Raw genomic sequence first — 71,838 nt, 5'->3', positions numbered from 1 at the left:
AGACTGCAACCGGACCCATGCGAAAACAAGGATAATATCGGAAGGACATTACATGATGTAGTCACGCAATGCTTGCTGACGTTGTTAAATTTAACAATTAGAGAACATAGTATAGCTACTTTGCACGGTTTTGCGTGAAATGATAACTTATAAGCAATTGTTAGATTTAATCAGCGCGATTTACTGCAATGTCAGAACCAGAACAAAAGTGAATGTTTCTTACTAGTTCAGATGACATTTCCCGGTGAAAATTCTTATGTTGGTCATACTTCCAAAAAGAATAATCTGTGATTCTGAATGACAATATCCACATCGGCGCGGTGACTGACAGCTGCACACTCTCCTCAAACACTGTGTTCATCCGCGCTGTGCCGTGTCGAGGGTGTTGAACTACAACCCACGTAAAGTTGATAATTCCGCGAATGACTGCAATTGCAGATTTCGAACAGAGATGGCGACAAAGAGGAAAAATGCCGGACTGCAGCTTTAAAATGAACAGCAAGACAACTAGAAGTGAATGTGCTTTCCATTAAATGAATCCTTAACACACAAAAAAAAATGTTGCAATGAACGTGCGTTGTTTTAAATAAATCACACACAGTAAACAAAACCTTAACAAAAAAACTTTGCAATGAACTTTGCAATTTAGACGCGCAAACTGCGTGCCGGTGCGGTGAGACGTAGCCTACATGCTCGGGAAGATTCGGCTTGAAGTCGTTCATCCTCGGATGCAGCGTCGCGCGCGCTGTTACAAAAAAAGCTGAGCACACAGCCAAGCGAAATGGGGTCTTGCCGGTCTTGCGCACCCAACGCGTCATTTTTTTGCCGTCCGCACCTTCGCGCTCGTGCGGACCAAGGGGGTAATCCATCAGCCGGAAGTTGAAGCTGCCTCCGGGGGCCGCCATTGTAGCTGGCTATCACCTGCTGTTAGCATCCCATTGACTCCCATTCATTTTGGCGTCACTTTGACAGCGAATAACTTTACATCTGAGGCGTCCAAAGACTCCATTTGTCCATTATTTATTTCTCAAGAAACAGGACAATGGATAAAAGGCTCCATTACTTTGTATCTTACGTTATGGCCCCGTAGAAGCCATTCTTGTAAAAATAGGCTAACGATTGCGTCATAACCACGGGACGCTCTGTCGCACAGTAGAGAAATTACCGTATAGACAGAAGGAGAAGCTCGTAGGCAATCGTTTACTGTCTATGAGGCAATCGGGTGGACATGGAGGCATAAAGTCAAGGAAGAAGCCCATAGATAGAGAGTTCATAAAAGCAACGGGACAAAATATTTCAACAACAGATTTGTTTCAGATTTCAATTCAGATTTGTCTCGGCACAGCTACTAGAAGGTCAGAACGGTTGCTCACGTGACAACTACGTCGTCAAGCTCAGTTTGAGCCTGCGCAGAACGCTTGGCTATCAGGAAGTGAGTGCCCATGTTGGGCTTCAACTCTCTCCGTTGAAATCAATGGGGTCGCTGTGTCCATTTCTTTTACTGTCTATGGTGCGGACGCGTCGAGTATAAACAAGGCTTTACTCCGTGTCAGCGCGCGCTCTGATCGGTAAAGGGGCACAGACCTCTCCCGAATCATCTCCAGCACTCAGCCTCCGATCGCACCACTAACTCCGCCTCCGTTTCCCTCGTAAGATGATATTAGTATTTAAACATTCTCTATGATAAAAAAATGTTTGTAAAAAATATTTTAATAGCCCGGTTTTGGCGGTTATAGAGTTCTAATGACGGTGTTCAACTATAACCGTCGGTCTCACGGCTATAAAATAACGTCACACACCCCTCATAACACTTGCCTACTATTCGACTATGAGGTTCATAGTCGAATCAGACCTCTCCGAATCGAATCGTCGAATCCTCAACTATTAGAAGTCAGCCCTAGTAATTACTGACAGAATTTTCATTTTTGGGTGAACTAACCCTTTAAATCCCAACTTTTCTGCTGTCTTCTCAATATTGTCCAAGTCCGGTCCTGCAATATTTACTAAATGTCCCAGTGTCTTTATTCCTGCTTTAATTAATAGTCCAGTATTTGCAGGAAAATAAGAACTGTTTACCACATTTTCAAAACGGGTTCCATAAATCAGTGGTTCTTGAAGTAACCAAAACAAACTTGAATTTTGTCCGATTTTAACATCAAACAAATTCCAGACTTTAAAAATGTTCTGATAAAAAATTGGTGCCTTCAATGTATTCATCTTTAGGGGATCGATCAAAAAGAGAGACTTATCAAAACCTAAATCTCCCAAGCTCTTCAAAATCTCACAAGCAACAACCTTCCAATTTAAATTGGATGATCCAAATAAAAGTCTGTGTATAAAACGCATTCGAAAAGCTGCAACTCTACTTTGCACATTTATAAGACCCTGCCCTCCATCTTTAGATAACAAAAGTACACTTTGGGAAACCCAGTGTAACTTTCCCCCCAAAAAAATCAACTAAAACCTTCTGAATCTCAGAGAGTAAACACAGAGGAGGGTCCACACATCAACCACTTCCATTTACTTAATCTTCCTTTTTACTTTTTCAAAGGCATCATCCCAGTTTTTTTTTACAGTAGAATCATCTCCCAGAAATACACCCAGATATTTAAAACCATATACTTTTGGGAGCTTTGGTGCACCCTGTAACCAATGTCCAACCAAAATCACTTCACTTTTGGCCCAATTTACCTTAGCTGAAGATATTTCTTTGAAATCATTTAAAATATTTACCACTGTATCAATGTCCTTTTGGTCACTAATTAAGACCACTACAACATCAGCATAAGCTGATAGTGAAACAGTTTTACCAGAAAAAGGTAAACTTAAACCTTTTATATTTTCTCTAACCTTGCATAAAAGAGGTTCTATTGCAATAGAGTATAACATACCCGACAAAGGACAACCTTGTCTTACACCTCTTTCCACTTTAAAAGGAGCACATAAGCCACCGTTAACCTCAAGAATACGTTCAATATCATTATATAAAACCTTAATTTTTCCCACAAAATCTTTAGTAAAACCAAAAGCCTCTTTTAGAGTTTTTAAAAGATATTGGTGTTCAACCCTATCGAAGGCCTTCTCCTGATCTAAAGAGATTAGGCCAACATCAAACTCTTTCATTTTAGTCAAGTCAAAAAGATCGCGGATGAACGATATATTATCAAAAATAGACCTCTCCGGGATACAATATGTTTGGTCAGAGTGAATCACTTGCTCTATAACCCCTGCAAGTCTATTGGCAATGGCTTTAGAAAGTGTCTTATAGTCACTACACAACACTGACACTGGTCTCCAACATTTAATTTCTGTGAGGTCTCCTTTTTTTGGTAGAAAGGTAAGGACAGCTCTACCACAGCTTAAAGGCAAATGACCATTTGTAAAACTGTCATTTAAAACCTCAAGCAAATCTTCCCCCACCACGGACCAGAAAGCTTTAAAAAACTCGACAGTAAGACCATCTATACCTGGGGCCTTCCCAAGTGCCATACTCTGGAGTGCTTTTTTCAGCTCTTCCAGATGTAGCTCACCACTAAGATCCCCATTAGACTCAATAGAAACTTGAGGTCGTTTAAAAAAAAAAAAGAATTACTTATGTTTAGCTCATTTTTATATAACTCTTTATAAAAACTAAAAATTCTTTTGCGAATTTCATTAACATCAGTCAACATTCTCCCAGAGTCAGATCGCAATGAATGAAAAAAACGTTTTTAACCATTCTTTTTCTCCAGGCCAAAAAAAAAAAAAAACTTAGATGGTACATCCTTTTGGTCCACGTTTTGAAAACGTGACCTAATCAAAGCCCCTTTTGCTTTCGTCTCCAATAAATCATCCAACTTGGATTTTTTATCTGAAATGTCCAGTGTCCATTAGATTCTAACTCCTCTTGCAATTGTACAATTTCCATCTCTAAAACTCTCATGGACCTGTCTATATTTGCAGTAACATTTTTTGTATACTGTTAACTTAACTGCTTAATTTGGGCATTTCCATTGTCCCACCACTGTTGTAATGAGCTAAACGTTGACTTCGAGTCTCTAAAATCCTTCCAAAAAAATTCAAAAATATCTTTAAATTCTTTATCATTTAAAAGAGCATTATTAAAGTGCCAGTATGCACTCTGTGGTTTAACAAAGCTCAAAAAACAGAACATTGAACCATACAGTGATCAGAGAAAGAAACTGGGAAAATAATACAACTTCTAAAAACATTGCTCTGATGACTATAACAATATAATCTGTCTAACCTTGCCAAAGACACAATCTTATCTCAAACATGAGTCCATGTATATTGTCTACAATCCCGATGAAAAGTCCTCCATATATCACTAAGTTCATGTGTGTTAATAAGTTGTATAAGCCTTTTACGTGACAACATGTGAGGTTCAAGGTGATTTCTATCCATGTTTTTTTCAGTACAATTAAAATCGCCACCAAGAATTAAAATATCATCATTAGTACACTTTTGTAAAGCCAAACATAAGGAGTCTAAAAAAAACTATTCTATCTGTAGTTGCAGTAGGAGCATATAACCTGATTCTAAACAACAGCTCTAATTTTTAAAATTCTTCGTTTTATAAACTCATCCACTTCGTAAGAAACAGGTCTGAAATTTTTAGAGAAAAGAACAGCATTCCATGGCCCAATGTACTTCATTTTGTTACGTCGCTATGGGTCTCCTGAAGTAACACAACATCAAAATGTTTTTGTTTAACCAACTCATAAATCTCCGCTCTTTTTTTCCTATCCCTTGCACCATTCACATTCAGGGATGCAATATTGAGTGTGTGTGTGTGTGTGTGTGTGTAGGGGGGGGTTTGGGGGGTTTGGGGGGGGGGGGGGGGGGGGGTTTGCATTTACATTTACATTTATTCATTTAGCTGACGCTTTTATCCAAAGCGACTTACAATTGCTATATATGTCAGAGGTCGCACGCCTCTGGAGCAACTAGGGGTTAAGTGTCTTGCTCAGGGACACATTGGTGTCTCGCAGTGGATTCGAACTGGGGTCTCTCACACCAAAGGCATGTGTCTTATCCACTGCGCCATCACCACCCCGGGGCCTCCATGTCCATTTTGCTTGGGGCCCCCAAATTCCTTCAAACGGCCCTGTGTACTCATCCTTGATAATATAACCAACAACAAAAAGCCCAATACAAGCATTACAGCAGGGACCATGGAATCCACCATTTTAAACACCATCATTGCTGCCTACTTCCATGCTAATTTTTCTCACAATTTTCTTCAGTCGGTACACCTCTCTATCCGTAAAACACCCCTCGCTCATTAATGCCCGCGACCTTTCCACAAATAACTGAGCATTCGGGAAATGATTTTCAACATGTACATTCCGCTTATTTTTTGTAATTCTCAGAAACTGTTTACAGTTTTTTTCGATTGCTAAACGACAGTGAGCACAACTGGAGCTACATGTGCAAAACTCTAACTACAGTCTGCACTACCAACAGTCACCTGAGCTAAACAGTTCACATCACCTGCAAAACTCATTCCAAGCAATACAACTCTTACACATGGCTCAAAACAGGCTCAGTGCACCAAACACTATGCAAAACCCTCACTGAGATAACACACACTGTCACTCAGAACACACTGAGAGTAAAAACACTAGGATCAAACACCAATACAGAAAATACAAACTTTTCATTTTTACAGTTTGAACAATTTCAGTGACTTCATACAAAGTAATATTTTCTTCAAAAAAAAGAGTGACATTCTTTCACATGATTTATTTAAATTTTTAGAACATAACAATTCTTTAAGGTAAATGAAAATGAGCAGTTTGCTTCAATAGTCTGTAGTAATTTACGGAATTACAGTAATGAGAAAAAAAAGGTAGCCCTCATTTCATCTGAAATAACAGCTCTTTGTCTTTTTTGTCTTCCTCCACGCATCCTCCCTCCACAAACCCGTCTTCCTTGTTCCATTTCCAAAATTAGTCTTTCTGAGCTCCATCTATCTATCTATCTATCTATCTATCTATCTATCTATCTATCTATCTATCTATCTATCTATCTATCTATCTATCTATCTATCTATCTATCTATCTATCTATCTATCTATCTATCTATCTATCTATCTATCTATCTATCTATCTATCTATCTATCTATCTATCTATCTATCTATCTATCTATCTATCTATCTATCTATGTGTGTGTGTGTGTGTGTGTGTGTGTGTGTTCACTAACAAGTCTATAACAAGACACCTGCTTAGCCTTTCAGCTGAAATTGCAATCAGCAGTGTTTGAAAGTCACAAGGCTGAAATCTATTCTGTTTTGAATGTGTGGTCCACAGTTTTGACAGCAGTGTGTTAGCATTTGAACAAAGTGCTGTAAATCCACAGTGTTGTGCAGGTTGTGGTTAAAGTCATGGGATAAGTTTGTAGAGTTTTGAAAACTGTTCAAACGAAGTGAAAAACAAACTAGAGTTTGGTCCACATGAACTGCTGCTGTGCAGACTGTAGTTAGAGTTTTGCACATGTAGCTCCAGTTGTGCTCACTGTCGTTTAGCAATCGAATCGCAATGTTTTGAACATCATAACCCCGAATACAATAATCCGACTGAGAAACACTACTGGAATCAGATGAATCTTCATCACTTTCCTCTCCATTTGACAACTCAGTTGTACTACTTTTTTCACCATCTTTAAGCTACCATCATCTTTCATCTTTCTTTTCAAAGGCACTTTAAAAAACTTTGAATCCACTGTTTCTGTGAGAGACACATCAGGAACCACTTCAGATGATTTTATATATCACACTGCATTTCACCTTAGAGACTTAGAGAATGCACATATAACCCAGAGGGATGCATATGAAGAACACTGGGGTGTCCAGCCGCAGGTGGAATATTTCAACCCCAGGGTTGGCAAGGTGGCTTGCCAAGGGAAAGACACATGCTCAGAGAAGCTTACAGTGGAAATACACATGTGGGGGTCGCCCAAAGGGGGGGACCATGCACACGGATGCACCTAGCCAACACGCAGGCAATAGACACGGGCGTCGACGTCAGCAGTGCTGGAGGAACTCAGGGCTTGAGGGAAGCTCACCTGAGGAAATATTGCACGTATCCAGTCCGTGGAGTCACCAAGCGGAGACACCTGAGCGGGTCCTAGTACCGGCTGGTTGAAGTGAGTACATGGGAGGACACTGGCTCCACTCGGAGATTGTAGAATCTGGCGAATGTGTTGAGTGTCGCCCAGCCTGCAGCTCTGCAGATGTCTGTTAGCGAGGCGCCATGCACTAGAGCCCAAGAGGACGCCACACTCTGGGTGGAGTGGGCAGTCACACCAAAGGAGCACGGTCGACCTTGCTGCTGGTATGCCAAAGCAATGGCGTCCACCATTCAGTGAGACAGCCTTTGCTTGGAGAGAGCCTTTCCCTTCAGTTTCCCACCATAACAGACAAAGAGCTGGTCTGAGGTCCTGAACACTGCGTTCTGTCTATATAGGTGCGGAGAGCACGTACTGGACAGAGCAATGCCAAGACTGGGTCTGGCTCCTCCAGGGGCAGCGCTTGCAGGTTCACCACCTGGTCCCGGAAGGGAGTGGTGGGAACCTTGGGCACATATCCAGGCCGGGGTCTCAGGATCACGTGAGAATAGGCCGGCCCGAATTCCAGGCATGCTTCGTCTACAGAAAATGCGTGCAGGTCCCCTACCCTCTTAATGGAGGCCAATGCAACCAGGAGCGCTGTCTTAATTGACAAGAACTTAAGCTCTACTGATTGCAGAGGCTCAAAGGTAGCACTCTGCAGGGCAGTTAGAACCACTGAGAGGTCCCAAGAGGGAACGAGAGGAGGGCGAGGAGGATTCAGTCTCCTCTCTCCTCTCAGGAACCTGATAATCAGGTTGTGCACGGACTTACCCTCAACTGCATCATGTGCGGCGATAGCGGCAACATAGACTTTCAGGGTGGAGGGAGACAGCCTTCACTCCAACCCCTCTTGCAGGAAGGAAAGCACGACACTGATCGGGCATTTTCTGGGGTCTTCTCGGTGAGAAGAGTACCAGGAGATGAAGAGGTTCCACTTCGACGCGTAGGCATGTCTGGTGGACAACGCTCTAGCGGAAGTGATGGTAGCCACCACCGCTGTTGGTAGGGTACTCAAACCTGCCTCGTCCCATCCAGGAGCCACACGTGGAGGTTCCAGAGATCGGGACGAGGCTGCCATACGGTGCCCCTTCCCTCAGAAAGGAGGTCCTTCTTCAGAGGAATTGGCCAGGGAGGTGCTGTCGCGAGGAGTACAAGTTCGGAAAACCAGGTCCAGGTGGGCCAATGAGGCGCAACAAAGATGACCTGCTCCTCGTCCTCCCTGATCTTGCACAGGGTTTGTGCAAGAAGGCTCACTGGGGGAAACGCATACTTGCGGAGGCCCCGCGGCCAGCTGTGCGCCAGTGCATCCGTGCCGAGCGTGCCCTCGGTCAGGGGAGTAAAACAGGTCGCAATGGGATGAGTCGTGGGAGGCAAACAGGTCGACCTGTGCGTCCCCGAACTGATCCCAAATCAGCTGGACCGACTGGGGATGGAGTCTCCATTCTCCAGGAAGAGGCTGAAGCCGTGAGAGCTCGTCGGCTGCACAGTTCAGGTCTCCCGGGATATAAATGGCTCGAAGCGACCTCGGGTGCTTCTAACTCCATAAGAGGAGGTGGCGGGTGAGTTGCGACATACAGCGGGAGCGTAGACCACCTTGTCGGTTGATGTACGCTACTGTCGTGGTATTGTCTGATCGGACTAGTACGTGCTGGTTCTTGAGCAACGCATGGAAGCGGTGCAGAGCGAGACGTACTGCCAGCAACTCGAGGCAATTGACATGCCATAGGTGCCGGGGTCCTGTCCAGGAGCCCGCGGCAGCATGTCCATTGCACATGGCACCCCAGCCCGTGGTGGAGGCATCTGTTGAGCCAACAACATGCCTGGAAACTCAGTCTAAGGGCACTCCTGCCCGTAGAAAGCTGAGGTTCGTCCACGGGGTGAAGGTCTGACGGCAGGTCGGAGTAACTGGTACTCGGAGCATGTCTTGTTGCCATGCCCACCTCGGGACTCGATCGCGAAGCCAGTGCTGAAGCGGCCTCATATGAAGCAAACCGAGCGGCGTTGCCACGGCTGTGGATGCCATATGCCCCAGGAGCCTCTGAACCACCTCCACGGCGCGGCCCGGTGCTGCTGGGGCCAGGCGGGAGGGGGCGGAGGGTGCGTTCGGCGGCAAGCGGACTGAGGCGTCTGAGCCGGCGGCTGGGTGCCAGCAGTTGGCTGCGTGGTCAGAACATGTTTGGTAGCCTCAGTCTGCTTCTGAGCGGCCCAGAACTGTTGGGCAGAGTCCTCGACCGCTCCGCCAAAGAGGCCAGCCTGGGATATTGGGGGGTTGAGGAAGCGGGTTTGCTCAGCCTCGCGCATATCAACCAGGTTAATCCAGAGATGTCTGACCACGTATGTGGACATCACCTGACCCAGGGAGCGTGCGGTCACCTTCGTCGTTCGTAGAGCAAGGTCGATGACGGCAGGCAGCTCTTGGATGAGCACTGAATCAGCCCTACCCTCGTGCATGTCATTGAGCACCCAGACGGATGGCAATAACGTGCAGTGAGGCGGCAGCGTGCCCCGCAGCTCTATAGGTCTTTGCGAGGGCAGAGAAGGTGGAAGAGGCCACTGAGAAGTCGTGAAAAGTCAAAGGAGACTCCCACGATCTCATAACCTCTTCATGCACGTCCGGGTAGAAAGGATTTGGGTTCGCCTCCCCCAAAAACCAATCATCAGCCTTAAGTGCTCGGGACATGGCGGATGGTTCCACACAAGCCCGATACTCGCGGCAGCTCGGGAAAGCATAGCTCGTTATGCTAGCGCACCCGAGAATGGCAGCACAGACGAGCCATCATCTCCAGAGGACTCCAGCTCACCTTGTGATGCGGCGATATACATGATTTCATCAGCCGGGGGACCGAATGAGATCGCGGATTCGGAACCGCGCGGGTTGCAATGTGAAAGACGGGGTGTGGAATTTCGTCGGTTTAGTTCCAGACCCGTCTTATGTCACCCTGGCCACCAGCCGAAGTATTATCTCAAGTGGAGAAAAATAGATCGGGGTGTGGATGAGGGGACTCTCGCTCTATTGAGCTCATCTTGTCTCGACCGTTACATTGCGATGGTCATGTTCCTGCTGGGAGAATGTGACGCATCCACGAACGCTGTCTGAACGTGATCAAAGCCCAAACACGTCAAAACAGCGCTCGTGCCCATCAGCTGAATCTATCAGAATACCGCACTCAGAAATACACAGGCAGATCGTCTTTAGAAAGACGTGCCGCGTGCACGCTCTTTTTGTGAGAGAAAAGCGCGCAGCAGTGCTGAAGCGCCCAGGGAGAAACACACACGCTGTTCAGTTCAGCAGGCAGGAATGTGAAACTCGCTGGAACTCGCCATCACACCAACACCGACTGGAAGCTGCTCGTCTAGAAGATTCTCGAAGATAGTCAGGCTGCAGGAGTGAAGAGAACTTCTTGGCTCCGAAGCGAAAACATATCTGCATATTGCTGGCGTTCTCCTTTTATACCCACGCGGTGGGGCGGAGTTACGCCATGCAAATTCCGCAGACCCATGGCATTTCCTTGCCACTGGCTCGTTTCATTTCTTTCGAAGATGAGAGACTTCTAAGCGAACCCCATTCATCGTCATCCGATGTAACTCGGAGTGACAACGAAAGGGAACCAATTTTCCATAACGAGCATGTTTCCTAAGAATTTAGTATCTTCACATTTTTGCTATAAGCTCTTGGATAAACAAGGGAACACAATGAAATCCCACTGGCTACATTCAGACAAGAGTTTATAACATTCAAAAGTTTGGGGTTGGTAAGATTATTTTTTGTTTAAAATCATTCTGACCACAAACATTTAAATGGTATATAATAAAATAATAATTAATAAAAGATAAAAATGGGTAAAATAAATAACCAGTTAAATTAATAAACTAAAAAAATAAATTATGCTTGCTTTTAAAAGTTGTCCTTTTATAATTGTATTAATTACAATCTTAGCCAAGACACATGCCCCAATAATAGAATCAGGATATTTTTTTCCAGTAAAAAGTGTTAAAAAATGTGTGTTGAGTGTGTGTTTGTTGTTGTTGTGTGTGTGTGTGTTTTGGCGGACGGAACATCTGTCTGTGATGTGGCCAAATGCACAGAATTTTTTTTATCATTTTCTCTATGTCCCTTGCATAAAATGTTACCCCTAAACCAATGTTACTGATACTGATTTGTATTAATGTTTCCTCTCTCTCTTTCAGGTGTGAGCTGGTGTCTCAGGGTTCCCACTGAAGAAAGGAAGCAGGTAGCCATTGCAGATACAGGCAGATAGATTCGGCAGATGTGAATTAGATTATAATCTCAAGGGGACCGGAATTATGCATATACATTCTAGGCACATGCCTGTGCTCGCACGTTCATAGTTTTGTAAAGTTATTATTATTATTTCACTCTAATGGTAAAACAATGTAAGACAATTAATTTCTAATTTCTTAATAACGGCCGTCTGCCAGAAGCTAGTTATTTTAGTCAATAAAGTTTTAAATATGGATATTTTTCTTACACGAACACATCGCTTCACTTCAGAAGGGCTTTATTAACCCCCGCAGAGCCGTGTGGATAATTTTATGATGGATAGATACACTTTGATGGACTTCAAAACATAAACGGCCATTCACTGCCATTATAAAGCTTGGAAGAGCCAGGATATTTTTTAATATAACTCAGATTGTATTCGTCTGAAAGAAGATGACTTGAGGGTGAGTAAATCATGGGCAAATTTTCATTTTTGGGTGAACTATCCCTTTAATATAATGACACGTGCAAATGTCTGACCATATAAAGCAACAATGTCAACTTTGACAACACAGTGTTTAATTATTTAAAAAAAATACACACCCGGTTTCACATACAGACCAGGTTTAGATTAAGCCAGGATTAGGCCATAGTTCAGTTAGGACATTATTAGCTTGTATAAACTTTCAGTTGAAACAGCTCAAACATGCATTTAATCTGTGACTAGGCTTAAAGGTGAACTAAGTAACTTTTTTACCTTAACCGAACAGCTTTGGAGTCATTGTAATGTTTATATTACTGATTTCGTGTTGAATGGTGGTCGTCTCGCACCCCCCTGGTGCCTGTGAGCCGCAAAACCACCCTTGCAACTTTGGGCCGGCGAGCCGCAGCTCTTAAAGGGGCCATACCTAATTTCCACTCGTTACAGCATCCATCCTACTGAACAGGTACCGGTGTACAGGGGGAGGGGATCCGGCCGTGAGTGCGAGCCATCTCTGCGTGAGTGCTATTCACGACAGTACAAGTACTCCACAGCGACTCTAGGGGTCGCTGTTTGACAAAAACGGAATTCCTACTTAGTGCTGCTTTAAGCCTTGTCTGTGAAACCGGGGGACAATGGTCATTTTTTCGCGATTTTTCAAAGGGCATTTTTTTTACTTAGATGTATGCAATTATATCAAATTCTGACATTCAAGTTCAATTCAATTAGAGAACACAGTACAGGACTGTTACCAATCAATTGACTTTATGCACAGCTGCACCACTTCCTGAACTTAAGCCAGCTCCTTTATTTCCTGTCTTACATTATTGGACACACTGATTAATCCAGGTGTGTCTGATTATTGTTGCTATGACTACTGAGGTCAGGCACACCTGAATTAATCAGTGTGTCCAATAATGTAAGACAGGAAATAAAGGAGCTGGCTTAAGTTCAGGAAGTAGTACAGCTGTGCATAAAGTCAATTGAAATCATTATCAACAAAATCCATCTTTGCAGTGCAGAGGTGACAGAAGCAGCATCAGAAGTGGCATTAATATATTTAAAATTGCATAAATAATGCTACAAGATTGTTTTTTAATTCAATATTTAAATATGAAATGATTTCTAATTTTAACTTATTAATGTAAAGGTATTTTAAATATGAATGTAAAACCGCCAAAAAGTTGCGGCAAGTCACTGTTTTAATGAGTTCAACTGATTTGTTCAAACGGCTGATTTATTCAGGAACAAAGTAATTGACCGTCTTTATTGAATGGGTCATTGAATCATTAATTAAACTGATTCGTTCAAAACACAGATTCATTAAAAAATGAATCATGTATTGTGCCTATGTAGCCAATGTCACAATATGAGTTAAGTCCGGCCCTGCACACACTGCTAATCGTAGGCTACTGTAAAACATTCATTTCAGGATGCATAAAATAGAAATAATCACCTTTCTCTGACAAAACAAGGTCTGTTATGTATTGTTAAAAATGCTTTCAATCCTGCTGTTGAAATTAAAATATATATATATTCGAAAACTAATGATACATAATTCTAAAATCACTGTCATCCTGGTTATAAATGGCAAATCTATGACTCAATTAATTACCGAAACAAACAAAACAAAACAGAAGAGCATGTTAACAGTTCCCGACCGTCTTTTTCTCATTTAGTGCAAAAAAAAAAAAAAAAAAAAATTCTAACTAGTGTTATCAAAGAGCAATCTTAGAATCAAGAAGCACATCATGTGCTGATAGAGGTGATAAACTGCACACTCAAACCTACAAACTCCATTTTAAAGGAGTGTATACTGTACGTGTCTTTAGTATTTGATGTATTCCATGTTCCTTCACATCAAGCCAAGCATGACTGAGATAGGCCTGCTTGAATGACCAACAGTTCCATAGTTATTATATAACAGTTGGTCAGGATACAGCAGGGGGATCCCATTCACTTCATTCTGACCTGTCTGAGGTCATGTTCTGTGTTCTGTCAGGAAGCTTAACTTAATTATTGACAGACAAGGAAGGATATTTGTCAGAAAGGAGAATTAGAAAAGGAGTTAACCCAGAGTTACCATAGCTCAGATCAACCTAAAACAGCCATTTCAGTGAGTTCTTGGAAATGAGGGGTCACATTTTACATTGCTGTTTCCATGTTCCAATTGTAAGTTGCTATATGCAGTTAACTATTATAACATATTGTGCGTAACAACATAATGTTGCTCAAAACATGCAAAAACATGATTAAATGTCAAGCCGTATGTGGCTTGAGGTGTTGGACTAATTCCTGCAGGTGCATAAAAGGTTTGCACAGGGGGACCCCCAACTACCAAACACACATTTTGTCCAGACCTCTGCTCTATATAGGTACCAAAGCTTGAAGATCCATGAACTTGAGCCAGAATCGGATTCGTCAATATGTGCTTAGAATGTAGAATATGCATAACTTTGTCTGGGTGTTGTAAAATGCATAAATAGACACCAGGTTTCTTATATGGTGTGTTAGGGAGAGAAAGAGAGAGAAACCACACACTTCCAGTCAGTTGTTCTCAAGCTGTGTTTCCTGTCGCATGCTTTGCCACTCTAGCAGAGCTGCAGAAGTTGTGTTCCTTCTCTGCAAACTTTACTCACACAGATAAGCAGACTCAAGTGCATAGGCTATAGTTTATTTTAACAATACAATAAACAAACGGCATTGCATTTAAGGCTAACAACATTCATCAACCAAATGTTTAAAGATTTTACACAGTATATCAAACTATCTATTCCTTTTATACAGCTACATATTTCAACAAGGTTTTCAAAGTGTATTTTGTTAATCACAAAAGTTAGGCTACATCAGGCTAAAAGATCGATATAGACGCTAGCGAACAGAAGATGTAACCATGGCAACAGTTCCTTGAATCGACCCCATTGAAAGTCAATTAAATATTTCTCACACGGATATAGTGCGCTATGTGAGGCGGAGTCAAAGGTTCCGCTCGTTCTTGTGGGTGCTGTTCAGCTTTGAAACGCGGCTCCGCGCGTACGCGCATGCAGGACAGGTAGCGGCTGAGTACAGGGTGATTTGTGAGACGGTAAGGTGACAGTTCTTCTACGGGAGGTTTATCTTTTCTTCGTTGCCGAACAGTAAAACAGCGAGACAACGGTAAACTAATTTGGTTTGTCTCTAGATTCATACAAAATACTGAAAGTTGCCACTACCAGAAATAGATGCGTGAAGTTGTTTGACGCTTGCCTTGCAACACTGCGTGCGCGCCGACACGCTGAGATGCTCGTTTGAACTGTTCGCTTCTGCATTTATATTTGTTATATCAAAAACTGTTGACTTAAAGACGTGCTTAAATGCGTGAAATTTGTTTTGTAGACAAATGTGCCGTAAAATTAACATTAAATTAATGTTGGTCAGGATAGTGAAGGAAAAACTTGAAAGTGGTTGAGAGAAAGAGTATGCAATCTAGCTAAAATATAACCTAGAAAGCGTTGCTACTTTGAAGAAGCTAAAATATGTAAACTATAAAATATATATAATAATATAATTTCTTTTGCTCGCCTTTTCCACTTCAGTTTCCAATTTCCCCCTTTTTTTTAACAATTAAAAGTTATCTTAATATCAACTCAAAAATTACAAACAATGCTAATTGTTTCGCTTTGTTTTACTACTTAGTGTTAAGTGTTGAGTAAGTTTACCGGTATGCTGAGCCTCAGCAAAAGAGCACATAGGCTACAGTTACACAAAGAGATCATCTATCGAGGGAATGAGACTTAAGCTAAGTGTTTATTCATTAAACAACTTCCCCGTAACAGCAGTCAAATCAGCTTTCTTTAAATTGCTTTTTTGTTTTTTGAGGTCTGTATATCAAGGTTAAGAGATAAATGGGAGATAAAAATATGATAAAAAAAAGCCAAATGCAGTTTTCATTTGAATTCATATTTATTCATATTTTCACATTATTTTAGCCTGTTATCTTGATATTCCAGATTGAGGGACTATAACATGTAAAAGAGTGCAGATCTGTAGAGGGCGGATGAAGTGTGACAGGTTCAACAGCAGTTCTGACAACAGAATTATTTAATCAATTTAATAACAAATTATATTATCAGCAAAAACAAAAACTGAATGTCACAATTGAGTAACATTTGAATTTCACAATTTCATTGAACATCTTCATATTTGGTTCATCCCTCTTTTGCTTTAATGGCAGCAGAATAAACTAAATAAACGTATGATCATGTTCTCCTGCATGATTTGATATGATCCAAAGAGCATCTTTTTTGGAGAACATCTGACACATGATCAATGCCACAAATCTACTTATTTAAATAATGACCTAGGAATCTTAAATTTGTTTTAGTGTGGAATTTTAAACCCTGTATGAGAAAGTTTTGGTTTGAATTTTTGATAAACTTTGAAATATTAACCCACCTTAAAGTATCTTTATGCAAAGAGTGGATCTAATTTGCTCTAGTGTATTCTCTCTGTCTCATCTCTCTGATTTCTCATTCATAGCCAGATTAAGTGAGATTAATCCACAAAACCAAGAGAACAGATCTCCTGTTCTCTTAGTATCATTGAACTGAGAACAGACAGTGTTTCTGTAACAATTTGCAGTCAGGTTTCTATGGATGGCATACTTTGCACTCCATTGAATGTGAAATTGTTGCTTTTTGAACATTTGTCATCATTGGGCCCCCTCTGTCTCTGTCTGCGTTACGGCAGGAGCTCAGACTCAGTTTAGGCAAAGATAACTGAGCACCGTGGAACTGACAAAGCACATTAACATGACTGACAGATCAGCTCTTGCATCTAATCGCTGCTCATCTGAGAAATGTTTTTTCACAAGGGCAGAGGGGAGAAGAAGGGACAGACGACTCCAAATCCATGTCTCAGAGTGTGGCTCAGTGTAATCAGGAAGTGACAAATTGAAATAGATGACATCGAAAACTATGCCAGAGTAGGACTCTGCAAAGCAGTACAATAAAAACAGCATGTACAGTATACTGTAAGACCAAAAACATCACATGACATTTAATTGCTATCATTGTTATTGGGACAAAAAAAATATGAACAGAAGTTTTTTTTTTTTTTTTGGTCATCGATAGTCTAATCCAAGAGGCATGATTAGATGCACATGCATTTCTTTGAACGGATGCACAGTATTTTATGAAGAGAATATACATCAGCCCTAATATTATTGGTGCAATCGCAGGGATAAAACGTCATTTCAACTATGAGACAATATCATATCTGCTGCAGCTGCAGCTTTATTCATTAACAGTTATGTGAGGAAATAACCTCTGTTACATATTATGAGGAATCAAAATGTCCTTGATTTTATTTTAAAGGAGAAGAGCCTGATGCACTATGAGAATAATACTTAGCAAAATTGACTTCTACAGCATTGTGACGCCAGAGAGATTAACAGATCAACACATGCCTGTCCTTATTAACTCTTCTATGAAACCTTGGGTTGTTGATTATGCTCGTGAAATGGGTGTTTCTTAAAAGTGTAGAAGTAAAATGGACCATCTCTGAGTGGAAATTGGTTCTGAAAAATACAATTTTGTGCAATGACCTTGCACTAATTTATAAGACCTCTTGGGTGATAATAATAATAATAAAAAATGTATGATATGACACCTTGAAATATGAGATGAAAGGCACCCTTGTGTTCACAGAGGTCCAGTGTGTTTTGTAGCAAGGCCGTAAACCATTTCTTGGAACATTGAGGGTGGGACCAAAGTTGTGTTTTTTTTTGTTGTTGTGGGGGTGTAACTTGGTCTTTTAATTTTAAAGGAATTAAATAATTAAAGTATCAAAAGGGATTTAAGGAAATAAAGAAAAAAGGAAAAAAGAATGGTAAAAGAAGTTCTATGTATAATTGTAGTTGTATAATTAAAACTATTTACAAATAATATTTTATTATAAAATATGCACACATTCACATACACAGACAAGTATATGGTAACATATTTTGGCCATCTCATTGACATTAACGAGCGCTGTTAGACCACTGAGGAGGACTGGCCTAAAAATGTAACGTTTAAAACTTTTTGTCATCCTAACATCAAAAAGAGCGGTGTGTTGTATATACGTTGTATATCGCTGTCTATAGGCCTGATCACACCAAGGACAATAAGTATAACAATAACAATGAAGATATAAGTATTCTAAAAATAAAAGAATAGACACATTATAGAGTCACAACTATAATGATAATGGCACCAAGAAACGATATATGTATATATATAAGACACTTTCGTTTCCCTCTCACGTGTTTTCTCATGTACTGTCACCATCTCAAATGGAGGATGGGGAAGGACATGCATCATACTGATTAAATATAATTTAATCTGCATTTCCTCTTCAGCTGTTTGTGAATCTCCCCTTGATGCAAATGATCCTGATAACCAGCATCCCTTTCTTTTCTATTCACTCTTTCTCTTTCTATTCAGAGGAGAACAGAGAATGCCTTTAAACTTCTCAACCAATCTGGTCAAAAAAACAAAAAAACAACCAACTTGGTTAAAATAAAAACAATCTCTTAAAGATAAACTCTCATGCACCCATTGTAAATATGAAGGGGGCGATTTTCATAAAATGTTTATTTACAGTGTCCATGTTACACGTTGCATGTTACTATAGTAATAACTATAAATTATGCATAATTACATGCAACTAACCCTAAACCAAACACTAAACCCAATCTTATAGTAAGTACATAAGTAAGCTAAGCTAATTATTATTACTCAGTACGTAAATCATGTATAATTACGCTGTAACACGGACACCTTAAAATAAAGTGTAACCGAGTTTTTGATGTGTTTATAATGGACAGACTTAAAGGGTTAGTTTACCAAATAGAAGCTTTAAAAGCTTCAAAACATTATAAGTAATAATGACTTAAATGTTTGTTTCCTACTAAAAGTTATCTTACAAGTTTAGATGACTTGGATTATACAGTAGCACACGTGTGAATAGACTACGTGTATGTTTTGTGATGCCACAATTTACACCTGCATCTGTCTGTTCTTTAGGTGGAGCTGACTGTGATGGCCTCCTGATGCCAGTTAAACAAGTGTCTCAACACCCTCAGATCACAGACAGTGTATTATAGTAAGTCTTGAGCTCTTCATTCATAATTATGGGTTAATACAATAATTGACCTGCTTCGTTCATTTCTTTATCTTTTCCCCCCATTAAAACCTTTAGGACTGAGTGGTCAAATCTTAAGCTATGATAAGCATTGAGTAGCCTTTTTCTCACCAACTTGCTCCCCTTTAATAAAGATGCACTTTTGCATTGCATACAATTGTGACTAGCCAGCTAACCACAGCTGCACGCTTTTGCTTAGCAAGAACATCAGCAGGAGTTTGACCTCTCTGGTCTCTCACAAGCCTGAGGTTAACACATTTACTCTTCGTTTTCTGGTGCTTTCATCACCCTGGTTTGTCTAACCTGTAACCTTTCTCTATCTCTTTAATGGCAGCTTATAGACCCTCTCCTCCGTTCAAGTCAGTATTTTATCATGGAGGCCAGGGGAAAGTATGACTTCAATGGCACAGCAGAAGATGAGCTGAGCTTCAGGAAAGGAGACATTCTGAAGGTGAGTGATAGAGGACCCAAGCACACAAACTAAAAGCTCTTACTTTGGTTTCAGAGTTGTGAGGCCCTTGAGTCAGGGCTTTAAAACACCGCTCACTGCCAGCGTCATTCTATGCATTGACCGCCACATGAAAAACATTACAGATCCTAGTAAAAAAACGGAACGTGAACAGTGTAGACAGTGAATAAGACAAATCCAGCTATTGTTTTGATACATTGCAGAAAGAAAAAAATGGGCTCGCTGAACATGGATTCATAAAACTCTGGAATCTTCATGACTGCACAGAAAATGAGGCATTCAAGATTTCTTCAAAATGGTTGAGGTTTTAAACACAAATAGAGGTGTGAACCTATCAAGACACACATTGGATGAGTCATGTGAATTGTCAAATAATTGTTGGCATCAGCAGCCGATAGGGGATAAAGTTCAAACAATCTTTTAGTGCTGCTCTACCACTCCTGACTACAGCAGTTACTCTAGCTAGTGCCAATGCATTGGGCAAAGTTAATGTGAGTCATATGATGACTGTCCACTGTTAGTTAGTTTTTTTTGTTTTTGTTTTTTTAAATAAAGACAATTATGCATTGCATAAAATATAATAATATAAAAAATAAAATAAAAAACCTGTTAAAACTGCTTTGATAATCATGATGATTATCAAAAAGTCATAATTATGATATTAAAGTCAGAATTATGACATTAAAGGTTGATTTATTTTGTCATGACTTTTTGCCTCATATTTCAGCTTTTTTATGTCATAAATGACTTTTTATCTCATATTTCAGCTTTTTATTTCATAATTTAGCTTTTTATGTCATTATTATGTTTTTATCTCAAATTATCTCATAATTTTGATTTTTTAACTCATAGTTATGACTTGGAATGGCATATAAATAAAAATATCTATCTCATAACTAATATTTGCCAAAGCATGATTTTTTTATGTGACAGAAATTCATTTTGACAAATACTACTCTAAACAGATCCTAGGATCTCAAGACGACTGGTTCAAGGCAGAGCTACACGGTCATGAGGGCTTCGTACCAAAAAACTATGTTGAAAGGCAAACGCCGAGGTGAGCTCATGTGATATTAATCTTTTCAACAACATGCAAATAACCTGTGAGCATGTAGTAGTTAATAGTGAGACCTGAATAAGCACACGTGTATTTGGATTCCCTCTCCAGCTGGTTCAAAGAGACCGCCAGTCGTGGCTCGGCTGAGGAGATGCTAATATCCCAAGAGGTGGGTGCTTTTCTGATCCGTGGCAGCCAGAGTTCCCCTGGAGACTTCTCCATCTCAGTCAGGTAAAACTGGAATTTGTGGATTAATATTAGGATGTCAGATTTTAATTTTTGCATCAGCACATATCCGTTTTGTTTTGCTTGTGTGTTTACTTAAGTTCGCTGTAATCAGCATAACATTATACGAAAAGAAAAGAATGTTGAAAATGTTATCCTAGCACTAATATTTCATCTGACCTATGAAGGTCACCTGAGTGCTGTGAATCTGTAATCCCACAAATTGTAATGTCAGTATTCAAACCCCTGAAAGATCCTCATTGACTAGAGAGGCTCACACCTGAGCCATTTCAGGCCCTGAATCTGGCCTATGGAAACACTCCATCAATAATGCATCTATAACATCCATCTTATTACAGAGTTCAGACAGTCCATTTGTTTCTGCCATCCTCTCATAAATCGCCTATACAGCAGGTCCTAACTGAATGCACTGTGCAAGACTGAGAGAGAGAGAATGAGCAAGGGTTCCCTCTAGTGCAGAGAGCGGGTTGTGCAGCTTTTGTTAACCTTAGTTTAAAAAAAAATAAACGCTAATAGATAATTTAGTTGATCAGTCTGTCAAGTTTCGAAGACAGGCAGGAGTGTCAGGGGGGTCATTGGGGGGTGTTGAAGGGGTCGCGGGAATAATATTATTATTTGTGTTTTTGTTGTTGTTATTAACAATTGCTCAGACTTGCAGAAGAATGTTTTTTCCACCGTCTCTTCCTCTTCCACCTGCACCATCTCCTCCTCTAATGGGTCTACCCTTTTCGCCACCTTCTCTGGGCCAGCATCCTCTAACCTGGCCTTTTTTGGGGGCTTTCCTCTCAGGGCGAATGAGAGGATGCTTAATTGCTTTTTACCTGACATCTTTGAAAGACAGATGCAATGATTGCGTTAAATCTTACCCAGATACTATAGTGCTATTTTCTGATTGGCTATTGTGTAGCCCCATTTTTTTTTTTTTTGATCGGCTGATAAGTGGCAGGCTGGACTAAGAGAACTCCAGGGGAGACGCGCTTGATTCCTGCCGGCTCCATAGCGAGAGCTGCGCGGCCAGAGAAATTTGGGTGCTGCGGCATATTAAATATATTATAAATAGTTTTTCTGCTTGAGAAATACAATGTGTGGCGGGAGTGCGTGACAAAAGACCGAAATGAGTGACTGTCATGCTCAATGCGTGACACGAGAGCCCTGCAAGACACTGAAATAAGTGTGAACATTTAGGGTTCATTTTTCTCACATTCACTTATTACTTAATACTGTTTTAATTATTCTTATTTGTTTTGATTATTTTAATTTCTTCTTTGTAAAGCACTTTGAATTACCATTGTGTATGAAATGTGCTATATAAATAAACTTGCCTTGCCTTGCCTATTAATATCTCGCTTTGTTTTTTCCACTGCTCTACAGACACGAGTATGATGTACAGCATTTTAAAGTTATGAAGGATAAATCGGGCCAGTACTACCTGTGGACGGATAGGTTTACATCTCTAAACAAGCTTGTGGAGCATTACAAGATCACCTCCATATCCAAGCAGAGGGAGATCTTCCTAAGGGATGGAAGTGGAGATGAGCCAAGAGCACCTCCACCTGTAAATAAACTCTAGATTTAAATCAATAAATACAGTAGGTTTGCTGTTATTCTTCTAGGTCACTGTTTATACTGAATCCCATAACAGAACTCCAGTCAAACTTAATCATTAATCTCTCTTTTAATCTTCTTTGAACTAATCCATCTGCTGATTTCACTCTTGCTTTTCAAGAGATATCTGATGTAAGACCATCAAAAAGTGAAGCTTTGTGGGGCAGATTTTAATTTCTAAGTTTAGATATTATCAATGCACTATATGAGCAGATCCTGTCAAACGTGACTTAAATGTAAATGAATCTGAGAGCCTGTGTACACAGGAGATAAATAATGATCAATGATTGGTCCTTATTTTCAGTTAAAGAGTCAACCAGAAGTGCGGCCTCCCCCAGGTGGTGGTTATGGCGGTCCACAAACCTCATCACAACACCGCAACACAACAGATCAAACTCACAACCAGAAGGTACAAGCATTTCAATGGTCAAACCCCAGCTGTGCATGCATTTAAAACTGAAAAACCTTGATGAATTATTAAAAAGCTTCCATTCAAAATGGAAGTATACCTGCTCCAACTAGCCAACTGTGACCTACAGGAAACCTGGAAAACTGATTATTAAAAGCTTAAATAATAAATATTGTGTAAATAAAATATGTATTACATTTTAATTGTATATATATATATAATACAATTATATATAATTAATATATACAGTATATATAAAATATAAATTGTAAATAATTATGCATAATTGTTTTCCAAGAAAAAGGAACTGGGTAATAAATAAAGCTGTGCTCTTTTTTTAGAGTAAGAGAGGAAGTGTTGAGGAGAAAGCTAACACTGTGGGTCACCAAGGGAGGAACAGTCCAGCCCCTCGGCGAACCTCTGAAACTTTGCCTTCTCCGGTATGATACCAGAAATCTCACTTGCTCTCAAGGCATAAACACTGTCTTGTGTGTGAACTTTTTTTTTCTTTTTTTTTTAAAAGGCGTAATATTTTCAATGTTAAAATACTTTCCTCTCCCAGCTTAATATGCTGAGACAACCAGCCAATGGTGTGAGTTTGGGGGTAGGACTATCTTTTTGTCCGGCCAATAGAAAGTAGGGGGTGTTTGAGAAACTTGTTTGCAAACAGTTATTATTTTGGCAATTCTTTTTCGTGATGATAGTGGCACAGAAATGACACATTTCACCTTTAAATGGCTAGTTATATAAATATACAGAAGGATATTAGTACCTTTTATGGTACTACTGACACTTTATTGTGTGTGTGTGTGTGTGTGTGTGTGTGTGTGTGTCAGAGGTCAACCATACAGGTGAGAGCTGTCTATGACTTCACTGCAGAGGAAGATGACGAGTTGGGCTTCAATGCTGGTGACATCATTGAAGTACTGGACCGTTCAGATGCATCGTGGTGGAAAGGCCGATTGCGCGGCAGGACTGGACTTTTCCCTGTCAATTACACAGATCAGATCTGATATCTTCCGACTGCCTGGAGGTGTGGAATCACCATATACTAAATCCATCGTACTCTCGCCAAATGCCTGCCTATAATGTATGGACTGGTTGATTAATTTTAAATTCGTTTTATAAAGCTGGCTGCAGAACATTTGAAGAGAAGTGAGAAAAAGACATTAGCCTACTCATGAAGGACTTTGTTGCTTCTCTTTTTTTTATACATAACTATATGTTTGTTTGTTTGTTTTTTTCTTGTTTTTTTTTTTACAAATAAGGTACGAAGAAAGGACTATATCATTTCCCTTATGTCAAATTCTCCTAGTGACTAGACGGTTTCCCTTATACAGTATGAATTACTGAATTATACAGTACACACTGTAGCCCATACAATGACCGTTTTATCGCTTTCATGTCCAGTTCATGTTTTTATTTTAAGATTTTCAGTAGAACACACTAACACAAGAGAAGGTGTTACAGTACCAAGCAAAGCTTTCATGTTACTGTACCAATTTTTGTACTAAAAATCTTAATGTCGTTTGTCAAAATAGGCCTATGGCACAGGCAGAATAGGTATGATTATTGTTTTACTATGCAGGATGGAAAATACAGATGGCAAATATGATGATACCAGCCGTAGTTTGATGGATTTGAATAAACTTTACCTTTATGCTTTCAGATATAAGTTGTGATATTTTTTAAAAGGATAGTTCAATCCAAAAAAATAATCTGTCATCATTTAATCACCATTATTACCAAACCTGTTTGACTTTCTCGTTTCTGTTTTTCAATAAGTAAAGTTATACAGGTAGCCTAAATTATAACAAATAACTTTTTTGGGGGTATATTTTTATTAGTGGTAGTTGTAGGCTATTTATTATTCAATTTCTGGGCAGTTTTATAAATAAATAAAGAGAAAAGTTCTGCGTCAGTCAGAGAAACTACCGTGACAGTTTCATCTGTCTTTTATTGAATTTAAACAAGTGTCGTCATGTCAGTTCCCAATAACCTTCTTACAGTTCGGAGATGCTCCGCCCACAATTGGACAGAAATCCCGCCCACCCATTCTCTTTCATCTTGCTCTGAAATCACCTCAACCAACCACTCAAACAGGTAAAGGTGGGCTGAGTGTACTGCCTGGAGCCACACAGGTGAACCGTTGTTTCCGGGAGCACAGCTGCCATGGCTGAGTCTCAGCTAGTATGCATGGACGACGATCATGTTAACGTGAAGATACCGGAGTCCAAACCAGAGTTTTATTACAGCGAGGAGCAGCGGGCCGCGCTCGAGCAGCTCTTGAAGAATGGGGATGGTGCGTTTAAGATGCGTCTCAAAGAGGATAACGTTAAAGACTTTCTCTCCGCCAGGGAAATCAAATGGATGCGGGACACGTTCCAGGAATATGACAGTGACTCGGACACCTGCTGCTCACGGTCGCCCCATGATACCAGTGAAGACTCAGGTGTTCACTCTACCTACTGGCCGACCATGTCTGATATGGAGATCCCTCCGCTGGACATCGGTTGGCCTAGCAACGGCCATTACAAAGGGGTAACTCGGGTGTCGGTTTACACCCACCCACCCAAAACTAACAGTCCGCACATTAAAGAGGTGGTCCGCAGACTCATTCAAGAATCTACAAAGGTAGGCGACTATGTCCGTTTACTACTTGTTCCTAAAAAATAAACTTTTTAATAAATCTATTTTTGTTAGTTACTAGTAGGCTACTTTAAAAAAATATTAGTAGGCCTATGTATCCCAATACACTGTAAAAAAAAAAGTTGCTGCATTACATTTTTCAGTACAATCAACTTGGATGTTTTAAGTCATTTCAACTTAAATGACATTAAACTGACTTCAGTTGAAATTAGTTGAATCTTGTATAAATTATAAAAAAAGTTAAAATTGCTTAACTTATTTTGAAAACGTTGTCATAACTTATTGATCATATAATTTTTTACAGTGTAGTAACTAGAATGTAGTTAATTTTCACAATTCAGTAGTAATCTGTTCAATTAGTCAAATCAAGTCACCTATGTTTATATAGGCTATAGGCTATAGCGCTTCATATAGTACAGATTGTTTCAAAGTTGCACAGTGATAACAGAAAAATTATTCAATGATTCAAACAGGGTTCATTTCGGCTGTACAGCGCAGCTCTAAAAGAAAACAGTGTCATTGCTGAAGTCAGTTCAGTGTTGATTCAGTTCTGTTGTAAATATCATCAATTATTAAATTAGTTAATTTAATCTATAAAGCAGTTCTTCAGAAAACAGGGATGTCATCGTCCAGCTCAGTTCAGCTCTCATCCAATAGTGTCAATACAGTTCAGTCAGATCAATAATATTGTTGAATATTAGTATTCAGTGGCCTACTTATGCATTAGATAATAGGACTTATTCCTTATATAATATTCACTATTGTAATATCACAACAAGTAATGATTCCATTGTTACTGGTTACTATTGGCAATTATTTGCCATTCAGTTATATGGTAATCTGTGGTTCACAGGTCAACTGGCCATTATTTAATTCCTACTAGTATGTATTTCATTTGTTGTTCAAGTTTTACTAGTGACTCATATTACTAGTACCTAGTTCAGCTCCAGGAGATCATGTCTAGTTTTCCTAGTGCCAACTGAATAGTCACTATTACATTTTTATTAGACCTCTGTTGTGAATTCCCATTGTTCATAAAACTTACTGGTAAGATTTTCTTTAAACAATGAAGTAGCCATTCCAACCAGTTAAATAGGATAAAAAGCAATTAGTGATATAACTAGTGACATAATAAATGTTACTGGTAACAACTGAGATAGATACTAATCTGTCTGTCTCAAATAAGATGTTTGAACCACAGATCCCCACACTAAAATCTAATGAATAATTAACTTGTGAAAAATATACTAGTAACTATTGGATTACTTTATTTAAAATAAAGTACTAACAAATAAATTAGTAATGGACACACAATGGACAAGCCTGTTGTTTAGTCATATTTAAGATGTTATATAGATTTATTGGTTTTTATTTGTATCATGCACATGATGATGAAGCATGTGGCCTCGACCAGCTTTACTGTAAGTTTATATGGGGCTGTCTTTATGACATTATTTGTCAGTTAATTGTCAGTCATGTGGTTCTATACTTTCGACTGAGCATGAATGACATCATCTTTTAAAATAATTAACATTTAACTCTCAACTAACTGTTTTAAAACATGCCATTAAGTGTTGGGGAAATGGAATAAATAATAATGGAATAAAGTTAAGTACAAATATTAAGAATTAAGTTCAGCAGATTTCATATGGATTTCTTGGAAATTGATGAGGCCTAGTCCCTGTGGTCTGTTCTTCCTGGATCAACATATTTTGTTGACAACATTTCTGTCTGAAAATGACCCCTACCCCTAAAATATAACCCTACCAATAACTTATCCCTAAAATGAGTGACTTCTATATTTTAATCTTTAGCACCTTCACTTTCTCTTGTGTTCCGCCATTTCTCACATGTTGCTGGTGCCACTCAGAGTCAAGTAATAATCAGTGAAGAAATCTCTTCCGTGTAGCCTTGGGTTTTGTCTGTAACTGCCTTGTCAATCACACTGCCCGAGGCCTCAAGTCTTACTACTTTGCTACCGGGTTTACACACACACACACACACACACACACACACACACACACACACACACACACACACACACACACACACACACACACACACACACACACACACACACACACACACAATGCGACTTCCTTAACAGTGAGTTATATTGACACACTTCGCGAACAAAGAATTTCAGTCCAGAGCATCAGTCCACCCCCATGTACTGTACACTAGTAACCCTCAATTAATACAAAAGCTGAAATAAAGCTTCATGGAAAATGTAAGCTCAAAAACTGTAGTTTTTGTACATTTCATTTAATTCATGAATAAATAATTTAGCTATACGTTTCCTCTCACAAATGCCTTGTAAATCTGTCATACCTTCCAAACGTCATGAGATATAGATCATTAAAATCTTTGTACCTGATTTGAATAGGTCATTTCTATTTGTAACAGTAAAATTAATACAGTGTGAAATATATATCGCTGGTTAATTGAGTTTTTGGGGTATATTGTATAAACATTTTACCTTGTGTCTGTTCTAGTTTACAATCGTGTACTTATGGTGCAAAGAGCTGTGACAAGTAAGACTTATTTGCGGTGAAACTTATTCAAATACACTTGTCAAATGAAGTTAACGTCATTCTGGCAGGTGCTGTAGTTTTGTAGTTCCGTTCATGTATAGATAAACTATCCAGCAGCTGAGCGTTTTTTTTGGATAGTTTTTTTGTCAATTTATGTGAATTTATGTTTTTACTATTCGTCTTCAAGCACAGATTTTGTAATATTCAGTATTAATACAGACATTATATGCACATGTATGTCTAGTACAACATTCTGGGTACATTTGAGATAATGTTCCATAATCTTTAGTTGGATGATATTTAGACGTGCCTTAATTTCAGAGCCGACTAGCTTTTCATTTTAGTTTGAGGAAATGTGTCAATGTTAGCATTAGTCTATGTCCACAGGACATGCCATTTACATATTATTCAGGTTGATCCTGATGCTCGCACATATCTTCATCTGCCTTCTGAATGTCTTTGATGTTCATCTCAAGTATATGGCAATTCCTCTTGAAGAACTGATAAGAAACATGCGTCTTAAAAATAACATTTCCATGAACTTTGTGAAGAATGCTTAAAAAGGTTATTAGTTCCTTGTCTGAAAGGGATAGCTTACTCACTATTTAATACTATAGGTCTGACTTTACAGCATTTCTAAAAAAAGAATTCCATATGCATTTTTAATTTTAGCAGAAGAACAGAATCTGTGTTATCAAAAGTAATTAAACAGACACGCCTGTGTTTGTTTTCTCTTTAATGCAAATTGCTCAATTCTTATTTACATAGAGCTTTGACGTGCGAGTCAGTGAGGATGAAGAAGGGTTTGAGGCCTAACCTTAAAACCCTTAGGGCTTTAAACAAGCTTTAAAATTATCCAAAAAAATTCAAACTTGTTTTTCCACGTCATTGAGTTTTATGCTGACCTAGTTTACATTTTATTTGTTTAAATGCTGAAGTGTGTTGTTTATATATAACACATACATGCCCTTTGACCCAGACTGGCTGCTTTGTTTTATGGATAGCTTGTGACAGACTCATGTTGAGTTTGGACTTTTGGTCTAAACCCTCTTAGTATCACCTCACCTCTAATGTGTCTGCTGGAGTGTGTGTAGCTGCTCCCTGTTCTCCCTTCATCTGTATGAGACTTCACATGTTACCTCAAGCTGAGACAAGCTACACTGCCACTGTGAAAAGAAGACTAGAGTCATAAAAAAAAAAAAAGGCCAGTGTGGCTTCATACACACCTCAAAGCAGATGCTATGATAAGCTCAGTGAATAAGTTAAGCTCTTACCACTGTTTGGTTTCGCTTGGTTTTCAGTTAGTTGCAGTGGTCATGGACCTGTTGACAGACCTGCAGATCCTGCAGGATCTCTTAGATGCTGCGAGCAAGAGAGGGGTGGCTGTGTACTTGCTGCTGGAGGAGAACGGCTTGCCGCACTTCCTGGACATGAGCAGCAGGCTGCAGATTTCTACGCAGCATCTAAGGGTGAGTGAAAATGATTGACTGATTCACAAACTTTACCCCATACATCAAAACAAGGAAAGTAATAAATTGTACATAAAGTAAAAATGACACCAATTTTAGGTAAAATATTTTTTTGACAAGTAAGCAGATTTCCCCCAAAATGTTCATTACAGTAATGCAAAAAAAAAAAAAAGGATTCTCTTTCTTCTATTCTCATTACCATAATGTGAAAACATGTGTTGTACTGGCTTTAATTCATGATTTTAATTAAAAAAATAATAATTTTATGAAGGTATTGTTTTTAAAATGACTGTAATGGGAATAGTAAAAGTAAAATATCAGGATGCATTATACAAAAGCAAATATATAGGCTTTGTTTTTGATTTTATTAATTATATTATCAATTTTATATTATATTATTTATATTTATTATTATCATTTTATTTTAGATTATTTTATATAATTCGCCATTTTAACTTAACTATTGTGACCATGAAGTTTAAATCAATTAAACAATTATACTGAACAATTCTTGGTAAACTACCAGCTCAGGATTAATCAGTGTCTGTTCTTCAACCCCTTTCAAGTTTTGTTTCTTTTAAAGGGTTAGTTCAGCTAAAAAATTAAAATGCTGCCATTAATTAATTACTCACTCTCATGTCATTCCAAACCCGTAAGACTTTCGTTCATCTTTGGTAAACAAATTAGCTTTTCCTATGTGCGTTCACAAGAGCATCACGACGCATGTGTGTTGTTGACGCGAGAGCAGACGTTGCGTGAATGCACGTTGGAGATTAATATTTTGTAAAAAAAAAAGTGGTGAATTATGTTGTTGTTTTTTGCGCAAAGCACTCGTATCACTTCATAAAATTGAGGTTAAACTACTGGAGTCACATGCATTACTTTAATGATGTCTTTACTACCTTTCTAGGGCTTGAAAGTGGTAGTTGCGTAGCTGTCTATGAAGCTCTCAGATTTAATCAAAAATATCTTCATTTGTGTTCCAAAGATGAACAAAAGTCTTATGGGTTTGGTATGACATGAGGGTGAGTAATAAATGACAGAGTTTTCATTTTTGGGTGAACTAACCCTTTAATATAAGCTATTAGTAAAAGAACATGATCCCTTGCCATTTTATTCTAATCTTAACTCTTTGTGTGATCACACAATCTAAGTTAAAGAGAAGACACATGTTATCAAAACAACAATGTTTAACAATAGGCAGACTTGCCTTATCAGGCTTTCCTGGAAAAGAAGTCAAACATGAACACATGACTTGCCATATCACACATAAATGCACATGTTAACAGATTGTCAGCTGACCTATAAGGGATCTGTGTGAACTTGAAACTCTGGATGGTTCTGCAGCTGTTGCCACAGGGTTCAACTGACTTCCTGGTCTGCTGTACACATGCATAACAGCGCTGTAGAATGAAACCCAGGACTTTCCGCAAGACTGCCCCAAATACCACCGATCTCCTTGAGATACACTGCCAACAAGCCTTATCTATGTGGATTGTTTTTTGTAGGACACTGGGGCTTTTTACACTGAGCAATAGAGTTGGATAATTCCGCATTGTTATTTCCTGAAAGAGGATCTGCAGATTTCAACAGAGCTAAGAAAAAAGGGCAACTTGATCTCATTTAGGAGAGTTGTGGAGCACCCTCATCTCTCACGCTTCTGCTTTTTCCCTGTTCATGCCAGCCTTGTACTCGAGTCCTTTTGTAGCTACAGTATTCCTTTCTTTTGAGTCCTCAGTGTGCAAATGAAAGCACCACACACCTCTGTATACAAGGATTTCTTTTTCATTAACCTCACACTAGCGATATATCTGCCCATGTCAGGTGTGTTGATCTGACACATCTTTTGTGAAAGCCAGATTTCCCACTTTATACCAGGAGTAAAGGCCCATTCACAACAAGAACGATAACTATAACGATAACTATATTGGCGTCCACACCAACGGGCGATTAAATTCTGTTTTGTCAGGACTGAATACAGGCCTTCTTCTGGCTTCGCCTCCGCCCCCTCAGGCCTGAAAATAAAAAAACAACTTAAAGTTGTTTTCGTAAAAATGAAAATAGGGCTGCGCGGTTAATTGAAATAAAACAGTAATCGCCATATGACTTTGTGCGGTTATCAAGGTCTAAATGCTGCTATTTAATTAAATATTTGTGCTGCGTGTTTTGTCGTCTGCTGCTTTAAATGCTCAAGCTCTTAAAAGTCGGTGGATTCTGATTGACTGTTTTTATTGTTTATCAGCTGAAAGTAATTTCAACAATATTGTTCCTCTGTCATTATTTTTATAGCTGTGGTCAGGTGTGGACTTCCCTATTCTCACAGAATTAGAATAATTAGTAAAACTTTAAGTAGGTGTCATCTTTGATGTGCGTGTAACTGCCTGTAAGGGTTCTTCCATAAAATTTTCAGGAGACATTCATAGAGTCAACAAAGTGTCATTTTATTGACTGTAACACTTAAGTACTAACCACACATTGTGCAAAAGGAAAAGAAAGAAAAAACACTGACTAATAAATGGGACATCAGCACATTAGTGAGTTCTGGGTCTCAGATGTTTCTCAGGGATCTCTCACCAGAACTAACCCCGCCACAGAAAACGAAGCCTTCTTAACAAACCAGACCAAACCATTTTTATAATTACAGGGGTCTCACAAAAATTCTGATTCCATTACATCAAACATACAAGGGAAATATATATATATATATATTTATATACACAAACTCAAATGAACATACAAATCACATTTACCATAAAGCAATAATAAAAATACACCAGAAAACTACATTTCCCATAATTCCCAACCGAATTTATAAAGGACACCAGGAAAGGCCGCACCCTTTTAATTCCAAGCCTTTGTTCCATGCTGCAGTCATGGATCCCGGCGGAACCACGGGTAAGGTGTACATACAAACAAATTAAAATAAAACTTCAAACCCATATCTTGGTTGTGGTTTCATTTACTCACTAGCGTGCACTCTAGAAATAAATGGGTATTGGCTTTGTTGCTCTTTGATGTTTAAAATGAGAAAGAGACAACGTTGCTCCTCCAGTTTCAATGTTTGGGTAAATTATATTTAAAGAAACAAAATAATTACATAGTAATTCATAAATAAACAGAAAAAAAACATGAATCCCTTAGATCAAACGAAATATCAATTTCGCATACAAAAATAAAATTGACTGGGAGTTTTATTCAGTCCATATCTGTTTTGACATCCTCTTTTACACACATAATTGAAATGATACAGGCTAGCTCTTGAGCTAAAGTTGACTATATTTTTCTATTAACAAAAACAAACTTGTGAGTCAGTTGTGACTGATTACTGGACAAAAGAGGCATTTCTTAATTCTTCAGACTGAACCTGTGTTAATTTTGACCATAACTTGACTGGAATGCTAAATACAAAGATATTTTTAGCTAAACGTTTCTATCACATGCACCAATGTCACCCGTCGATGTGCTCATTTTGGTTTTTCATTATTGTTTCACTAGATGAACCCCAAATTTAAAAATATGGTCATCCAAGACTGCCAATTTTTCCATTGTGACAAAATAAATGATTTACAGTCCCAGAATTGTGTCTTGGATGGCAAAATCAGGGCAAATTGATGCAGTTTTCACTGTTCACCCTGCTTTAATTATTTTCTCCTTTGCTCTTTCAGAACCTGCGGGTGCGCACTGTGCGGGGCTCTGGCATGCCGCTGGCCTTTGGTCGTCTGCCAGGATCACAGTGCTCAAAATATATGTTGGTAGATGGAGAGAAAGTAATGTTTGGATCCTATAGGTTAGTATGCAGACCAAACAGTACAAATTGCTGTTCTATCCACTGTTCCTTTTTTCACTCTTTCATCATTACATGTGCTTTACTCTTCCCATCTTCATAGCTTTACATGGAGTTCCTCTAGGATGAACCGGAACACAATCACTGTGATGTCAGGACAAGTTGTTGACTTCTTCGACAATGACTTCAGAGAGCTGTATGCAGTGTCTGATAAAGTGGACCTGTACCGTGAGTTTCACATCAGCAAGCCGGCCCTGCCAGTTCCTGTGCTGAAAACTCCAGCAGAACCCAGCAAACTCACAGTTCCCGTATCCACGTCACGCTTCCAGATCTCTGTAGAGGACAACAAACAGGCGAACCTAAAGGTGCCTGCACATAAATACCACAACCCTAAGTACTCTTTAGTTGTTGGCAACAGTCTAGGTGTAACAGGCTCTCTGCAGGATCTTTCTAAGCTAAGGGACTATGTTGACCAGGCCTCTGTGAGTAACATGGAAAAATTAATCTACCCCAATGGGGACAGTGTATGTTCACAGTCCCCTACATCCCCGGATGGGACAGAGGATGGTAAGGGCGATGGGAAGAAGCCCTCTCTGTTTGGTTCTAAAAAGCAGCGCTCTTCCTTCCGGCATTTTTTGAAAGGCAGAGCAAACAACCAGAGTCCAGATACTCTCTCTAAAACAACCCATCAAAACACAGATACAAAACAGATCAATCATAAAGACACCAAGCTTTCCAACAGTTCCAAGGAAGCATCTTGGTTGGCCAATCATATAAAGGAGCAAGATGATACATCCAAAAACATTTCTCCCGTTACTCGCAAGATCTCAGAGACTGAAAGCACTGATGAAATTGAGGACACCTTTGAGATCATAAATCCACCACAAGTGAAGTTTAAGCTCAAAAAGAGCAAAATGGGTCCAAGGAGTGTTTCTCTTCAGACTATTGCCACAGATGGCGAGGATGGTATGTATCCTGACTACAGTCATGTACAGTATTTTCAAATGGTTCAATATTTCATGAAGGGCTGCATGATTTGGGAAAAAATCCAATTGTGATTTTTTTCTGATTAAAATTGTGATTGCTGTTTTAAAATGCAGTTAAAAAAATTCCAGGTTTGTAGTGCTTTTTTTGTAGGGCTGCACAATTTGGCCAAAACTTGGTGATTTATATATCAGTATGACAATAAAAATAATACTAATAATACAACTAATAAATTACTATTGTAATATTTCACTGTAAAATTATAAAATGCATATTTAAGAAAAATAATAATTAATAATAATTATTTTATTCTTCAAGCGTTAAACCATTTGATTATATTTTGGGGGGAGTCCTTAAAGCTGGTCTTTTGAAGATTTTTGAGTATGCATGTTAAAGCAACCCAAACTCTGACAGATGCTGAGATGGAGTTCGTGTGGAGCAACATTTACTGTGAACTAATGAGCTGCTCATTTGTAAGAACAAAGTGCTGCCCCTCACTCTGAAACACGCAGCGCAAATATTTAATTAGATAGCAGCCTTTACAACTTGATAACCGCACAAAGCCATTTGGCGATTACGGTTTTATTTCAATTAACTGCGCACCCCTATTTAAATTTTTACGAAAACAACTTTAACTTATTTTTTCTTTTCAGGCCTGAGGGGGCGGAGGCGTAGCCAGAAGAAGGCCTGTATTCAGTCCTGAGATATCCCTGTGAGAGAAATCAACAAGAACGTGTGCTTACAGATCAGGACCTTGATTATTGCTGTATATGCTGTAAAAAAGAGGACAGCTTCTTCATTATGATGATTTTGGACAAGATGTGGATAGTGATTCTCCCTGCAATAATATTGATTCAGATGTTAGCTTAAACTTTAAGTATTGGTGCTGTATTTTTAGAGGGTTGAGAAGTTGTTTGAACAGCTTCCAAAATGCTGCTGACACTACAGAAAAAATGACTGAAATATATTGCGCAGCCTGGGATCATGTGATCTCCTGCCGGTTACAGAGCTCATAGTTGGACTGCAGAGAGCTTTGAATTTAAGTGTCTAAAAATGTAGAATGTTACAATTTTCCTGTTTGGCAGATCTCTGCCCTACATATTATCCCTGTCCCAATACGTTCTACTTGCCCGATCCTTGAGCCTGTGGCTCCCTCAGAGTCATAGAGGAAGGAGGGAAAAGGTCCGTAGCAAAGCTGACAGATGCCCAATGAAAACATGCCTGATCAGCTACCATTAAAGGTGTGGTGACATTTACTGTTGCTCAGAGAACTTTCGCAGGCAAAATCCAGTCATTTAAATAGGAATCTGTATGTTTGGGAGTTTTGCATGAGGGAGAAAAACTAATGTGACCGCGTTCTGTGTGAAAGTATGCCGCTTGGACAGAATAGATGGGACACAACTGATTTTTCCATCATGAGTGCCAATAAATGCGGCCTTAACTAAATTGATTCTTTGTATTTCTTTTTCATTTAACTTCAAAAGATGTAATCTCGCACTGTGGAAAACTCCCTGGAAGAAAACACAATAAGCCTAATTTTCCAAATGTGAGTTTAATCAGATTTAATTTAAAAGAGAGGCTAATAGCTACTTTTGCACAAATTATGAGTTTTATTATTGTTTATGTGAATAGTCTAACCACATTACAGGTCTATAAATTTAGAAAATGACACCTATTGAAAAAACAGTATTATCATTCGTCATCCTTTGATTAACGGAGCAACTATTTGGCCACCAGACAGTTAATTATATAAAAACTAACTGCTTGATGTGTTGAATATTTGTTGCCTTTTTTTTCATTTTCTTTTTTTTTTTTTCATTTATTTGCAAAGTGTTTGGTTTGAGTCCTTTGGAGTGATATAGATAGTGAATTCTAGTAAATTGGTCCTCTTTTATACCAGCTTAAAAAGTGACCCAAGTCACCTAAATTCAAAACTGCTGATATTCTACAGGTTGGGTTGACGGACAATACAATTTTGCGTTGAATTGTGGCTTTATAAGACAATATAAAACCGCAAAAACAGAACTGTGTCAGTGTGCGTATGGTGACATCCACATTACTTGAGCTGACATTGTCAGAGATACGTCAATAGATCGGTTAGACTAACATGGGTGTGACATTTGCCTTAGCTTGTTTGTTAAAGGAACACGCCGACTTTTTGGGACTTTAGCTTATTCACCGTATCCCCCAGAGTTAGATAAGTCCATACATACCTTTTTCATCTCCGTGCGTGCTGTAACTCTGTCTGACGCACCCACCGCTAGCCTAGCTTAGCACAAAGACTGGATGTAAATGGCTCCAGCTAGCATTTTAATCCCAATAAGTGACAAAATAACGCAAACATTTTCCTATTTGCATGTTGTGATTTGTATAGTCACAGAGTGTACAAATAACAAGGTCGATATGAGACACAGCCATCTTTTAACCGTATAAATATTGGGAACTATATTCTCAGAAGGCGAAGCACTGCTACTTGGGCGGAGTGATTACCGCAGCACCTGAGACACACCGTGGTGAGGACCAGAGAGTTCGTTCAGAGTTGGAGTAATAGAGTCAGCAATTACTAGATAGTAAAAGCATATTTTACAATCATGGGTGTTCGCTGTATTGTAAAGAGCTGCGACAATAAACAGGGGAGACCAGGTAATACCATGTTTGTGACAACACAATACTAACATTACAGGGGATACATGGAGACCGGGAACAACTGCAATAGTAGTGACCACCCTATTCATATAATAGTGTCACTAACGTTACATTAGATCTGGCTAATAATGGCACTGTTACAGTAGGCTAGTCATCTAAAAACATAACGAAACAGTTACCGCAGCCGCAGATCCACTTTGTCCTGTCTGTGCTATCGATGGGATGGCCATATCCTTCAGCACACGTTTCATGGTCCGTGTGGCAAATTCCATTTTTTTCAAAATAGTCGTCCTCAGTGAAATGTACTGAGCAAACATGATGGTCCTTGATGATCTCTTCAGGTGTGTTTGGATCTAACGTTATATCCAGAGCAAGTACTAGCCATTGATTCATCAGGTCAGCGTTTTTGGTTGGAATTCTATGAAACTTCATGGTATTACCTGGTCTCCCGTTTATTGTCGCAGCTCTTTACAATACAGCGAACACCCATGATTGTAAACTATGCTTTTACTATCTAGTAATTGCTGGCTCAATTACTCCAACTCTGAACAAACTCTCTGCTCTTCACCACGGTGTGTCTCAAATATTGGGAGAATAGGAGAATATAGTTCCCAATATTTATATGGTTAAAAGATGGCTGTGTCTCATATGACCTTGTTATTTGTACACTCTGACTGCCTATACAAATCACAACATGTAAATAGGAAAATGTTTGCGTTATTTTGTCACTTATTGGGATTAGTATGCTAGCTGGAGCCATTTACATCCAGTCTTTGGGCTAAACTAGGCTAGCGGTGGGTGCATCAGATAGAGTTACAGCACGCATGGAGATGAAAAAGGTATGTATGGACTTATCTAACTCTGGGGGATACATAGCCTAGAAATCTAGACGCACCCTCGCGGCAGCAAAAATTATTTTGCAGCCAGTGTGGTCTAGCAACTCTCTGTTGGCTTTCGAAGTGGAAAAACCAAACTCTGGTCAGGCCAATCACATCGTGTAGCTACAGTATAGAGTTGGTGGGCGGGCTTAACACAACGACTGCAGAGTTGTGACGGTTCTGCGCCGTGATTTCCGTAGGTGATTTCCCTGCTACTTGAAAACAAACAAGATGCTGCTGGCGAACAGCGGTCTTTTGATTCGGCTTTGGCCGCGACTCTGGAGGACTTGGAGTTAAGAGAACGTCACTTAAGTCATTCTTAAAAAAGGAAGATGTGTTCGGAGTTTTGACGACCGGATACGGCAAAATTTAATATAGCAACTAGCTCCGCTGGTGGGAAAACGCATGGGACTCACTCAGCCACAGCCGTTCGTTGCTCTGGTTGGTTGTAGCGCTATCCTATTGCGTGCTGAGGGATATTGAAAGACAACCGTTTATCCTGCCCCTCGGATTGAGGTATGCCAATTGTGAGTTCCCAGAACTAACATCTTGATGTAGGTCTGGCTTGCCAGGCAAGGGTATACGGTGAATAAGCTAAAGTCCCAAAAAGTCGGTGTGTTCCTTTAAGAGTATTTTGATGTGCGCTGCTAAAATGTTTAATGGATAACAAGTATAAAACTTTTCTTCTTCCTTCCTTCCTTCCTTTTTTTTTTTTTTTTGAAGACTCTTCAGTCTACAAAGGTTATCAAATAGTAGTGCTCAACTGATGAGTTGGCACTTTTTGTAAACTATGACAAGTTATGAGTAAATTGCTAATCTTGCAAGGGTTAGAGAGGTCTGAAAAGATGGCTAGCGATTGACACAGATATGAAGGAAATGATACACAGGAAGAGGGGCGTGTTCTCTTGTAGACCACAAGTGCAATATAGATGTTGCAAAGGAAGCAATGTGTAACTTAGCCCATTACAGTTCAGATATCTTTCTTAAGTATACTAGATTTCAAATGTTTTAGAAACGGTCTCTCATGTTCTATCTAAATATACACATGTATGTGTAGCCATACTGTAGTCTATATATCGTTTGTACAGAGTTCAATTCAATGCACATTTTTGTATAGCCTTTTTACAATAAATAACGTTTCAAATCAGCTTTAAAGAAAAAGTCAAGGGGGAAAACAGCGTGGGAATGAATATGTAGGCTATATACAGTAAATGAGTGTGTATTGTGAAAATCGATCGCCATTTTTCATATACGAAAGCATCACACACACACTCTCTCTCTCTCTCTCTCTCTCTCTCTCTCTCTCTCTCTCTCTCTCTCTCTCTCTCTCTCTCTCTCTCTCTCTCTCTCTCTCTCTCTCTCTCTCTCTCTCTCTCTCTACAGGAATTGATCAACAGTGCCCTCTGCTGGACAAACGAGGCTTGTTCGGTAAAGACCTTTAATTAGATCAGCCTAGTGCAGTCATTATATTTTAATAACATGGTTGTAATGTATTCACTAGTTTATTTATTAGTTATCTGTAATTACATAAGCGTATAATCAAATAATGATATATGCATTAAATAAATCATTTATTATGTACAGAATATGAACAATTTCAATCTAATAAACATTAATGCTACCGGCAAAGCAATATTTACAAGATGGACATGTTGTTAAGACTATAATTATAGTATTATAAAGGTGTTTTAGTCAAATGGAAAATACACAGGAAAAAATAGCCAAAATAGTGATTGAAAACGTAATTACCCTATTAAATGTAGCTTAATTTAAATGTTTTTCATTGAAAAATTTAAACATGACTAGAAAAAAAATCCTACAGTTAACAGGTGACACAACAAACTTTGTCAAGTTCAGAGTTATGGCTTTTTTTTTTTTTTTTTTTACAATATTTTACCAATAAAAGAAACTGCGATCTTTCCAAGATTTCTCACAAGCTTTAAATAAATAGGAAAATATTTTTTGACGTAACACCTGAGCACAACACTGCTGTGTGAGTGAACCCTGAGGCTGCACACGTAGCAGCGGTGACCTCTGTGTGGTGAGAGGGAGGCCTGACAATCAGCACCCTTAGAACCTCATTCATCTTTTCCGTTAGTCCAGTGTACCCATGAACGTCCCATTGGCTACTGTTGGTACTTCAGTCTATGTGCAACTGTTTAGAAAGATCAGATCTCCTCAGTTCACTAATCTGTCAGCTGTTTAATCGCGTTGCTCGGTGTGGCCGATGATCTTCTTCTTGCGTGCAGATACCAGGTCATAGAAAGGGTCTTTTGTGATACAAGCTCTAAGAACAAGAGAGGAAACGGTTAGACTCAGAGACACTTTTCTTTCTCAGTTCCTCTTTCAAAGCTAATCTAAATGCTTTTTTAATTATTTTATTGTAACTGTATGTCTAAGTGTGTGCAAATTTCTAAACATACTTAACTTCCTCTTTCCCATGACTTACAACAACTCATTGCTGCACTCATAAAAAGACATTTGTTCACACAAATCTTTTACAAGGACTGACAGCTGATAAAATGTGATCCACTTGTTTAGACAGTGTTGTAAATATCTTCTGTCTACATCATATTCGTCTCTCATATTCCTTCCTCCTATCTTAATTTACTAATTAATTTAATAATTTACTATTATTATTTTATATAAAGTACTTGAATTACCACTGTGTATGAAATATGCTATATAAATACACTTACGTTTGCTACATCGGTTGCTATAATAATGATGTAAGTATTAGTGTAGTCGAAAAACAGGACAAAAAATGGACATTTTGCCTCTGCTCTTTTCAAAGAGGTCTAAAACCATTGACTCGTTCACTCATTCAATATTCACTGAATGTCACATAGTGTGTTATACGAGGAAAGAGACACCACTTAAGAAAGTATTGCATTTGGTTTGATGTTACATATGAGTACTGTCCTAAATGATGAGAAAATACTTGGAATCCTACTTAAAAATATAAACAGGCATTTTCCAGCAAAACTGGATTTCAAACCTCAAGTCGATGTGGTTTGAATTGCATTTGTAAACACTGGATATCTTGTTTTTCTTTTACTGTGCAAACTAGGGTTGTGTGCCATTCAGAAATTGTTCATGTTTATAGTATCTGCTTATTTTTAATTGTTCACTTTATACTGTGCTGTCTGGTACCTGATGGCCTGGATCCAGTCTGCACGTTCCTCTTCAGAAGCAGCACTGAGTCTGTAGGAGTGATGTTTGCCCATCACAACTCTCCCATCTGTCTCTGTTTTACATGCCTTTATCGTCTCTCCTTTGCGATGAGGGCTAAACAACTCCAAACAGAACTGAACGCACACATTTCAAAAGAGAAAATGCATATGCCGTCATTTTCAAAAGGTTACATTCCATGGTTACAAGAGGATGTTACATCACAAACATTTAAATGCCGCTTGGTATTACGAGATGCTGACTCAGAAAGAAAAACAGAAACCAGGATCTGGGCAGAGTTTGATTAAAGCCAATCTAGACTGTGCTTGCAGAGGGACAGTTATCACTCAGTGACTAAAAGAACAATAAAGCAACAACAGGGGCCTATAGAGAAACACACTATCTGCTGGATCAGTGATAATTGATGAGGTGGAATGGAAAAGTACCTGTTTGTGTCCGTCCTCCACCTCGTTCACACTTAAGTTCTCTAGTGGAATGATGCCTTTTGGTTCTTGGTCCTAGGGAGGGGAAAATGGCCTTTTAATTATTTAATTATGAATATTCTTATTCAGTTTGGGGGAAAAACTAATTTAATGTGTTTTATATCAGCGAACTTGACATTTTTGTAAAGGTAGAGTACTTACAGTGGTGTATTGGAAATAGTAGAGGCAGCCATCAGTCAAAATGAACCACCTCCTCTTCCAGGTCTTTATTCTGCCACCTATGGATTAACCAGAATTGTCAGAAAGAACAGTCCTCTAATCTGATTGGCCAGGCTGTTTCACAGCTTGTAATGCTGCTTGATAAAACAAATTATAGGAATGGAACTAATGATGTAAAATGCTTAAATGCAAGGCATTCATAGGTCATGGGTTTATTATAATAGGGATGAAGCTGCCATGTCATCATTTTATTAACTATAAGTATTAGCTGTACGAAAGAGTAACAAACCTTCTTTTAGAAGCCAGCCCTCTCGATCAGGATTGAAGAAGGTGTGCGTGAGATCATTGCCGTCATCTTCTGGGATCTTAAAGGGTTCATTCTTAATGCTCTCATAAAGTTTCTACATAATGTTTCCATAAAGAGAAATTATCAACACTTGATCATTACAAATTCATGACATCAACAGTGGATTATAAAAAAAGATATACAAAACTAATTTTCCTTTGAAATAAATAATATTAGTATAATTAAGTTCCTTACAAATGACATTTCTACATTCATGCATTTAGCAGATGCTTTTATCCAAGGCGACTTACAAAAGAACTGTATTACTGTTCAAAAGTCAGTACGACTTTATGTTTTTGACTGAAGTCTCTTACGCTCATCAAATCTACATTTATTTGAGTAAAAAAATTAAAGCAATAATATTGTGAAAATAACTGTTTTCTATTTTTTAACTAAATGTGACTTGCTGCTCAAGAAACATTTCTTCTTATTGTTCATTTCCAAAACAGATAAAAAAATGCATTTATGTGAAATAGAAATCTTTTGTAACATTATAAATGTCTTTACTGTCTCTTGTTTCGATCAATTTAATGTATCCGTGCTGAATAAAATTAGTATATATATATATTTTTTTTAAATGGTAGTGTATCTGAATGAAAAACCCGTGGATTATAAAATACAGTAGATGTGAGTGTTTGGTCTGGTAAAGCTGTGATTTGAGGGAAAATGTGACCCTGTGACCTCTCTCACCTCGAGTAGTTCATAGGGAAGATCTCCTCCATTGTTAATTCCTCTGTTCATGATGATGAAACGTTCTAGTGTGGTCTTTTCTTTCACATTAGGGTTGTGCAAACTTGTGTTGAGCATGATGATAGCGAAGGAAAGGATGTAACAGGTGTCTGCAACACACACACACACACATAATATATAAGCGTTTTCAAATGTCTACATGAAAGTAGTCAACTACTTTTACTTCAGGACCCAGATTATAATGCCCTTAACCTGTTAAATGTCACCTCCCTTTTTGAGTGGCAGATCTAAACTTAAATAGATGTAATTCATGAATGCTTTGGAATACAGACCTAAGGTTGGTCTCTTTTTAAAGGTGCAATGTGTAAAATTGAGTATCTATTAACAGAAATGCAATATGACACCCATAACTATGTTTTCAGTGGTGTATAAAGAACTTGCTTAAAGGTGCTCTAAGCGATGTCACGCGTTTTTTAGGCCAAAACCTTTTTTGTCACATACAGCAAACATCTCCTCACTAACCGCTGGCTGCCTGTCCTCTGAACACACTGTAAAGAAACGCGATCTCTGTAGACAGCCCAGGCTCCACAAACAGCAACAAAAACAAACTGGGCTAACCCGCTCCACGAAACATGACAAACAGTTCCAGCCAATCACCGACAAGAAGGACTGGGGGGCGGGGTTTGGGGGGTTAGTGCGCGGATGAGGAGGAGGGAGGGTCTAGCTAGCCTCCATTTTGTTTGACAATACTTTAAACGTCAACAAGAAGTGACGTCACCCGACATCGGTTGGAGAACCTTTAATAAACTGTAATGTATTTATTACCTTAGAATGAGACATTTATATCTACATAACCGCGGGCAACCCCTTCTATGAAGGTCGACATATTGTGACGTCGTGTTTTTACCGTAGCCGACAGCGAACAAACAGCGCTACAGAGTGCGTTTCGTCACTACCTTGAAAGAGAAGCAGCAGAAAGCTAGAACAAGCTAGCCATAAACACCGTGAGTAGTGACTTTTCCCTTGTCAGTGGTGTAAAATATGTAGTTGGATTGTTTCATGTAACTTAGTTCTTCTCCCTCGCTGTGTTATGGCTTTGCTATGTGGGGATAAATGTGCTGGTTACGTTCGTGAGACAGCTGATTAGTACTCTTGTCATTGCCCGTAAAAAAGTATATTACAGAAATCACACTGCGCACCTTTGGGCTCATGCGGACGCGTCGAGTTTAAACGAGGCTTTACGCTTTAACCAGCTCAGCCACAGTAACAGCTCATATTTAGCAAGCTAAACTTTTACTACCCTGTTAGAAAAAATATATAGCTGCATAGGTTCATGTGGTTCCTCTCCCTCGCTGTATTATGGGTTTGCTATGTGGGGAGAAATGTGCTGGTTACGTTTGTGAGACAATCAGCTGATTACTATTATTATATTATATATTAAGACCCTTGATCCTCACCTGACTATGGCTTTATAAACTTTATCCATGATGTGAAATGGACTGTGGTACAGAAACAGTGACAATGTTACACACTCTTGGCTTACTCTGGCTATTCTCTGCTGTCTCAGACGCATGCTCAGATGACGATTTGTTTGTCCCGTTTTAGCCACCGTAGCTTCTTCGAAAGGGAGGGGTGAGCAGTGGGCTGAGCCCTTAGTGCAACTCGCAACCAAACCGCTAGATGTCGCTAAAAAATACACACTGCACCTTTAAGTTGACTGTAAATCAAATATACTGAACTAAACATTTTCCCTTTATACAAAATATACATTTTACTAAATAATTTGTATTCTAAAATTGCAAGAAAATAAAAGCCATAAATCTATTCAAGTTGTGTTTCAAATTTTGAAGTTGATACAATTTCAAAATGTTTTTTACAGGATGAATTTTGAGTGTTCAAGCGTTCGAATGAAACCTAATTTTTGATGATTACAAAAATATGTGATAGGAAAAAATAAAAAGAAGCAAGTGGAAAAGAAAAGCCCCTAGAGGGACACTACCAGTTAACAGGATATAGTCAAACGCTGACATGTATTAATATTACCATGAACTGCATAGGCCCAACTATATGCTGAATTATTAACAATAAGGAAAAATGCGCATTTTGGTTTCTAAATGTCTCTTAAATTTTGATGTTTTCATTATCTTGGCAGTGAAACATGAAACCTATCCTCTAAACGCAGAGGCAAACTACCTGTGGACTGAAAAACCCCAACGTTACAGGTGCAGTAGCGCAGAGCGAAGGCCTCCATCATGCGATCGATCTTCTGAGCCTCACCAGGTAGACGGAAACTCCACAAGAACTGCCTATGTCCACAATCAAACAATCACAGATTCCCCCCAAATTGACAAAATCAGTATTTGTACGTATATGTTACAATGATACAAAGAAATTAAACAGCAAGATGAGGATCTCCTCTCACCTCAAAGCCTGAACTAGATTAAGGTTTGAGAACTCATGAAGGTGAACAAAAGCCTGCAAGATCTGAAGGTGGATCTCCTCCCTGTGGATGCAAGAAGGAAATATAACTTCCTCTATATCAGAACCACACGCAGTATTCACCACAAAAATATAACCATCATCATACCTTTCTCCTAAGAAATCACCAATAGCGGTTTTATTGAGGCCTTCCTCTTTGTAAAGGAACTCAGCCACAGCCTCTGGTATCCACCCCAACAGGTCATTATCCACCAGGTACTGGATACCCTGAAAATGACACAGTTAAGCTCAATGAAATAATGCCGATTTTATACCTCAGAGACCACTGGCACCACTGTTATCAAACATTCATTAAGAAACAGGATATAAGATACAGATCTTGATGCATGATTGGCCATTGCAAGACTTTATTCACAGCAGAGCCATCTTTGATTTTAACGAGAATGAAAGCGAGGCTGTGAGGGATAAACAAGCATCTCTTCAGTGGGTTGTACTGTTATTTAATGTATTTTTAGATTGTTCTGCTGACGAAACACTGCAAAAATATCTTTCCAATAAATTTAGTAGACAAAAAGCTCCAGACAACATGAGCTGTGGTGGAAAATTATAAGTGATCTAGGAGCTTTTTACAGCGGAAGAAAGCTGCTCTGAATAAGGTCTAGGTATATCAATTGCATCACTCAACCTTTTATTGGTGAGATCTTTTACATGTAAGTTTCATATGATTGGGGGGAAATTGCTTTGGTGAAAAGATCAAAACTGGTCGTCGTTTTTAACACACTGACCATGCATACCGAGCTGCTCGGAAAATGAAGTGTGGCTTCAGCTCACTTGTTCTGCAGAAAACACAGGATGTGGTTCTATCTTTCTTTCTCTCTACACACCCTCTTCCTCTAACCTAGTTTAGCTAAATCTGCTTGTAGTTTTGAAGCAGTTACCCTACATGTATCACGCTGTTTCACTCCATGCAACTCAAATGATTCATTTTTCATACCTTCTTTGGGTCCATGTTAAACTTCTTTTTTCCACACTGGATTCTCTTGTCCTTCATAACATTTTTACTAGAGGAGAATAAAAAAAAATGGGAATATTGTGACAAAAATGAAATACTGTACATTCTCTGTTCCACAAAACGTTTCGAGCCTGTCTATGACAATTAGAGTGTTGATTCAGCTAAATCATGATGCAAGAGTGTAGTGGTCGTTGCATATAACCTGTCTAACATTTTCTGTGGCTTAGCATGTCCAAATATAAAGTTAGCAATGTCTAGAGCCAAAGCTCTTCTCGTAAAATTGATACCAAGAAACAGGAAACAGGTATACCTACGCTCATCGATGGTGTGCGAAAAACTAAACCTGCAAATGTTAACATTCAGGTAGAATTCAATTCTGCAGCTTCTACTGCACATGCAAAGTGTCTTGCGTAAACACATGGTGTATTGTCAAACTAAAAGACTCAAAGCACCTTTTCCTGACTATGGAATGCACATTGCAAGGTTAAGTTTGAGGCCCGAATTGATAATATGAGTTACAGGTTTGGCTCTAGGAGTTTACATACTATCAATTTGTGATCAGTTTTAGGAGATATTTTGATGCACATGGATTCATACTGCTATGAGGAAAGATGTGTTTTTATTTTATTAGACATTATAACTTTAATCTAAACAACAATACCATAAACCCAAGTGATATATGTGAACGTTATGAAAATGGATGTGAAGTGACCACAATGCTGTTATGAAGAATGGTGCAGTACAGAAAGAAACTACACAGTGAAATTATTATGTTGCAAGCATCCAAAAACGATTTTTTGTTGTTGTTGTAGTTGCTATGGTACCTCAGAGCTGAGTGATAGCGGCGAATACTCACTTCTCATCATCGGCCTCCATCGTTTGAATTTCTGTCATCATGCCTTCAATCTCCAGCCTGAGTTTCTGCAAGAGTGAAGGCATTGATCAGCCAAAGCTTTGTCAACACAAATACCTAACTTCCATCATTTTCTTCACAAAGTTTTGCATGACATTTTTCTTTAGCACATACACTACTTGTATTTATGTGCTTAAAAGCCTTTGTTATATATGACACTCTTAATAATCATGATATGCAGAAAGACACTATAAAGCCAAATACCTGAATATCATCTAGAATCACATGCTTGTGGACGTCAGATTGCTTCTTGTCATTTGTATTGAAAGCTAAAGGTGCTGAAGATGACATGGGAGCACAAATAGATCAACAGTTAGCAACAGGCTCACATCATATCCTGGATCTCACTCACACTCATGTAGAAGAGGAATAGCACAGAAAGAAAACCATGAAGTGCAAACACAGCCCAAATGTATCAGCTAAATATAACACTGCTACTTCTGTTTTGGAGAACTGCCCCACATAGGATGTATTTTGGTCAGTTACTGGTTGCATTTACACAACACTAAAATTTATGTGGATGATATCACACAAAATATGTATAATATATTTACTGACTGTGCCCTGTGGGACAGTATGATACTATTGAATCATTAAGTCATTTTTAAGCTCTCTTCAAGTAACACACACACAGGTTGCTATTGAGAATCCTTAGATCCTTCAATGTTATATCCTTAATTTTAACACCAAAACTTGATCACTGGACATTTTGTAAAGCCCTACAGTATGTGTGTGATATTGAAGTACCAGCAGTGTTTTTTTTGCCAAAAACACTGCTGGTACTTCAATATCACACACATACTGTAGGGCTTTACAAAATGTCCAGTGATCAAGTTTAGATGAAGGGGATATCACAGGTATCCCACTACAGGTGCACTGGAACATTTTGCCTGAAAATCCCCTAATTCACAGAACTTGCACAGCAGTCTCAGACCTTAAGAAAATGATTAAAGAAGAACATACCTTTCCCCCAGAGGAAGCTGTCCTTTCTTTGGGTTCCCATGCTGGCTGTGCTGCAGGGGGACTGCAGTAAAACAGGAAGATCAGTCTTGAGTCAGTGCACAGAGTAGACACACATCATTGCATATCACGAAAAATGTGTTATGTATTATGATAATGTCTTGATGATGTCAGTTTTCCAGCATACACATTTATTAGGCTAATCAGTTGATAATATAATAATATTAATCCCAGCAACAACCTAACTGCCGAAAAGATCTATGTGAAAAGACATAAATAACATTTAGTAAAGATATAATATGTGAGATGGCGCTATGAGGATGTAAAACTTCTTTCACTATAGCCAAAGGAAATCAATTAGGCAAAGTAACGATTAAATGGATGTAAAACAAAGTTTTGTCAAAACCATAAAAAGTAGTGAAAACGCATACCTTCATATGTGCAACTCAGCGTGCAAGTACTCGCTGTCGTACAGAACTAATGTAAACGTGAAATGCGCTTTAATTGATGAACAAGCGCTGAGTTCCTGCGGGAGGAGGGTGACGTCACACGACAACGAATGACAGCTGAGTTCTGAGAACTTATTTCCTCAGCATGTCACAATTTTTATTTCTTAATGTGAATAAGATTTTATCACATTTCAATTCAGAGAACTCACTGACGAGACACGTGTGACTTCGCAATAGCTAACCATTTTCAAAATCCTTCCCCTCAGTTTTTTTTTGAAAACCCTACCTAAATTATGATAAATATTAATAATAATTAATAATAATTATAATAAATAGTCAAATAGTTTTTTATACTGTATTTTATATGTTATACTACTAATTTTTATCTATATAAATAATGTTCTAGTAGGCTACTCGGTCGGTTACGATGTCTGGCTCCGTGTATGTACATATTTTGTTATAGGTTACTGATATGACTGGAAACTACATCACTACATCAACATTATTTATGCTTTGACCTATGGCTAAAACTTTTTTTTTTTTTTTTTAAGTGTAGCCTACCTTTAAAGAAAGGCACGTTTCAATGATGATTCGACATTGCCCTCTTGTGGACTGTAATGCGTATCACGAACTGATTTGTTAATGTCTTTCACTTAAAAGTTAAATACTTCCTCGTATAGTTCGACACTACACAGACACGTCCAAAACTGTCACAACCACATGAGCGAGTGTGCAGATTAGAGAGAGAGAGAGAGAGAGAGAGAGAGAGAGAGAGAGAGAGAGAGAGAGAGAGAGAGAGAGAGAGAGAGAGAGCTGACACACTGAAGAAGCAAATCTGTTTCCTGTATTATAACTTAGTTCCTTAACAGTTGTTTTAAAGCGGCAGCTGGCAAAAGTTTCTCTAAAGTATCGGAAAATGCAAGCAATAAAGTGTGTGGTAGTCGGAGATGGGTGAGTGAAGAAAGCTCTTACATGGATTTATTAGCCAAATCTGATTTTCACCGTTTGCCTTGAAAAGTTGTTTGTAAACATTAAAATGGTTTATAATTTCTTGTTTATTAATGTTTATTAATATGAAACTGGCTTGATAGCGTTTATGATAGTTTTCAAGGGCACTGCTAATGTCTTAAAAGCACTTATTTCATCTGCTTCGTCTGTTGGTTAGATTTAATTTCCTCATTTGTCACGTGAGATACTTTGTATTTTAGTATAGCCTCAGGCTTCGTTAGTTGCTGAACCTATAGTTTATGCTTGAATACACAATTCATAATTTTCAAATGTATTCTCAAATAAGGATATAAAATAACCTACCTACACAGGTTATGTATGCTACTACAGTTGTGTTGGCTAAAAGATAGGCACTGAGATGAGCAATATTGGGCTGACAGTCAGATTGGGGGTCGCAGAGATATTTAAATATTTGAACATTCACGGGCAAGTTAATAGAATGTGGTGCAGGAAGTTATGTCACACATAATATCTGATAAAAAAAAAAAAGGAAAACAGCATTTGCACTTGAGTCACGTTCCTCTGGAGGTTTTTATACTTTATTATGTGAGTGACAAGATCATGATGAGAAGAATGTTATGAAATCATATGGTCTAAACCAGTTAAGAGATACTTAAGAAGGGTCCAGGGTAAGATTTAGATTTTGGTTTAATAGATTAAAATCAATTTGGGAGGGCATTAATAAAATAAATAATGATAATTAATATTGGAGTTAAAATTAACCAATTTCTTGGTCTAATGTTGTTGAAGCCATATTTGAACCTTTAATGATGGGCCTGTTGTGGTACAGAAGCCAAAAAAACGTTGGGAAATGTTTGCTTACACAATTGGGCACTTCATCAGGCTGTACTGTAAATATTTGGGCTGTTTCTAGTGGACCAAGCATGTTTTCCATGAAGCTTGCATCATAACTGTGCAAGGAACACAAGTATCAGTTCTTTCATGCTACGAGTGTGGTCATACAAAGTAATGCAGTCAAACTGGCATCTTTTAGTCTGTTTTCAAGATGACTGAATGACAGATCTGGACTGAATGACAGAAAGGAACATTCTCCTTTATTCCTTTAGACCTAAACATGTCAAGCTTGTTGTTTACTTTCTGTTAAACACCGACAAACATGTTAGGTGTTTCTAGCTGACCTACAGACAGTCATGATTCAAGATGGAGGATGAGATGGCTCTGATTTCGAACCATGTGAGACTGAAGCTGGTTTTCAAAAGGAGGAGTGGAAATTTTCATAGGAACATATATATATATATATATATATATATATATATATATATATATATATGAGGTTTTGATTTGCCACATCACTTTATCTCATCTACTGTATATAATGCAGTGAGACAGATCAATGCTGATGTATAGGCTACAGATCTGAAAGCAGAGCAGAATGCTGCTGATGCAACAGTTATTAGGGATGTAGGATGGAGGTTTAAAGTGTTGAAATGTTGTAATTCATGAATGACAGTATCAAAATGAACTGTTAGTGCATTGCTTTCTGGCCACGTTCAATGGAACATCTAACATGGCAAATTGCAGCGGGGAGAGGTGCTTTCGCTTTGAGGATATCCTGTTTAAACTCTGTGCACGGTTCTCCATTTTGAAGCTGTTAACTTCCTCTTGCATTTGATGCTGTGACCCAGCTGCTTAAGTTCCTCGTAATGGGGGGGGGGGATTGTCTAAAAATGAGAATTCTGTCACTTTTTACTTAATAAAAAATTTGAAGAATCTTCATATACAGTAGATCTTTTTCATACAATGACAGTTTGATGTTATCAGGTTGTTCAGCTGCAACAAGGACGAAAAAAGCACCTTTTAAAACCACAGATAAGTCCAAAGTAATGTGCTTTTTCTTTTCTTTTTTTCCCACTTTGGACTGTGATACATTTGCCCACATTATATTTGGTTATGAGACTGCAGAACCAATGACACACAATGTTATATTTGATTTTAGAGCTGCAGCAGAGGTGAATATTATCAGAGATTACTTCAATCAAAGGATTTATTTATTTATTTCTCTTTTCACAGGGTCCATTTGGGTAGGGTGGGTGGGAAAGACTGTTTTTTTATACTTGAAATCTAGTGCATATAATGGACAGCCTGTGGTCACTGTGAGCTCTCATTGAATGGAACATATTTATGTGAAGATTCCTTAAATTATTTGGTGTGTGTTCCACTTCATTACTAGTCATCCTCAGCTACTGTAAGACCTCTAGAACTTAAAGGGTTAGTTCACCCCAAAATGAAAATTCTGTCAGTAATTACTCACCGTCATGTTGTTCCAACCCCGTAAGACTTTCGTTCATCTTCGGAACACAAATTAAGATATTTTTGATGAAATCTGAGAGCTGGCTCACTCGTCTATAGGCTTCTAATGGATTGAAACTTGCCGGCCCAGAAAAGTTATTAAAGACATCGTTAAAATAGTCCAAGTGACTACTGTGGCTCAACCATAAGTTTATCAAGCAACGAGAATACTTTTTGTGCGCAAAAAACAAACAAAAATAACGACTTTATTCAACTAATCATTTCCTTCTCTGTGGGCCTTGAGATTTCACGTAGTGTAACTGCGCTTCTCGGTTGTACGTCACACGCATCACACACATGACTAGTGTCGGCCAATAGTGAGCCTACGTGTGACGTACAACACAGAAGCGTTGCACAGTTCCACTGTGAACTATCTCGAGGCCCAGAAGGAAATGAATAGTTGAATACAGTCGTTATTTTTGTTTGTTTTTTGCGCACAAAAAGTATTCTTGTTGCTTGATAAACTTAAGATTGAGCCACTGTAGTCACTTGGACTATTTTAACGATGTCTTTAATTACTATTGGGCCGGCAAGTTTCAATCCCTTAGAAGCCTATGGAGGAGGGATCCAGCTCTCAGATTTCATCAAAAATATCTTAATTTGTGTTCCGAAGATGAACGAAAGTCTTACGGGGTTGGAACAACATGAGGGTGAGTAATTACTGACAGAATTTTCATTTTGGGGTGAACTATCCCTTTAAACTTAATAAGGGATTCGAATGCGAGAGATGGAAATGCAAGCTCATGCGAATTTCACTGCATTCCAAATTTGGGTGAACTCTAGCCTGCAAATTCGTATCATAATAAGACGTAACCAATAGGAGATTGATATGTCACATTGTGATCTCTTAGCTGAATTAAAAGAACAAACGTTAAAGCTGCAAATTTGTAATGGTGAGTAGATTTTATATATTTGTCATGCATTTACAATTATTTGGTATATGTGGAATGTATGTTTTTAAGAAAGTAGAGTGTGGCGCTCTATTACTGCATTTGAAGTGTCCATAAAAGTTTTGCATGCTTAAAGTGCAGTCTGTGGAATCAGTCCGATTATGTAAAAAAAAACTTCACAAGACTCAAACTTTACAATTGAAAATTAATTTCAGATAACTGACTGAGTAAAGTTCAGATAAACAGAGACCAATCACGTTATGTCAGGGAAATAATTCAACAGTTTATTTTCTACTTAAATGAAACAGAATGTGACCCCCATTTTTTGTTGTTCATATTGTGGATTCGCTTAAATCGTGCATGTATGAACGCAAATCCTGTAGCACTTAGATTTTTTCCTCCCTTTTTTTGTTTGTTTTGTTTTTAACTCTGCTATCACATGCTGTCTGCTCCATGCTTTGAACTGTCATGACATCCGGGTGTACATTTTCTACCTTTTCTGACACCGTATCGGTTTGCTGTATCGACTCTCTCTTGCTCTCTGCAAAAGCCGGTGTTCTGATGATTTGTGCTACCCACTCAGATTGTGCTACCTCCCATTAAAACGGATAGGTAGCACAAATTGATAGAGAAAAATGCTACATATCAGATTGTTTTACCAGTATCATATTAATGTGGTTTGAGGCTTTTTTTAACGTCCATTCTTACCGTTACCCTAAACCTACCCGTCCATACCTACACCTTCCCTTAAAACAATGCAAATATATTGTAGCACAATCTGATACTGTAGGAAGCATGTTTCGTCAGTACACCGGCTCTGCTAAAGCACGAGGCCCTGCACTCAAAATCTGTAGCACACAAGCACAAGTAGGCCTACATGTACACACTAATGGTGATCACGTTGTTGTACAGTTGTAGGAAATGCAGAAAATGCTTGTGTTTTACAATCAAGGAGTTTAAAACAGAATGAACAAGTTAAAGCGACCAAGGGCACATTTTTGAAGAGACACTTCAAAAAGAGGCTCGCTGTCTCTCTTCCTGGTTGACACCGCCCAACTTCCTGTCATCCTGTCACGACAATGCCAGGCCCCATACTGAGTTTTCTCTCGCTCTCTTTCTCTCTGTATCTATCTATATCTGAATCACAACTTCAAAGAGCCTCAGAAAGCACCTCTTAACGGTTATCTCCCACTGTTTTCTAATTATGTTTTCAGCGCACTGTCTCCAGTGTTCACTGGAATTTGTGTAGATTAAAATTTATTCAAGTATGCTTAGTGATGTAAGGCATGTTTGATTTCCCCAGTGCCTGCACTCACAGACTCAGTTCTGTTAATATTACTTTATTTCGTCATGACTTTTTCCATTTATGATGTTGAATCATGCCTTACAGTGCATACACAATACACCAGAGCCTAACCCTTCAGTCAAGTGCACACAAGTCTGGATAACTCAAATGGTGTATGGTTGTTGCCCCGTGTGTACGTATGTGTTTTTCCATGTGCTTTTTTAAAATATCTATATTCTATTAGAGAGAGCAAGAGAGAGAAATCAAGCACAGAAGTGTGTGTAATAAAGATAGCAAATAGTTGTGATGTGACTGAACATGTTTAGCCTGAGGCGTGTGATTTTGGCCTTGCCCTTGAGTAGCTCCAGTGATTCTTGATGCGAAGGAGATGTAGCCACAAGCTCCTGAATCCCAGCATTCCTCACTTTCGCTGCCAGCATGCAGCGACATGCGCTCCACTGGAATCTTTGTCTCGTACACTCTTATTTCAGCCCCTGTATGTATTTAGCAGCTTCAGGTGACCTGGTTTTATACCGAATGTCATCTTCTAATTTTTTTGTGTAAGCATGCACAATTGTTTGGAGGTATTTTGATTTGCTCTACAGTCTGCTGTCACAGGTCTGCATGTGGCATAACTATCCCCTGATCTGACTGTGAAAGGAGTTTTTTTTCTAGGTGTTTGAAAGGATTTCTGAGTATACAAATTATTTTGAAGGTAATCTTCTGTTGTTGGTATTATAATAACGCATACACAAAAAAACTACTTTTTTGCACTTCACAGGGGTGAAATACATCGGTAAAGGGCTGTTTAAAAAATGAGGAAAGGTAAAAAAAAAAGTGTAGCACAGAACGCTCAGGCTTTTATTAAATAGGCCTAGCTAATGCATGCCATATAGGCCTAGACGACACCACTTTGAAAGTCGTCGTATTGCAGTTCTTTTCACACTACACAACTGTCTGTTGTTGCCGATGTCAGTTCCAGTCAAAACATTTCACACTACATGACTTGGATTGCAGATAGGTCTGGATATTTACGTCACATCAGTGACTATCACTCATGTTTGAATTATCAATGAGGTGAGCGCCGATGTGTCGCTGATGACAGAGTTATTTAGCAGGTATCTAGACCTGTTTTCGGTTCAAGTAGTGTGAAATACCATTAAATATCTTTCAGCATCAGCGCTTCTCTCAGAACGGATCTTTGATAATTGAAACATAGCAATCGTCACTCGTGAACGAGCACCGATTTGCCTCTGATTTTGAGCTTTTATCGGCGATCTCCATACTGTCAGTCAGCAGAAAATCAGTGCTAAAATCCCATATAGTGTGGGCGGCATAAGAGGCTTCAATAATGTTGCTGATAAATTATACACTGCTAAACTTTACATAAATTGTAAACTTGTCCCTCAAATCTGATTGGTTGAATCGAATGTTGTTACAGGTCAAACATTTCGATCCAGGAACATGTTGTAGCCTACTTGGTTAAATCACGTTCACCATTATTTTGATTAAAAGATCAAGGGCACATGAATTTTGTGCACGGATAAATTATTTATAATTAGGGATCCACCGATCCACATTTTTTCACTTCCGATCCGATCCCGATACCTGAATTTGGATATCGGCCGATACCGATACTTTTCCGATACCAGAGCTGTGTTTGCTTTAATATTATTATTATCATTATTGTTGATTTTATATGATGCTGAAATAAACTCCTCTCTACAGGCAAGTATGATATGTACGTATGTATGCATGTATGTCAATATATATATATATATATATATATATATATTAAACAATAGATAAACAAAAGATAGACAATTAAACAAAGATACACATTATACAGGCCTACACAGTGCTTTAATTTCAGGAAGGTCTACTAACATTATTCAGGTATGGTCTAAAAATAATTATAATAAAGTAATCAAAAGTAAAATAGCACTGCAAAGTTTATCATAGATAGATTTATGCTTATTAAAGCTAAAGTTATTCATTCAAGAGCTGTGAGTGATTTTCTCTTTGCCTTTTGTTGTTTGATTCTCAGTAATGGAGCAATCGTCAGCATGTTTATTAAGACTGCTTCCCCTTTAAGAACGAGTGCACCATATTTTCTCCCAACTATTTCCATAACTACGTCCATTTTAGACAAACTGTTTAAGTGAATCTCCAAGCTGGTCATTTTGACATTTTTGTGTAGGCTACATTTGATCGTTTAGACGTGCATATGAAGCCCAAAGTATAATGTGCTTGTCTCGTTGCGGTCTGTTTCGGAGCGCGCGACGCGGGAACAGCTTCTCTTGCGCAGATTTTTGTGCTTTTAATAGCTTTTTTTTATTATTAAAAGCGTCCCGCAATTTAGCAACAGTAGAGACTGCATTTTACAACAATCACCGATCATGCTGATGGGCTGTCGTGTTGTGCGCGCTGTGGCACCGCGTGAGAGATCTCTCTCTTTCTCTTCTGGACTGCGAATAGCAAACATGCATCACAGACAAATGGTTTAATTAATACGGCTTTGCAAACATTGCATTTTGCTGTCTTGCTCTGCTGTGGTGTTTCCAGTGTGAAGTATTTCCACCATAGGATTTCCACACAGCGAACATGTTGGCAGCTCAATGCTATCCTGCTAGCTGGCTGCAAACTGCGGAATGGATTTCCTGAGGGGGGGTCTCTGTGTCTCATTGAGCGTAGTACCCCAGAGTGCAGTCTGGACGATGGGGCGGGGCGACACTTTTAGGCGGGGCGACACGTGTCGCTCCGCCCACCCCCAATTTAATTGGTTTATAATACCGCAATCTTATTGGTGTAAACGATTCAGGTCTGAGCATAATTTTCTTAATGTACGATTTTGTGAATGATTTGGCCGTATCAAAGAAAAATTAAATGCTAACTTTAATCGTATCTTATTATCAGTTTACCATGGTAATTTTTGTTAATATCTATTGGCTAATACTTTATTATACTTAAGACACAGTATAGATTAAGTTATTGTTTAAAAACGAACGCTTGGTGACGTTAATGTACTTCAGGGAGATGTTTTACATTAGATTAGTGCGTCATTCACGTGGCTTCTTCATATTTCTATCAGGATCGATGGATCAGCACAAACTCGGGATTTTACGCAAATGATGATAATTGACTGTAAGAATGTAAGCAGCTGATTTTAAATTCTAAAGCATGACCGTTTTTTGTTGTCATTTTTTTTAACGAGATTGTCCAATGCTTACATTATTTGGTACAAAGTGCAAATAAAATGTTTAATGGCAAACACGTTTCCTGGTTGATTACCTGTTCATACAAAATGAGGGCCTATTGGTTCTAAAGCCTTATGTTATATTTTTTAAAGATTCATGTTTTCTAATAAGTGTCAACCGGTTATGTACGACTGTCTATCTGTGACTGTGACATCAGTAGGCTATATTAAAAATCCAATTGTTTATTCATCCACCATCGCATTGCGTGTTCATGTTCATGTAGGCTACTGGATAAAAATGGTTACAAATATTAACACTCACATATAGGCTCTGCATAACCATAAAAAAAACACGCTGCTATAAATCTGTGCAATTATAATAGGCTGTAATAAAATAAATATAAAAATAAAATAAAACACACTTTCGGATTTATCCTTTGTTTTACTGAAATACAGGGAATTATCATAATTTGTGCAAAATCCCGAGTTTGTGTTTATTCACTGATCCTAATGGAAAAACGAAGAAGCACGAATGATGTAAAATTAAGGAGCTCTGCATGACATGCGGAAAAATATTGTCTCAATGAGCCCACATAGAAATGATCTCTCCTTTTATCTGCCAGTAATTTCATGCAGTCATTCTCATTGCCCACCAAAAGTGGCACTGACTTATCTGTAGGGCAAATTAATATAGTATAGCTAGGCTAAATCTCAAACAGTGTATTATTTATCAGCAACATATTTTGTGATAACGCCAAGCCATAAAACTGCTCAATATTAAAGCTTACAATATGACTTTTTGTAAAGCTGCTTTGAAACGATGTGAATTGTGAATACATTTTGACAGTCACTTCATCTAACTTGATTCGTAAGTTCATCAAAACATCCAATTGATCGTTACTGAAGTCGCAATGGTTAATCACTTAATATAGTACTACGGCCAAACAGCGTCATAGATAATTCATAAACTCGTACATAAAAGAATGTGCATGCTCGTGCCTCAAGCGTCTATGCCAATAAGATTGCTGTATTATAAACCAATAAAATCGGGTGTGGGCGGAGCGACACGTGTCGCCCCACCTAAAAGTGTCGCCCCGCCCCATCGTCCAGACTGCACTCTGGGGCTACTCCATTGAGCCGCACCTCCGTTCAGGATATCCATTCCACAGTTTGCAGCCAGCTAGCAGACTAGCCGGCGGGCCGCGGGAATCACTTTTGGAGTCGTTTCAGCAGACTACGTTAAAGCGCAGACATGGCTCATGGATATCGGATATCTCCGCAGGTTGGATCGGGAAAATCCGATACGTGAATTACGCTGGTATCGGTCCCGATACCGATACTGGATCGGATCGGCCCCATCCCTATTTATAATAATACTGCAATATTCCATAAAAAAAACAAGATTTGTCAACTTTGACTTTAAAAGTTGAAGTTATTTAACAACAATTGCTTCATGAGGGAGATGCTGAACAAGCGGCCACTGCATAGTGGTAAAAGACGTCTGCACGTATTTACATAGAAAAACAATTAAAAAGCAGTGCATGCAAAAAAAACTTGTTCTGTGTGAACCAGTCATGAGAGAGTTTAGCTTTGAGCAATGAAAAGCAATAGTACAGACAAAGTGCATACAGAATCTCTCCTTTCATGTATGGCATTGCTGTATGCGGTTCGGATTTATTCAATGCCTAGTTCTTGAAAAAGGAATGCATGCAATGTTCTTTGTATTATGAAAACAAATGTGTGAATTCACTATGGAAGTACATTTTAGCAGCATGTGTTTTACTGAAAGTACTAAAAGTACCTTATATTGTTTGTTTTCCAGCAATCTTACAGATTTCTTTTTGCGTTGTTGTTTGTATTCTTCAGAGCTGTGGGAAAGACCTGTCTTCTCATCAGCTACACTACCAATGCTTTCCCTGGGGAGTACATTCCCACAGTGTGAGTACCACAACACAATAGTGGAGGATTGAATTGTTTATATTTTTATGTTGAACTTGACACTCATGGTGAAATATTGAGAGATTCTGTGGGTTGGCCATTTTCACTCAGGTTTGATAACTACTCAGCAAATGTAATGGTGGATAGCAAACCAGTCAACCTGGGCCTCTGGGATACAGCCGGACAGGAAGACTACGACCGACTGCGGCCACTGTCCTACCCTCAGACGGTACACACCACCATAAACATTTAGTGGGACACATCCCCTTGAATACCCATAATTGTGATCAATCAATGTTTTTTTCGTGAAAGATTTTAAACCATGGGGTCGGTAATTTTTAAAAAATATATATTTTTTAAATCTCTTCTGCTCATTATAATATAATTATTTGCTGATCAAGGAATATTTCTTCTTATTATTATTATCATTGTTGAAAACACTTAATAGTTTTTGCTTAATATTTTCGTTTTTTTTTTTGTTTAGTTTTTTTTTTTTCAGGATTCTTTGATGAAAAGAATTGAAAAGAAAAACATTATACCATTATAATATAATATTGAGTAGAAAAGAAATAGAAATCTTATCAATTAATCAATTGAATGTGTCCTTGCTGAATTAAAGTATCACTTTCTAATTAAAAACAACAACAACAACAACAAAAGACAAAACAATCCAACTGACCCCAAACTTGTGACCGGTAGCATTTGTTCAGTTTATTCATCAAAAATGTCCTCTGATGATATTTTTGCAGGATGTGTTTCTCATCTGTTTCTCTCTGGTGAGCCCAGCATCGTTTGAAAACGTCAGAGCCAAGGTAAGTCCTTACGGGTGGTTTAGTCTGGATATTAGTCACACCAGCATGAGCCTATAGAAACAATCCCGCTGTAACCCACAACAACCCGCTGCCATTCTGTGCATTCTTGCCACATTCCCACATACACATACTGTATCCTCATGCATGCCCTTTTACACTTGCTCGATACTGCACTGGACACTAGATGCCACTGTGCATTAATCCAAGATGTATTTAATAAGTTATTAACTTATTTATCTACCTCACACTCACAACTAAGGGAGTATAAAAACAGGCAGCGCAGCTGACCTTGACATGTTCTCCCTTAATGCACCTGTAGATGCCTGACAGATACACACCACTTAGTCTCCTGCTACAGGTACCGTGTTTAAATTGCTTCTATTTCACCCTGACAGAGTGATCCCAAAAGAGAATGCTGTTTTATAAGTCAAAATGACGGTTCTCTGCTGAGTGTGTAGTGCAATCATAAAATAATCTAAGTCCCAGGGGCAAAAAGAGATGGTGTCGTAGGCTACTGCCTGCTAGCGTTCAGGCGATGAAGAACGGTTCAGGTAGGCTTGATAGGTTACCTTTGACTGGTTTGTGATTCTACACAGATCTTACCTGGTCAACAATGGGCAACCTGCATATACTTAAAGGGGTCATATAATGGTACATGCACTTTTTCAAGTTGATTGTACTGAAATGTGTGTTGACAGTGCCTGTACATAACCATCCTATAATGATAAAAATCCATCCAGTGTTTTTTTTTATCTCCTTATATGTTTTCCCCTGCCTCAAATCGAGCCGTCTGACCGTGTGACGCCACACGGTCGGACGCCCCTCCCACGATTGTTGATTGACAGCAGCGTTTCAACACATCCCTGACAAAGAACGTATAGTCCCCGGCCCCGCCCTGATCGAGCTGTCATCATAGTCCGTCATTGTTGATACGCTGGAGCAGAATGGCGTCTAAGCGATTGTGGTGTTCTGTTCTTGGGTGTAATAACGAACACAGTTATTTTGATGTTCCTAAATCCGAACCGCTGAAGACACTGTGGCTGAGTTTTGTTTTCGAAGGGAATATTCCCCACGAGCAACCTCAATGCGTTCATGTTTGCGCTAATCATTTTTCACCAGACTGCTTTAAAAATGAGGGTCAATATAAAGCTGATTTTGCTAAGAAGCTGCTCCTGAAAAAAAAACCGGTACCAACTTTTCGTTTCCCTGCTGCACGTGAGTGTAAGTTTATTAACCTTTATATTAATCTTTGCAAATCGCCAAAAAAAAGTTTTTCATGACCATTAACTGTAACATCAATCTGTCAATGAACTAACGTTTACATCAGTAAACACAGTGTTAGTATCTCACTAATCTACCCTGCCAGTACATACAAAGATAGATCAAAGTGACATTACGTTAACCAACCATTCAGAAACGTCCTGTTCGAGCCTTAATTGTCGAACTTCTTCGCGGCCGTCATCTTGTTCCGGGTCCGACTCCGGTTCAAACTGATACGGTTGCACAGATGTGTCCTCAGAGACTCCCGCTGCCAATCTCTCTCCAAAATATACCTTTAACTGTTGTCAAGGCAACACTACACGTGTGTTGTGTCAAAACGCCCCACAGAACAGAGAGGTGGAGTGAGCGAGGCTCATTATCATTTAAAGACAAATGCACTTAAACGGCGTGTTGAAAACAGAGTTCTTTTTGACCAGGTAAAATGAGTGTTTTCTTGCAATACTAATGAGAATTTGCAATTAAAGTATATTACAAACTTTTCATTTAGACCCTAAAGAATCAAATTAACTTAAAAATAGCATTATATGACCCCTTTAAGCATAAACAGAATATACTTGTTTTATTTTGTCAGGGATATGTTCTGTTTGGAAAACTAAGTTTGATGTTTTTTACATCATGTTCTCTCCGCTCAAATCAATAGATCATTGTTTGAAAAGATTATTGATTGCAGGATCCGTGTTTACATCAAAGTGCAGTTGGATTGTAGAAAATCTGATGCTTTAAAGTAGCCTGACGTCGTCATACTCAGATTCTAGTCAGAATATGAGTCTGATACTGCTCCAGTGGGCTATGATTATGGGGCGTTTCAACCGAACCAGGAAAGAAAATGCCTCTGCACTCAATTGGATAGACCTACAACTAATCAGAGCAACGGAGTAAGTGACGTATGTTGAATCCCGTAGGAAGGACGGCAAAAGATATTTCCAATCGGCAAATGCCTTGATCGCAGTTCTCTGTTCATCTTTTAAAATGAACGCGCTGTCGATATCTTCTATAACAGACGCGATGGCGAAATCTACGCATCTCAATTCTCCAGCGGCAGCCACCTTTGTTGTAAACGAATTCAACCCAAGCGCTCTTTGGTGACATGGATGATTACGTTACTGTTGATCATCTGTCCATCATCGTATAAAGCCCGTCCTGACAATTTGATTGGTCTGAACAGCTCTGGTCCAAGCATAGTTGCTCCACAACGGATCAAGTCCAGACCGAACTTCCCGACCTCAAATGTTGTGGTTCGGCTGGCATCCAGACTAGCTTTAAAGGGATAGTTCACCCACAAATTTAAATTCTGTCATGATTTACTCACCCTTGTTTTTGTCTATATAATACAAATCAATGAAGTTTTGTTTAGAATGTTGTTTAGAACCAAGTGTTCTTCAAAATACCCAAAAATTAGATTTATGTAATTACTCACCCTCATGTCGTTCCATATTATAAGACCTTTGTTCATCTTCAGAACACAAATTAAGATATTTTTGATGAAATCTGAGAGCTTTCTGACCGCCCAATAGACTCCAACGCAACGACCACTTTCAAGGGCCAGAAAAGTAGTAAAGACATTGTTAAAATAGTCCATGTGACTACAGTGGTTCAACTTTAATGTTATGAAGCGATGAGAATACTTTTTGTGCGGACTATTTTAACGATGTCTTTACTACCTTTCTTGGCCTTGAAAGTGGCAATAACATTGCAGTCTATGGAGAGGTCAGAGAGCTCTCAGATTTCATCGAAAAGACCTGAATTTTGTGTTCCGAAGATGAACGAAGGTCTTACAGGTTTGGAACGACATGAGGGTGAGTAATAAATGACAGAAATTTCATTTTTGGGTGAACTAACCCTTTAACATTTGTTATTGCATTATCATGAACTAACTAACCGTTTTACTGCATTTTTAAAGTTTGATTCATGTTCAATTTAAATCATGTTTCTTTATAACAAACAATAGATTATGTCTATGTTCAGACTGCAGGCAAATTAGAATTTTTCTCAAATCAGATGTTTTCAGGCAGACTGTCTGCACTATTAATTGCAAGTGATCAAATAATATTTGTGTGTCCAGACACGCACAACTCCTCTGTCGCACAGCAAAATGCTGAAATCTTTGGACACTTTCCTGCATCCAATTGGAAAGCCTCGTCACATATGTCACATACTTTTAAATGCTGTAAAAGTTAATTGGCATTGTTGCTATTTCATCAACTAATTTTAACAGCCCTATTGTAAAGTGTTACCTATGCAGTGCCAAATTGGCGACCAAATTATCTTTATTGTTATGTTAGTTTGCCATCAGCTATCAGATTAACTGTGACTATGATAGCAAAACTTTGTATTGCAAATATTTGCTGAAATGAGCATGGTAATATAAAGTTGCATTTGTGAGACAGTAACTGATGGTGCAGACATACAAAGAGAATTGAAAAAAAAAAAAAAAAAGATTAATATTGACAAAAGGAATCGTGATAATAAAACTCAAACAGAAAGATAGCTTTATAATATTCTACCATCCTAGATTTCTTTCAATAATAAATACAAAAATGAGAAAGCAAAGAGGAAGCAAGTTCCTTTTCTGCTGAGTTGCTGTTGTGATTATGCCAGACCTTATCACAACCCCCACAGCACATTTAAGGTGCCTGAGATGGAACGGAAAGCAAATTGTTTGTGATATCAATAATTCCAGAACCACTAGAGGCTTAATCCGGTCCAATTTACATTGCTTAAAATCAGCGCTTGCATAAACAAGTCCGCAAACAGTCCTTTGAATTGTTATTAAGTTCAAACAATGGCAATCTCATCTCGCCGGTTCCTTAATGCTTTATGCTTTCACTCCCAATCAAATGCCTTCAGAAGCGTCTTTCACTCTTTGCTTTTTCTACCCTCCCAGTCTTTCCCTTTTTTATTTCAACAGTATATTCCTGAGTAGTAACCATGGTAACACTAACCATATGCAAATGTAGTCTTGATAGATTGTGCAAGGTTGAGGAGACAAATTAAAGTCTATTTAAAGGGAGGAGGAAAGCACATAGATACACATTGCAAGACAAAACGTGACCTGTGCTTACGCACCCATTCGGCAGCAATCATGGACAAGTTAAGTGCGAAGAGATCGTTTCTCATTACTGACGCGGGCTGATAGTATGTGAAAACGTGGCGCTGCAATAAGGGTTAATTTGCTTTGACTGGATCAGAAAGCGATGCTCAGAGAGCAATCATATGCTCACAAATGCCACGGCAGACATGCTGATCCCTAACTAAGCCCACCATTTTGATTCTCTAAACCCTTTTGAAGTCTTTTATTAATATGTTTGAAGAGAGGAAACAAATAAACCTTTAGTTGCATGCATACAAAAGCTCTAAGTGTTGAGCTTCTCTAGATCAAATGTAGGACTGAAAGGGAACAGATGAACAACTAGTCATGAAAGCATCAAGGAGAGGTTTGTTTAAAGTCTTTATAAAGATATAAAGATGACTTTGTTTTTAAAGTAATCTTTATATGCACTTTAGTTCAAAGTCATTTCACTCGGCGACCATCTTTGAAATGCTTCTCGGGTATGCAAGTGCAGCTCCTATCTCTTTGAATGGTGAAACATGAAATTATCCATAGCTGTTCACCAAGCTTACGATTACAAGACCAATGAAATCTAACAACAACTGTCTCATAAATGTGGTTTCTTATGTTAAAATATTGTTTAAAAAGCGTATTTTCACGCTGGACCAGCCAATGCGCCGCATGTGCAGCCATAAGCGTGCATGTCAGAACATAAGCTGTTTCTAAAGCATCCGGAGCTTCTGCAGTGACGTGGTGTCTTCCAACCAATCAGCGATCGACTCTTTTATTTAGAAGGCAGGACTAATTCCGCCTTCCTATTCATAGTAATATGAGTGCACCATCTTTCTATATATAAAGTCTTTGCTTTAGTTTGCAGTACAGTGTCTGGTCTGCATTTGTAAAAGTACGAAATTGCTCCCGATTTTTTAACTTCTGAGTTCAAAACAGCAGTAACATCATCTACAGTATTAGCTTATAAATGGATGACTGCTTTGCCATTGTAAACGGTGTTTTGCCATATAACACTTGAGTCTGGGATGGCAAGGACACCGTGGGCTGACTGTAGCAATGCTCTTGTGCCCATTGACTGTTCAAGGTCTGCTCAACGTGACTGCATGGGTTGCTTTGTGTATGGAAACAATGGTGTTTGTGAGTGTCAGATTAAAGACAACATTCAGAGGCCAGGCCTTGAAAAGTGCAGCAGTCCTTGTGTGCTATAGGTTTTCAAAAATCTTTTTCCTCTGCTCTGCAGTGACCAATTTAGAAACAATTTTTGCTGCATTTTTCAAATACTCTGCACACTTTCTGAGATACTACTGACATTGTTTATGTGCTGAGCTTTAACAAAGTATTCAGTTGGTGCTTTTCTGAGGAAAATCTTTTCAGTGAAAAGGCCTTGGTACATCTCAACTTGACAGACATCATGTGGAACAAGCTGTGCGTGTCTATTAGCCTGTATTTTCACTTCATGCTGAATTGGAACTGAACGACTTGCACAGGGATTGTGGCTTTGGTAGCAGATAGGAGCAATCAGTGGAAGCATCAAAAAGTAGAAAAATCTCAACTAAGACAGGCAAAGAGAAATACCATAGAGCCATAGAGATGGACTGATTATCAGGAGTGAATTAATTGTTCTGATCTGCTCCCTCTAGTGGTATCCAGAGGTGAGGCACCACTGCCCTTCCACTCCAATTATTCTGGTTGGCACCAAGCTCGATTTGAGAGACGAGAAGGAGACCATCGAGAAGCTGAAAGAGAAAAAACTTGCACCAATCACTTACCCACAGGGTCTTGCATTGGCCAAAGAAATAGGTGAGGCGGCACAGTCGGATTTGTGCTTTTACATCACTGGGTGACAGTACACCACTGTTCAAAAGTTGGGGTCAGTAAGATAAAAAAAGATAAAAAGAAATTTATACTTTTGTTCAGCAAGGACGCATTAAAGTGACAGAAATACATTTATAATGTTACAAAAAATTCTATTTAAAGTAAAAGCTGTTTTTTTTTCTTCCTGTTCATCAAAGAATCCTGAAAAAAAAAATCTATCACAGTTTCCACAAAAATATTAAGCAACACAACTGTTTTCAACACTAATAAGATAATAAGAAATCAGCATATTAGATTGAGGAGCAAATCAGCATATTTGAATTATTTCTGAAGGATCACATGACACTGAATACTGGAATAATGATGCTGAAAATTCAGCTTTGACATCACAGGAATAAATTGCATTTTAAAATATATTCAAATAGAAAACATTTATTTTAAAATGTAATAATACTTCACAATATTACTGCTTCCACTGTAGTTTTGATTAAATAAATGCAGCCTTGGTGAGCAGAAGAGGCTTTTTTTTCCCAAAAACATTAAGAAATTGGTTACATGTACAGTTAACTTACAGGGTAAATATACATTTAAGTACTGAGTAATTTCAGGTAACAACATGTACTTTCTATAGGGTCAGGATTAGGAATGGGGTTTGGTTAAGGGTTAGTTGCATGTAATTATACATCATTTACAGTTATTAAAACAGTAGGCACATGCAACATATGTAACAACGACACTGTAAAATAAAAGTGTCACCAAAAAATCTTTCTGAGCCCAAACTTTTTAACGGGAGATTATTTGAGGTATATACTTCTGACAATAAGGCATACACAACCTTTTTTTCCCTCCAATATTTGAGCTCCAGACTTAAACAGTTTATAGTTGCAACAATTGTACTGGAAATCTATTCGTAGGGAAAAAAAGAGAAAAAAAAATAAGGCTTAAGATACAAGACAAATGCAAACACTGTTTATTGTCTGGTTTCTTTGTAACATATAATCACCACAGTCTCTAAATGCAAAAAAAATTACAAAGCACTACATATAAGGCTACAGATTTAGAAGCTAAATGCAATTTGTTCTCAGTGTGATTTAAGCTAGCATTTGGGAGAACACATGGGCTAGTCCTCCTACACGTTCAAGATATGACAGATTTGTGCGCACCTAATACACCCAGACATCTGGTGCTAAGTATCCCACTCAAAACGAATCAGAGATGATGATGATTCAGTACTATGCTTAAAATATATATAGAGAGAAAGGTGCTAGTAACAAACCTGATATGTGTGCATGTGTTTATGTGCGAACAGATGCAGTAAAATACCTGGAGTGTTCTGCTCTCACTCAGAGAGGTCTAAAAACGGTGTTTGATGAGGCCATCCGTGCTGTGCTCTGCCCACAGCCCACCAAGGTCAAGAAGAAGGGCTGTGTGCTACTCTAAGGATGCACGGTATGTTTTCATGTGTGTTATTGTTCTGTTGAGACAGAAGAAGTCAGAGAGGGAGAAGGGCATGCATACAATTTCAGATGTGACCTCAATTATAGCGAGCAGCTTTTGTTCTATTACTGGTTTACAGTTGTCCCGACTTACAAACGCACTTCCTGGTGTAAGTTAAAGACAGTAATTCTGCTTCATGTCAAAGGCTATTCTTTAAAAATGAGGATGTGAGAAGATGCAAAAAGTAGAACATCCACTGACCTTTTCTTCTTTCTGCCTCCAGATTCGTCACTGTAAAACAGGTACCAGAGAAATCCACTGGTTTTCACCCACAAACCAACAAGGGATGCAATTGCATTACGAAAGCCTTTCTTCTCTTTTTAGCTGAATATAACTCCTGAATATACCACATTGATGCCAATGAAATAATATTGCTGTTGACAAAATATTTAATCATATTTTAACTGATGTATTGTGTTATATTGTGTATGAAGCGTTTTTGTTGGGTACACGGTTGTGTATTGTTTTCTCAAGACAAATATAAAACAGGTGATCTTCATTTCTTTACCAAAAAAAGCACAAGTACTTGTTACACAAAGCTGAACTCAGAGGGATTTTTTAGACATATGAATCACTTACGCATAATACTTTTGTTATTTTGGCAAAAATAAACTGTACAACTCTGTTTCCAATGGCAAAAATAAACTGTACAACTCTGTTTCCAGACAGCTGTCTTTTTCTCCATTCTACCTCTTGTCTAAAGAGTTCACTCATAACGGGTATATTGAGTACACATCGTTTTCCGTGAATGTATTTGGAATTCTTTGACAAAGCCCTTTGATTCAGGTGCTCTAAAGTGCCAATTATAGTGCCTAATGCTGAGAATGTGATACAGATCAGCATGATTTCCCCATTGAGAGCAGAACTTGAGTTTGCATAGCTTCTCATTGCTTCTTTCATTGCTGAAATTGTAACAGCAGAAATGTGAACTTGCAGTATCTGTTGATATGATGGCACTCTCTCACCTTATCAGCCCTTCCTCTTCTATTAGCCATGTGGACTTTGTGACATGACAACACGCCAACATTGACTTCAATGCGACTGTCGTGAGCTCACATCAAAGTGTTGCCATTTACAGCAAGTCTAGATGTGGTACATTCTTCATCTCGTAGCTTTAGCAGTAAAAGTATGTAAAACAGGTTTTGATGTTGAGCCTATTTTTGCCACGTGCAGCATGCCCTCAGGTGCTCTTCATTTGGGTGCACCTTTTGTAATCTTCCCGGTCAGATTAGCGCCATCTGTTGATAGAAAATTAAATAAAACATGTTATTTCAGGGGTTTAGATGCCTGTATAGCTCTCTATGGAGAGGCTTGTGAATTCTCTAGTTGTTTTTGGACCAAATTACTTCTTTACTTACTTTTAAGATGTGTGTATTTTTTTTATAAAAAAAATATTTAATTGTAATTTCACCAAATCATTTGCACATTCGTCTTTATTTTGGGTCTTTTTTTCTATCTGAAGGTATAGCAGCAGCAACATGCTCCAGAATCTCTGTGTTAAGCATGAAAGCTCATATGATTGCCGCCGTGTAACCATCACCCCTTCATTGCTGAGCACTTTTTTTTCTGCATTGTGGCCGATTTGTAGAGAATTTTAGTGTTTTTGTCAATTTCCCATTCATTTCTTATGGTCGGTCATTTTTGACTGAAGAGCAAAAGTGTGACAAATTTTTCTACAACCACTTAGCCTGTTCGAATCATGCCTTAATTTTTTTCGTGTGTTCACCTAATGCCATAAAAGTCACCAAGTTTCGTAACATTCAGATGAAGCTGTGATTTTTAAAAATTCAAAACAGTTTTTTTTTTAATCACAATTCATTGGTGTGTATGTGTATAAAAGTGTGTTTTATGTGTTTGTGTGTTGTGTCTGTTTTGCACTTTTGATGTTTTAGAGTGTCACCCCTTCATTGTTGAGCACTTTTTTTCAGATTTTTTTTCTGATTCTGATTTGGCCGATTTGTAGATTGTACACAAATTCTCCGAATTTTTGTGTTTTTGTCAATTTCCCATTGATTTCCTATGGTCGGTCATTTTTGACCGAAGAGCACAAAAGGCACTATTTATTTTATGACCACTTAGCCTGCTCGGATCATGACCTCAATTTTGTTTTGTTCACATTCCTAATGCCATAAAAGTCACCAAGTTTCGTAACATTCCGATGAAGCTGTGATTTTTTTAAAATTCAAAACAGAACATTTTTCAGTCAGAAATGACTGAAGAGCACCTGAGGGTTAAATTCAGCACAAAATAGGGAGGAAATCCACAGTAAACCTATTTAACAACATTATTTAACAAAATTTAGAAATGTAGGCTTTTATAAAAAAAAAGAATAAAAAATTGAGTGAAATATATACCTACCTACTTTTTGAAAAAAGAAACACCTTTCTTGATACAAGTCCTGATGGAAGCCTGTTGTCTCATCAGAGTGAAAATAAATCAATAAAAAGCAAATTGAAACTTTATATCTCCAATTGTGACTCTATCCACCTTTTAAAACGTAAGTATGCTATTTCCTGTGAATGTGCGAGACTTTGGATTCATTATCTGCTATAGATAAAAAACTAGAGGAATAACAAAGTGCAATAATCTGTAAAACTATTTGCGCTACAATCAGTGTTTATGAAAATGATAATACATACAAATTATATGATAACAAATAAGTGTGAGCGCATAACAGATAATGTTTTTGTACAGCTAAAATAACTGGAAGTTAAACATGACCGCACCCACTCTTACATTAAAAATAAGGTGGATATTTTAACTTTGTTTCTCATAATTGCGACTTTATATCTTACACTGTGACATCTTGTGGTGTGACATTCTAATCAACAATTGTGTTGTCATTCTGACTTTTGAAATTGCAACTAAATTGTTCCTGTATTGTGCCTGATTTTATATCTCACAGTGTGATTTAGTTCTTATTTTATTTGATCTCACAATCAGCTTTTTATTTTTACTCTGAGGTGGAAACGGGCTTTCGAAAGTTCCACACGCAGTGACAGACACACAAAAGAGCACTTTCCATTCAGTAAACCTGACTGAATCCAGATGATTAAGTCATTTATAGCTACATTTTGGAGTTTCATGTGGATTAATTGCCATTTAAATGTAAGTGTGGTTCCCTTTCTCATGTAGATTTAGCCATGCTTTGGTTTGTAATAGTTATCAAAGGCCCACTCCTTAGGATAGCCATTTTATAATGTATGGCTAGTTATAAAAAAATACTCAATGTAGCAATCCAGAAATAACGTTCTCTTCTGTACAGAGCAACAGCTCTGAGAAGAAACACCATCAGTGTGAAAGCACAAAACACGCTGTCAATGCATGTGGTGTGAAACCGGCCTTATGGTGTTTTCAAACTATTAACGACCCAGTTTCATGATAAACCAGCTGATAGTTAAGCAGTAACTCAGGATCGCTCAACATGACAGAAGGTTGTGGTACCCTGCAATTAGATGAATAAACCAGGACGCCATGAAATGAAAAATATTACTTTTCTGTTTTTCCCATGAGGCAAGGTATTTATTTCAATGATTCACCAAAAAACTCGGTATGACTCACATATCACAGTGACTTCTAAATAAAGCACTCTAAGAGGCAGCCATGGGGTCAGTGCAATGACCAAGGAATGGAATCAGATAAAAAAAGAGGAGGAGAGAGAGAGAGAGAGAGAGAGAGAGAGAGAGAGAGAGAGAGAGAGAGAGAGAGAGAGAGAGAGAGAGAGAGAGAGAGAGAGAGAGAGAGAGAGAGAGAGAGAGAGAGAGAGAGAGAGAGAGAGAGAGAGAGAGAGAGAGAGAGAGAGAGAGAGAGAGAGAGAGAGAGAGAGAGAGACAATCAAGTGGAGTCAAGAGAGATCAGCTTCCCATCAGCCATCTATGGGGTTATAAATGATGTGCCGATGTGTGTGGACGTAAACAGGCTTCAGAGGCCGAGCTGCGCTCAGAGATCTCGTGAGGTATCGTCTGATCTTCAGAAACCTCCCAGTCAGTTGCGAAGTGAGGAGACGAGAGAGCAATCCCACAGAAACGCCACTGGCATACCAATCTGATTGATTGTCTTCAACAGAAAGGAACAAAAGAGAAAGCTGGGCAGAAAGCTAGACGGATACATAGGCTGCATACTTCGCCGCAGGGCCGGATTAAGAGTTCAGAGGCCCCTGGGCACAATGTCTTGTAGGCCCCCCCTTAGGGCCAAATGTATATTTTGTCCGAGGACATTTTAATATGGCATTTACAGTTTTACTGACTTAAAAGGAACTTTGTTGCTATGCTGGAGTAAAGTTCATAAATGGTCGTTCTTTCCCATAGGATTTTGTAAAACTATGTTGGGTGGACCTCTGTGCCTCTAGGGGGGTTCGGGGGCATGCTCCCCCGCAAGAAAATTTTGTACATTTTA

At 38.6% G+C, this 71,838-nt stretch overlaps 4 protein-coding genes across 7 annotated transcripts; 3 read left to right on the top strand and 1 right to left on the bottom strand.

Moving 5' to 3' along the window:
- Positions 1 to 14,827: 14,827 nt before the first annotated feature.
- Positions 14,828 to 23,930, top strand: grap2a (GRB2 related adaptor protein 2a). 4 transcript variants are annotated; one of them, XM_056242626.1, is made up of 9 exons: positions 14,828 to 14,899; positions 18,861 to 18,929; positions 19,313 to 19,429; positions 20,413 to 20,504; positions 20,616 to 20,735; positions 22,122 to 22,305; positions 22,660 to 22,764; positions 23,106 to 23,204; positions 23,601 to 23,930. In XM_056242626.1, the coding sequence occupies exons 3-9, from the start codon at positions 19,352 to 19,354 to the stop codon at positions 23,775 to 23,777; spliced, it is 855 nt and encodes a 284-aa protein (XP_056098601.1). In that variant the 5' UTR covers positions 14,828 to 14,899; positions 18,861 to 18,929; positions 19,313 to 19,351; the 3' UTR covers positions 23,778 to 23,930. The 4 variants fall into 4 exon arrangements, with proteins under 4 accessions (XP_056098601.1, XP_056098599.1, XP_056098602.1 ...); XM_056242624.1 differs by having other exon boundaries at positions 18,861 to 18,939; XM_056242627.1 differs by lacking the exon at positions 14,828 to 14,899 and adding an exon at positions 14,946 to 14,970.
- Positions 23,931 to 24,008: 78 nt separating this feature from the next.
- Positions 24,009 to 35,845, top strand: fam83fa (family with sequence similarity 83 member Fa). The gene is made up of 5 exons (XM_056242623.1): positions 24,009 to 25,398; positions 29,249 to 29,416; positions 33,082 to 33,203; positions 33,304 to 34,166; positions 34,838 to 35,845. The coding sequence occupies exons 1-5, from the start codon at positions 24,937 to 24,939 to the stop codon at positions 34,885 to 34,887; spliced, it is 1,665 nt and encodes a 554-aa protein (XP_056098598.1). The 5' UTR covers positions 24,009 to 24,936; the 3' UTR covers positions 34,888 to 35,845.
- Positions 35,846 to 39,262: 3,417 nt separating this feature from the next.
- On the bottom strand, positions 39,263 to 48,390 carry cyth4a (cytohesin 4a). The gene is made up of 14 exons (XM_056242620.1): positions 48,333 to 48,390; positions 47,905 to 47,965; positions 47,146 to 47,219; positions 46,885 to 46,949; positions 46,011 to 46,077; positions 45,165 to 45,283; positions 45,000 to 45,080; positions 44,771 to 44,883; positions 42,578 to 42,726; positions 41,831 to 41,942; positions 41,524 to 41,600; positions 41,326 to 41,397; positions 40,862 to 41,016; positions 39,263 to 39,995 (listed from the first exon to the last, which is right to left on the bottom strand). Exons 1-14 carry the CDS (start codon positions 48,336 to 48,338, stop codon positions 39,911 to 39,913), a joined length of 1,236 nt encoding a protein of 411 aa, XP_056098595.1. The 5' UTR covers positions 48,339 to 48,390; the 3' UTR covers positions 39,263 to 39,910.
- A 740-nt stretch (positions 48,391 to 49,130) lies between these two features.
- Positions 49,131 to 68,109, top strand: rac2 (Rac family small GTPase 2). Its single transcript, XM_056242622.1, has 7 exons — positions 49,131 to 49,301; positions 58,906 to 58,977; positions 59,089 to 59,206; positions 59,727 to 59,789; positions 65,772 to 65,931; positions 67,256 to 67,395; positions 67,667 to 68,109. The coding sequence occupies exons 1-6, from the start codon at positions 49,267 to 49,269 to the stop codon at positions 67,384 to 67,386; spliced, it is 579 nt and encodes a 192-aa protein (XP_056098597.1). The 5' UTR covers positions 49,131 to 49,266; the 3' UTR covers positions 67,387 to 67,395; positions 67,667 to 68,109.
- Positions 68,110 to 71,838: the final 3,729 nt, after the last annotated feature.

This window comes from Rhinichthys klamathensis, unplaced genomic scaffold (genome assembly GCF_029890125.1).
Source record: "Rhinichthys klamathensis goyatoka isolate OS25496 unplaced genomic scaffold, OSU_Roscu_1.1 h1tg000733l_1, whole genome shotgun sequence".
NCBI classification, from domain to species: domain Eukaryota; kingdom Metazoa; phylum Chordata; class Actinopteri; order Cypriniformes; family Leuciscidae; genus Rhinichthys; species Rhinichthys klamathensis.
Note: the sequence above shows the minus strand (reverse complement) of the source record. Positions and strands in the feature narration are given on the sequence as shown.

What these genes read in the sequence shown, in the direction of transcription:
- grap2a (XM_056242626.1), top strand. Translation starts at nt 19,352, where the DNA reads ATGGAGGCCAGGGGAAAGTATGACTTCAATGGCACAGCAGAAGATGAG. An exon ending in GTTGAAAGGCAAACGCCGAG is followed by an intron (nt 20,505 to 20,615) that starts GTGAGCTCATGT and finishes TTCCCTCTCCAG; the next exon opens with CTGGTTCAAAGAGACCGCCA. An exon ending in ATCAAACTCACAACCAGAAG is followed by an intron (nt 22,765 to 23,105) that starts GTACAAGCATTT and finishes CTCTTTTTTTAG; the next exon opens with AGTAAGAGAGGAAGTGTTGA.
- cyth4a (XM_056242620.1), bottom strand. An exon ending in TGATTCTAGATGATATTCAG is followed by an intron (nt 46,950 to 47,145) that starts GTATTTGGCTTT and finishes TCACTCTTGCAG; the next exon opens with AAACTCAGGCTGGAGATTGA. An exon ending in TTAACATGGACCCAAAGAAG is followed by an intron (nt 45,284 to 46,010) that starts GTATGAAAAATG and finishes TGTCATTTTCAG; the next exon opens with GGTATCCAGTACCTGGTGGA.
- fam83fa (XM_056242623.1), top strand. Translation starts at nt 24,937, where the DNA reads ATGGCTGAGTCTCAGCTAGTATGCATGGACGACGATCATGTTAACGTG. An exon ending in TTTCTACGCAGCATCTAAGG is followed by an intron (nt 29,417 to 33,081) that starts GTGAGTGAAAAT and finishes TTGCTCTTTCAG; the next exon opens with AACCTGCGGGTGCGCACTGT. An exon ending in TGCCACAGATGGCGAGGATG is followed by an intron (nt 34,167 to 34,837) that starts GTATGTATCCTG and finishes TTTTCTTTTCAG; the next exon opens with GCCTGAGGGGGCGGAGGCGT.
- rac2 (XM_056242622.1), top strand. Translation starts at nt 49,267, where the DNA reads ATGCAAGCAATAAAGTGTGTGGTAGTCGGAGATGG. An exon ending in TTGAAAACGTCAGAGCCAAG is followed by an intron (nt 59,790 to 65,771) that starts GTAAGTCCTTAC and finishes TGCTCCCTCTAG; the next exon opens with TGGTATCCAGAGGTGAGGCA. An exon ending in TGCATTGGCCAAAGAAATAG is followed by an intron (nt 65,932 to 67,255) that starts GTGAGGCGGCAC and finishes ATGTGCGAACAG; the next exon opens with ATGCAGTAAAATACCTGGAG.